The sequence below is a fragment of the Zea mays genome, chromosome 3, assembly GCF_902167145.1.
Source record: "Zea mays cultivar B73 chromosome 3, Zm-B73-REFERENCE-NAM-5.0, whole genome shotgun sequence".
Taxonomy (NCBI): Eukaryota; Viridiplantae; Streptophyta; class Magnoliopsida; order Poales; family Poaceae; genus Zea; species Zea mays.
Genome location: NC_050098.1, coordinates 31,227,145 through 31,299,233, shown reverse-complemented (window position 1 = coordinate 31,299,233; position 72,089 = coordinate 31,227,145).

Genomic DNA, 72,089 nt, shown 5'->3' with positions numbered 1-72,089 from the left:
ATGGACGGAGGCAGCAGCCTCAACATCATCTACGCCGAGACCCTCGGGCTCCTGCAGATCGATCTGTCCTCGATCCGGGCCGGCGCGACACCCTTTCACGGGATCATCCCCGGGAAACGCGTCCAACCCCTTGGGCAACTCGATCTGCCCGTCTGCTTCATGACTCCCTCCAACTTCCGAAAGGAAACCCTTACGTTCGAGGTGGTCGGGTTCCGAGGAACCTACCACGCAGTGCTGGGGAGACCATGTTACGCCAAGTTCATGGCCGTCCCCAACTACACCTACCTCAAGCTCAAGATGTCGGGCCCCAATGGGGTCATCACCGTCGGCTCCACGTACCAACACGCGTATGAATGCGACGTGGAGTGCGTGGAGTACGCCGAGGCCCTCACCGAATCTGAGGCCCTCATCGCCGACCTGGAGAGCCTTTCCAAGGAGGCACCAGATGTGAAGCGCCATGCCGGCAACTTCGAGCCAGAAGAGGCGGTTAAGTCCGTCCCTCTCGACCCCAGCAACGACGCCTCCAAGCAAGTCTGGATCGGCTCCGAGCTCGACCCCAAATAGGAAGCAGTGCTCGTCGACTTTCTCCATGCGAACGCCGAGGTTTTTGCGTAGAGTCCCTCGGACATGCCTGGCATACCGAGGGATGTCGCCGAGCACTCGCTGGATATCCGAGCTGGAGCCCGACCCATGAAGCAGCCTCTGCGCCGATTCGACGAAGAAAAGCGCAAAGCCATAGGCGAGGAGATCCACAAGCTGATGGCTGCATGGTTCATCAAAGAGGTATTCCATCCCGAATGGCTAGCCAACCCTGTGCTTGTGAGAAAGAAAGGCGGGAAATGGCGGATGTGTGTAGACTACACTGGTCTAAACAAAGCATGTCCGAAAGTTCCCTACCCTCTGCCTCGCATCGATCAAATCATGGATTCTACTGCTGGGTGCGAAACCCTGTCGTTCCTCGATGCCTACTCAGGGTATCACCAAATCAGGATGAAAGAGTCCGACTAGCTCGCGACTTCTTTCATCACACCTTTTGGCATGTACTGCTACATTACTATACCATTCGGTTTGAGGAATGCGGGTGCGACATACCAAAGGTGCATGAACCACGTGTTCGGAGAGCACATTGGTCGAACGGTCGAGGCTTACGTCGATGACATCGTAGTCAAGACGAGGAAAGCCTCCGACCTCCTCTCCGACCTTGAAACGACATTCAAGTATCTCAAGGCGTAAAACTCAATCCCGAGAAGTGTGTCTTCGGAGTCCCCCGAGGCATGCTCCTGGGGTTCATCGTCTTCGAGCGGGGCATTGAGGCCAACCCGGAGAAAATCGCGGCCATCACCAACATGGGCCCCATCAAGGACTTGAAAGGAGTACAGAGGGTCATGGGATGCCTTGCGGCTCTGAGCCGTTTCATCTCGCGCCTCGGCGAAAGAGGCCTACCTCTGTACCGCCTCTTAAGGAAGACCGAGCGCTTCACTTGGACCCCCGAGGCCGAGGAAGCCCTCGGGAACCTAAAGGCGCTCCTCACGAGCGCGCCCATCTTGGTGCCCCCCGCTGCCGGAGAAGCCCTCTTGATCTACGTCGCCGCTACCACTCAGGTGGTCAGCGCCGCGATCGTGGTCAAGAGACGAGAAGAGGGGCACGCATTGCCCGTCCAGAGGCCGGTCTACTTCATCAGTGAAGTACTGTCCAAGACCAAAATCCGCTACCCGCAAATCCAGAAGCTACTGTATGCGGTAATTCTGATGCGACGAAAGTTGCGACACTACTTCGAGTCTCATCCGGTGACTGTGGTGTCATCCTTCCCCCTGGGGGAGATCATCCAGTGCCGAGAGGCCTCGGGTAGGATTGCAAAGTGGGCGGTGGAGATCATGGGCGAGACAATCTCGTTCGCCCCTCGGAAGGCCATCAAGTCCCAAGTCTTGGCGGACTTTATGGCTGAATGGGTCGACACCCAGCTTCCAGCAGCTCCGATCCAACCGGAACTCTCGACCATGTTTTTCGACGGGTCGCTGATGAAAACAGGAGCGGGCGTGGGCCTGCTCTTCATCTCACCCCTTGGGAAGCACCTCCGCTACGTGCTGCGCCTCCATTTCCCAGCGTCCAACAACGTGGCCGAGTACGAGGCTCTGGTTAACGGGTTGCGCATCGCCATCGAGCTAGGGGTCCGGCGCCTCGACGCTCGTGGCGACTCGCAGCTTGTCATAGACCAAGTCATGAAGAACTCCCACTGCCGCGACCCGAAGATGGAAGCCTACTGTGATGAGGTTCGGCGCCTGGAGGACAAGTTCTACGGGCTCGAGCTCAACCACATCGCCCGACGATACAACGAGACTACGGACAAGCTTGCTAAGATAGCCTCGAGCGGACAACGGTTCCTCCGGACGTCTTCTCCCGAGACCTACATCAACCCTCCATCAAGACCGACGACACGCTCGAGCCTGAGGAGGCCTCAGCTCAGCCCGAGGCACCCTCGGCCCCCGAGGGTGAGGCACTGCGCGTCGAGGAAGAGCGGAATGGGGTCACACCTAATCGAAACTGGCAAACCCCGTACCTGCAATATCTCCATCGAGGAGAGCTACCCCTCGACAGAGCCGAAGCTCGGCGACTTGCACGGCGCGCCAAGTCGTTCGTCTTGCTCGGTGACGGAAAGGAGCTCTATCATCGCAGCCCCTCAGGCATCCTCCAGCGATGCATATCCATCGCCGAAGGTCAGGAGTTATTACAAAAAATACACTCGGGGGCTTGCGGTCACCACGCAGCACCTCGGGCCCTCATTGGAAACGCCTTCCGACAGGGTTTCTACTGGCCAACCACGGTGGCCGATGCCACTAGGATTGTACGCACCTGCCAAGGGTGTCAATTCTACGCAAGGCAGACGCACCTGCCCGCTCAGGCCCTGCAAACAATACCCATCACCTGGTTGTTTGCTGTGTGGGGTCTGGACCTCGTCGGTCCCTTGCAGAAGGCACCCGAGGGCTACACGCACCTGCTGGTTGCTATCGACAAATTCTCCAAGTGGATTGAGGTCCGACCCCTAAACAGCATCAGGTCCGAACAGGCGGTGGCGTTCTTCACCAACATCATCCATCGCTTTGGGGTCCCGAACTCCATCATCACCGACAACGGCACCTAGTTCACTGGCAGAAAGTTCCTGGACTTCTGCGAGGACCACCACATCCGGGTGGACTGGGCCGCCGTAGCTCACCCCATGACGAATGGGCAGGTAGAGCGTGCCAACAGCATGGTTCTGCAAGGACTCAAGCCACGAATCTACAATGACCTCAACAAATTCGGCAGGCGATGGATGAAGGAACTCCCCTCGTTGGTCTGGAGTATGAGAACGACGCCAAGCCGAGCCACGGGCTTCACGCCATTCTTTCTAGTCTATGGGGCTGAGGCTATCTTGCCCACAGACTTAGAATACGGATCCCCGAGGACGAGGGCGTACGACGACCGAAGCAACCAGACCAACCGAGAAGACTCACTGGACCAGCTGGAAGAGGCTCAGGACATGGCCTTACTACACTCGGCAAGGTATCAGCAGTCCCTGCGACGCTACCACGCCCGAAGGGTTCGGTCCTGAGACCTCCAGGTAGGCGACTTGGTGCTTCGGCTACGACAAGACGCCCGAGGGCGCCACAAGCTCACACCTCCCTGGGAAGGGCCATTCATCATCGCCAAGATTTTGAAGCCCGGAACATACAAGTTGGCCAACCCTCAAGGCGAGGTCTACAGCAACGCTTGGAACATCTGACAGCTACGTCGCTTCTACCCTTAAGATGTTTTCAAGTCGTTCATACACCTCGTTTACATACGCAAATGAAGTCTAACCATCAAGGAAGGGTCAGCCTTGCCTCGGCAAAGCCCGACCCTCCCTCGGGGGCTAGAAGGGGGGAACCCCCTCTGCGTCAAAATTTTCCTCGGAAAAAGTCTTTCTGCCAGAACATCTTTCGTGCTTTTCGACTACTTCAATAGTGGGATCCTGAAAACGACGGAGTACACATAAGCGGCAAGGTCGACCGAGCCGAGGGACTCCTACGCCTCCGGGATACGGATACCTCACTCATCACCTTCTGCGATAAGTAACTCACGCTCGGATAAGCGGTTCCGCTGACCGAACAAGTCTTAACGCTCGAAAACGTTTCTACCGAAACGATTTTTCGTGCGTTCTCGACTATATCGATAACAGAATCCTACAGACGAGTAAGAGAACACGTAAGTGGCAAGGCCGACCGAGCCGAGGAACTCTTACGCCTCCGGGATACGGATACCTCACTCATCACCTTCCGCAATAAGTAACTCTCGCTCGGATAAACAATTCTGTTACCGATGAACAAGTCCTGATAATCGAAACAAGGGGAAAAGAAACGCAGCTTTACAACACGACGACGGTATGTTTGGGCCTCGGTGGCCGCAAAAAACATACACACACTACAGGCAAACTGTTCCCGCAGGATCAGACATCAGTAGGGGGAGCAGCAGCACCCTCGGCATCGACTCCACCTTCGGCGGAATCCGGCCCAGCCTCGGACGACGACACGGTCATAGGATCTCCACCTCGAAGGAAAATGTCAGCACAGCGCCTGGGTCATCGCCGCCAGAGCCTCCTCCAGGACCCGGGCCCAAGCAGACGGTCGAACTGGCCGCTCCGTAGCCTCAGCCAGCCGTCCCCCGGGGACATCGGCCAGGCTCATGGCCTTGGCAGCCCGACTCCGGTGTTGGTCCCGCCAGTGGACGACCCGGCTAGGCTCCGGCCGCCGCTGCTACGCCTCCTCGGCCTGGGAAGTCACATGTTCCTGGGCTGACAAAGTCTTCCTTTCAAGCCAACTCCGCCTCTGTCCATGCTGACACCGCTGCCTCCGGCTCCGGCTCATCGCAGAGCGGCCAAGGGTTTCTTTAACTAAGCAAGAGAAGCCTCGGGTGGCAAGGTCGACCGAGCTGAGGGACTCCTACGCCTCCGAGATACGGATACCTCACTCGTCACCTTCCGCACAGGGCAACTCACACTTGGTTAAGCGGTTCAGCTAGCCGACAGGCGAGTCCTAGTGCTCGAAATGAGGAAAAAACACGGCTTTACGCCCAAATACATAAATGTTCAGGCCCCGACAACCACAATGAACAGACACCGGCACTCAAGGTGCCATTACAAACGGAACTCCAGTTCCACTCCCGCGGGTATGAACAACCTCCACATCGGAGAGCCTGTGGGACGACAAACTCCGAGCGACTCGCCAGCGACCTCTGCAGCAGCAGCGATGGTCCCAGGACGGACGCTGCCGCCGGAAGGCTCTCATTTGCGTCCCCACTCAAGGGACGAGAACCAGATATTAAAGCCAAAGAGCCGGAGGTCGGTCCGCGGGTGGCGCTGACGGTCTCGTCGGCAGAGAAGCTTTCTCCAGCTGCCACCACCTCAGCACCAACGGTGGCGTCCACCTGCCCACCAACACCGCACCAGCGGGCGGCGGCCGCCCCAAAGCGCAACGGCAGGTCCTCACTCCCGTCCTCGCCACGAAAACGAGAATGGGACCGTCCCAGAACACGTGTGTCGCCCTCGCGGCGTACGACGTGTTGGGAGACCCCCCGGTGCGGCTGGCCACCGTCGCCCGGACAAAGGACGGAATGTTGCACCCTGGCTGGGCAGCAACAGTTCGCCTTCCCCGGCATGGCTGGAGGGCGCCTCCTCCGCAGAGCTGGAGGATGGTTTCCACCCCCAGAAGCTGGAGGAAGAAGCGGGACGCCGGCCCACGCGAAGGCAGGCCCCGGCTCAGCCCGGCCTCCGCCCTAGCAAGGATGATGAAGATCCTTGAAGCTGAGGGCGGGGCAGAGGCCGCAGCCCGGCTTGCTTCTCCCCACCATCAAACTGGTGGTTACCGTCTTGGGTGACCATCGGCAAGGGGATGCAGCCGGGCTGCCTGATGAAAATCCTTGAAGCCGAGCGATGGCTAAAAGGTACCAACTTCCGTGAAGTTGCGTTCCTCCAACGACAGCAAGACGAAAGCAACGCGGGCGCTCACCATCCGGGGGCTCGGAAGGTGGAAGGACGCGATGCATCAGGGGAGTGCGAAGGCATGGCTGCCATCCAAGGGGTCGCCCCCTTTTTAAAGGCGACTTTCCCCACTTGCGTCCTCAACCGTCGCGGACTGAGTCTTCACCAACACGCTCCAAGGTCCTCCCCCTACGGCACGGGGGCTGGGTCCCACGTGTCATGCAAGCTAGCCCAAGACAGAAGGAGCCAAACCGCCGCGCGCGAAGCACGTAACTGCCCAGCGGTTACAAGCACTCCTCCACTTTCGCCCAGACCAGCGGGTGAAAGGGCGGACCGCCATGCAGGCGGCATGCAACCGCGCCAAGGGGGTGCACCCTTTCGACTTCGACGCGTCCAACATGGAGGCCCAGGCCCACACGTCATGTAACCGGCGCGCCGGTTACTACATGCGAGAAACTGCACCGCCACTTGTGCTAGTACCGTGCCTTCTCGACTGCGGAACCGGTGCCGTGACTCGAGGCAACCCTGCGCATGGACCAACAGTGCCAACCGAGCACATCGGTCACGGGTCAGTCAGCCGCGGGAGAAGGCGTGACGGTCGATATGGCCAAATGTGGGCCGACAGTAATGGCGGCGGCTGGCGGGCGGAAGCAGCGGTCAAGTCGTCTGCAGGCTCACGTCCCCTCCTGGGACAGCGAGAGAACCCTCTCCCACGGCGTAAAGACGACGCGCCCGTGTTCCGTTCCTCGAATGGCTCGCGCACGCACAACGGCTGCCCCGCGAACCACTCGTCCCGTCGCATTAACTCTGCGGCAGGGCAGGCGACACCTTTGGCAGGCAAAGCGGGCGACGCTTCACCTCCGCCATGATGATCGCGTCAAAAAAGGTGTGCCATGTCGTTCAATTTCGTATCCTTTTCCTCTTCCCCTTTCTCTCTCTTGCTACAGGGACCGGGAAAGGGGATACTCCGAAAGGGATCCTTCTCCGCGAAGGAAGCAGGCCCCGAGCCCCACTACTGATCAGAGGTTCGAAGGCTGGCCCCTCGGAAGGTTTTGACAGCCGCCTCAGAGCACTCGGGCTCCGCGTCCACTACTAGTCAGAGGTTCGAAGGCTGGCCCCTCGGAAGGGTTCGACAGCCGCCTCAGAGCACTCGGGCTCCGCGCCCACTACTGATCAGGGGTTCGTAGGCTGGCCCCCGAAGGGTTCGACAGCCGCCTCAGAGCACGCAGAGTGAGGGATGACTCTGGGTACGTCCGATACATGGCCAAGGCTCGGGCTACGCTCCCGAGGTACCCTAGGACATTTCCGAGACCAGCAGGAGCGATTCTGTAACGGAATCCCATCAGAGGGAGGCATCGAGCCCTCGGACCCAATCAAATGGGATCGGGTTCGGCAAATCACCTGCAGGTACTTTTGGAGCACGCCTCTGGGCCACTAGCCGACCCTTATCGAACGGGACACGGGCGTCCACTCGGATCACCCGTTAGCAACTCACTGGAGACACCATGTTCGGCGCCCTCCGAGGGCAACATGGCACTTTCCCCCCTCCTCCTTGCGGAAAGGCGACGAAGGGGCGTATGATAAAAGCCGAGTCAGTCCTTGACCGTCCACTCGCTCTGTGCGAAGGCTCGGGGGCTGCTCTCGCAAACCCGGCTTCGGCCAAATCGTTGACAGCGTCAACATACCAGCCCGAGAACTCGGAACCTGACTATGCACCCGGACAACGACCAGTTCACATGAGGGAACAACCATACCGGCCGAGGCATCACGAAAAGCGCTAAGTCCTCGAAGGAGTCAAACCACTCCTCCAAGGCCTCAGGGGCTACACCCACCGGAACGAAATACAACCGAGAAAGGTCGGTCCCCTTGCAAAAAAGTGCGACAAAAGCCTCCAAGCGAGTACCAACACTCCCTTCGAGGTTCGGGGGCTACTGTCGGGGACCATAATTAGGGGTATCCCCAAGACTCCTAATCTCAGCTGGTAAACCCCATCAGCACAAAGCTGCAAAGGCCTGATGGGCGCAATTCAGGTCAAGGCTCCGTCCACTCAAGGGACACGATCTCGCCTCGCCCGAGCCCAGCCTCGGGCAAAGACAGCCGACCCAGAAGGATTCACGTCTCGCTCGAGGGTCCCCTCAAGCAACGGGCACACCTTCGACTCGCCCGAGGCCCAGCTCGGGCAGGCTTCGCGGAGAAGCAACCTTGGCCAGATCGCCTCGCCAGCCGACCGGATCACAGGAGCATTCAATGCAAGGATCGCCTGACATCTTATCCTGACGCGCGCTCTTCAGTCGACAGAGCCGAAGTGACCGCAGTCACTTGGCCCCTCCACTGGCTGACCTGACAGGAAAACAGCGCCGCCTGCGCTGCTCCGACTGTTGTGCCACCCGTTAGGGTGAGGCTGACAGCCGCCAAGTCCGGCCTCAGGCGCCATAGGAAGCTCCGCCTTGCCCGACCCCAGGGCTCGGACCCAACCTCGACCTCAGGCGCCATAGGAAGCTCCACCTCGCCCGACCTCAGGACTCGGACTCAACCTCGACACTGGAAGATGGTCTCTGCCTCGCCCGACCCTAGGGCTCGGACTCCACCTCGACCTCGGAAGACGATCTCCGCCTCGCCCGACCCCAGGGCTCGGACTCAACCTCGACATCGGACGACGGTCTCCGCCTCGCCCGACCCCAGAGCTCGGACTCAGCCTCGACCTCGGACGACGGTCTCCGCCTCGCCCGACCCCAGGGCTCGGACTCAGCCTCGACCTCGAAGGAATCACCGCCTCGCCCAACCTTGGGCTCGGACCGACCACGCTACAGGGGGCCATCATTACCCTACCCCTAGCTAGCTCAGGCTACGGGGAACAAGACCGGCGTCCCATCTGGCTCACCCCTGTAAACAAGTAATGATGGCACCCCGCGTGCTCCGTAACGACGACAGTTCTCAGCCCCTTATGGAAGCAAGGAGACGTCAGCAAGGATCCGACAGCACCCGACAGTTGTGCTTCCATAGGGCTCAAGCGCTCCTCCGACGGCCACGACATCACATGAACAGGGCAGCAACACCTCTCCAACAACCACGTCGGCATGTACATAGGACTCTGGCTCCTCCCTGCTAGACACGTTAGCACATTGCTACGCTCCCTGTTGTACACCTGGACCCTCTCCTTACATCTATAAAAGGAAGGTCCAGGGCCCTCGTACGAGAAGGTGGCCACGCGGGAGAACGGGCTGACGCATAAGGCTCTCGCTCTCTCTTTCTCTCCCTCGCGAACGCTTGTAACCCCCTACTGCAAGCGCATCCGCCCTGGGCGCAGGACAACACGAGGCCGCAGTTTCCCCTTACTGTTTCCCCCCTTGTGTTCCGTCTCGCGCCGACCCATTTGGGCTGGGACACGCAGCGACAATTTACTCGTCGGTCCAGGGACCCCACGGGGTCGAAACGCCGACATTAGTAGACCCAAATATGATATCATCAACATAAATTTGGCATACAAACAAATCATTTGCAATAGTGATTACCCCCTTATGAATATCGCCGAGGATGGAGTTCACGAGGTGATCTCGTTGTATCGCTTGGTGGACTCTTGGGTGTGGCGATCTTTGACCCTGTTCTTCTTCATCATCTTCCTTGTCTTGATCATGGTCATCTCCCCCTTGATCATTGTCCTCCTCTTGAGGTGGCTCATCTTCTTTATCTTTTTCTTCATTGTCTTGAGCCCGATCCTCATCTTGGGTTGGTGGAGATGGTTGCATGGAAGATAACGGTTGATCTTGTGCTTGTGGAGGCTCTTCGGATTCCTTAGGACACACATCCCTTATGGACATGTTCTTTAGTGCAACGCATGGAGCCTCCTCCTCATCTAGCTCATCAAGATCAACTTGCTCTACTTGAGAGCCATTTGTCTCATCAAACACAATGTCACAAGAAACTTCAACTAGTCCAGTGGATTTGTTGAAGACTCTATATGCCCTTGAGTTTGAGTCATAACCAAGTAAAAAGCCTTCTACAGTTTTAGGAGCAAATTTAGATTTTCTACCTCTTTTAACAAGAATAAAGCATTTGCTACCAAAGACTCTAAAATATGAAACATTGGGCTTTTTACCGGTGAGGAGTTCATATGATGTCTTCTTGAGGATTCGGTGAAGGTATAACCGGTTGATGGAGTAGCAGGCGGTGTTAATCGCCACAGCCCAAAACCAGTCTAGAGTCTTGTACTCATCAAGCATGGTCCTCGCCATGTCCAATAGAGTTCTATTCTTCCTCTCCACTACACCATTTTGCCGAGGTGTGTAGGTAGAAGAGAACTCATGCTTGATGCCCTCCTCCTCAAGAAATCCTTCAATTTGAGAGTTCTTGAACTCCGTCCCGTTGTCGCTTATTATTTTCTTGATCCTTAATCCGAACTCATTTTTGAGCCCGTCTCAAGAATCCCTTTAAGGTCTCTTGGGTTTGTGATTTTTCTTGCAAAAAGAACACCCAAGTGAAGCGAGAATAATCATCCACAATTACAAGACAATACTTACTCCCACCGATGCTTATGTAAGCGAACGGGTCGAATAAATCCATGTGGAGTAGCTCAAGCGGCATGTCGGTCGTCATGATGTTCTTATGTGGATGGTGGGCACCAACTTGCTTTCCTGCTTGACATGTGCTACAAATCCTGTCTTTCTGAAAATGAACATTTGTTAGTCTCAAAATGTGTTCTCCCTTTAGAAGCTTGTGAAGATTCTTCATCCCAACATGGGCTAGTCGGCGATGCCAGAGCCAACCCATATTAGTCTTAGCAATTAAGAAAGTATCCAGTTCACCTCTATTAAAATCAACTAAGTATAGCTGACCCTCTAATACTCCCTTAAATGCTACTGAATCATCACTTCTTCTAAAGACAGTAACACCTACATCCGTAAAAAGACAGTTGTTACCCAGTTTGCATAGTTGAGAAGCTGAAAGCAAGTTATAATTTAAAGAATTTACAAGAAAAACATTGGAAATGGAATGGTCAGGTGATATAGCGATTTTACCAAGTCCTTTGACCAAACCTTGATTTCCATCCCTGAATGTGATAGCTCTTTGGGGATCTTCGTTTTTCTCGTAGGAGGAGAACATCCTTTTCTCCCCTGTCATGTGGTTTGTGCACCCGCTATCAATTATCCAGCTTGAGCCCCCATATGCATAAACTTACAAAACAAGTTTAGGCCTTGTTCTTAGGTACCCAAACGGTCTTGGGTCCTTTCACATTAGAAACAAGCACCTACCCAAACACAAGTCTTTGATCCCTTGTGTTTGCCCCCCGACATATTTGGCAACTACTTTGCCTGATTTGTTAGTAAGCACATAAGAAGCATCAAAAGTCTTAAATGAAATGTTATGATCATTTGATGCAACAGGATATTTCTTTTTAGGCATTTTAACATGGGTAGAATGCCTAGAACTAGATGTCTCATTCTTATACATAAAAGCATGATGAGATCCAGAATGAGATTTCCTAGAATGAATTCTCCTAATTTTATGCTCAGGATAACCTACAGGATATAAAATGTAACCCTCGTTATCCTGTGCCATGGGAGCCTTGCCCTTAACAAAATTGGACAATCTTTTAGGGGCATTAAGCTTGACATTGTCTCCAGTTGGAAGCCAATGCCATCCTTGATGCCAGGGCGTCTCCCATTATAGAGCATGCTTCTATCAAATTTAAAATTTTCATTTTCTATCTCATGCTCATTAATTTTACTAGTTAGTTGTGCTATGTGATCATTTTGTTCTTTAATTAAAGCTAGATGATCATGAATAGCATCAACATTAATATCTCTACATCTAGTACAAATAGAGACATGATTAACACTAGATGTAGAGGGTTTGCAAACATTTAATTCAACAATCTTAGCATGTAAAATAGCATTTTCATTTTTAAGATTGGAAATAGAAGCATTGCAAACATTTAATTCTTTAGCCTTTGAAATTAAACTAGCATTTTCAATTTTAAGGCTAGAAAGTGACTCATTCAATTTGTCAATCTTAGCAATTAAACTAGCATTATCACTTTTAAGATTGGCAATTGAATCATCACAAACATTTCTATTTTTAACCTTAGTGATCAAATTAGCATTTTCAATTCTAAGGTTGGAGATAGTGTCATGGCAAATGCTAAGCTCACTAGTTAATTTTTCACATTTCTCTATTTCCTGAGCATAAGCATTTTTCACTTTAACATGCTTTTTGTTTTCTTTAATAAGGAATTCCTCTTGGCTATCCAAGAGTTCATCCTTCTCATGAATGGCACCTATCAATTCATTCAATTTTTCTTTTTGTTGCATGTTTAAGTTGGCAAAAAGAGCAAGTAAATCATCTTCATCATCACTAGAGCTATCATCATCACTAAATGTCGTATATTTAGTGGAGGCTCTAGATTTTACCTTCTTCTTTTTGCCGTCCTTTTCCATGAGACACTTATGGCCGACGTTGGGGAAGAGGAGGCCTTTGGTGACGGCGATGTTGGCGGCGTCCTCGTCGGAGGAGGAGTCGGTGGTGCTTCGGAATCCCATTCCCGACACACGTGGGCATTGCCGCCCTTCTTCTTGTAGTACTTCTTGTTCTCCTTCTTCTTCCCTCTCTTGTCGTTGCCCCTATCAGTGTCACTAGAAATAGGACATTTTGCAATAAAGTGACCGGGCTTACCACATTTGTAGCATACTTTCTTGGAGCGGGGTTTGTAATCCTTCCCCCTCTTTTGCTTGAGGATTTGGCGGAAGCTCTTGATGATGAGCGCCATTTCCTTATTGTTGAGCTTGGAGGCATCAATGGGGAGCCTACTTGATGTAGACTCGCCTTTCTTTTCTTCCGTTGCTTTGAATGCGACGGGTTGCACCTCGGGTGTGGAGGTGCCGCCTTGCTCGATGATTTGTTTGGAGCCTTTGATCATCAACTCAAAGCTCACAAACTTTCCTATCACTTCCTCAGGAGACTTTAGTTTATATCTAGGATCACCACGAATTAATTGAACTTGTGTAGGATTACGAAAAACAAGTGATCTTAGAATAACCTTGACCATTTCATGGTCATCCCATTTGGTGCTCCCGAGGTTGCGCACTTGGTTGACCAAGGTCTTGAGCCGGTTGTACATTGCTTGTGGCTCCTCTCCTTGGTTGAGGATGAATCAACTGAGCTCCCCTTCGACCGTCTCCCGCTTGGTGATCTTGGTTACCTCATCCCCTTCATGCGCGGTCTTTAGTACGTCCCAAATCTCCTTGGCACTTTTTAGCCCTTGCACCTTGTTATACTCCTCTCGACATAGAGAGACGAGGAGTATAGTGGTGGCTTGGGAGTCAAAGTGCCGGATTTGGGCGACCTCGTCCGAATCATATGCTTCATCCCCCACGGATGGTACATGCGCTCCAAACTCAACAATGTCCCAAATACTAGCGTGGATTGAGGTTAGATGATGCCTCATTTTATCACTCCACATACAATAATCTTCACTGTCAAAAACCGGTAGTTTGCCTAATGGGATGGAAAGTAAAGGAGTGTGTTTGGAAATGTGGGGATAGCATAAGGGGATCTTACTAAACTTCTTGCGCTCATGGCTCTTAGAAGTGATGGACGGAGCATCGGAGCCGGAGGTGGAGGGCGACGAAGAGTTGGTCTCGTAGTAGACCACTTTCTTCATCATCTTCTTCTTGTCGCCACTCTGATGCGACTTGACACGGGGAGGTGACTCCTCCCTTCCTTTGGCGCCGGACTCCTTTGATGGATTCTTCCCGTGGCTTGTGGCCATTTCCATCTCCCTCTTGGTGGATCCTCCTGACATCACTTCGAGTTGTTAGACTCTAATGAAGTACCAGGCTCTGATACCAATTGATAGTCGCCTAGAGGGGGTTGAATAGGCAAATCTGAAATTTATAACTTAAAAGATAATCTACAAGCCAGAGTTAGCGTTAGAAACAAAACTGAGTCTGAAAGAGAGAGAGAAAACAAATCACAAGCAAATGAAGCGGATGACATGGTGATTTGTTTTATCGAGGTTTGGTTCTTGCAAACCTAGTCCCCGTTGAGGTGGTCACAAAGACCGGGTCTCTTTCAACCCTTTCCCTCTCTAAAACAGTCACCTAGATCGAGTGAGTTTTCTCCTTAATCAAACGGGTCACCTAGACCCCTCACAAGGACCACCACAACTTGGTGTCTCTTGCTTTGATTACAAGTGCTTTGAAGAACAAGAATGGGGAAGAAGAAAGCGATCCAAGAACAAGAGCTCAAAGAACACGAACAAAACTCTCTCTCTAGTCACTATTTGTTTGGAGTGGATTTGGGACTTGGAGAGGCTTTGATTCTATTGAATTGTGTCTTGTATTGATTGCACCGGCTCTTGTATTGAATGTGAAGTATGAAAAACTTGGATGCCTATAATAGTGGTGGTTGGGGGTATTTATAGCCCCAACCACCAAAACAGCCGTTGGGAGGGCTGTTGTCGATGGGCGCACCGGACAGTCCGGTGCACCACCGGACACTGTCCGGTGTGCCAGCCACGTCACCCAACCGTTAGGGTTCTGACGGTTTCGACCGTTGGAGCTCTGTCAGCTTAGGACACCGGACAGCCATTGTTCACTGTCCGGTGCGCCTTCTGGCGCTGCTCTGATTCTGCGCGAACTGTCCGCGCACTGTTCACGTTTGCATGCGACCGTTGGAGTCGACCGTTGCGCTTCTTAGCCGTTGCTCCGCTGGCACACCGGACAGTCCAGTGAATTATAGCGGAGCGGCTCTCCAGAAACCCGAAGGTGAAGAGTTCAGCCTGTTCGGTCCCTGGTGCACCGGACACTGTCCAGTGGGGCACCAGACACTGTCCGGTGCACCAGACCAGGGTTCTCTTCGGTTTCTTTTGCTCCTTTCTTTTGAACCCTAACTTAGATCTTTTTATTGGTTTGTGTTGAACCTTTGGCACCTGTAGAATATATAATCTAGAGCAAACTAGTTAGTCCAATTTTTTGTGTTGGGCATTTCAACCACCAAAATCATTTAAGAAAAGGTTTGACCCAATTTCCCTTTCACACTGCACGTAAGTCTGTGATCCCCTTTTTGCTTTCTCTCCTGGCGGAGCGTCCACTGCGTCATACGGTGCCAGGTCAGTCCAGTCACCTGGAGAGACTGCATTGTCGCCTGCACGAGGAGCAGGAGCGCTGACGCCAGGAGCAGGAGCAGCAGGACTCTTCCCCCTCGCCTCAGCAGGAGGTGGAGTCTGAGAAACCGCCTTCCCCAGCACCTCAGCCAGAGATGCCCCCTGCACCACCACAGGGCATCCCGACTGCTGGAGGAGACCCTGACGGAGACGGAGACGATGACAACGCCGGTGGTAGTTTGAGCCACGACACGGACCGCTCGGAGGAGCCGGAGCCGGAGGGGTGGATCGCTAGACCCATCACTTGTGATGCCGCTCTCGGGTGTCACTTCCACGATGCTCTCGACACCCTGTTGCGTCGGGCCTTCGACCAACACACTTGGTCCATCGAGTACCGTTGTGTAGTCTACTAGCATCGTCGCGGGTTATACCCAGACCAGTGGGAGGCTACTTGCTTGGTGCGTCGTCCGGACGATGATCTCTGGGGTGCAGAGGCCTTCTCAGAGCACTATTCTATTACTGAGAGGGATACTGCCGAGGCAGCCATGCAAGATGCAGCACGATGGGCACTTTCTCAGTATTGCTCGTTGTTCAGTGGGGTAGCTGACGACCTTGACCTGAAGTACTACCCTCGCCGTTCGACCAGCAGTGCTGGAGGTGTGATTGTCTCGCCAGTTGGTGAGGGCAATCCCAGGCTGAACAACATGGTCAACCTGGCCCCCGTGCTCAACACAGAGTTGGACCACGCCCTTGACGAGTTGGACAAGGTTCGGGTGGAGGTTGCGGAATTGCGTGCTGAGTGCGCAACACACCACTATCTAGATGGTGGTTCTCCCACCCCTGTCGGGATTCAGCACCCTTACCGCTCACCGCCCCATGGTTGCTTCGACTATGGTACCCTAGACTGCAGGACTCAGATAGATTTAGATCCATAGATCGACGAAATCGAAGTCTGTAATAATGCTTAATTCAGTGTCTTAGTCTAGTCAGTCTTAGTTAGAGTTAGTTTGATTATCATAGGTTGGATTGCTTGTTATGACGGACATGTAATGAAGTTGGATCTTTGTAATGATTGTCATCAAGGTGTGGGTATCCGCTGCAACTTGGTGTAGTTATTAATATAGTCAGTTATTTAGTTGGGTAATTCATTTATTTCCACTTTCCTCTTTATCTGAGAAGTTGTCAGTGAAGATGATCAATTGTTCAATGCTACGAAGATTTCTGTATATTTTTTCTTATGCTGAAAGACTGCAAAGTAAGATCTGATATGTGTGTGGTTTCTACAGATGTCTGAGAACAGGCGCAGAGGTGCGAGGCGTGCTCAGCCGGAACAACAGGCACCCTAGGAGGATGCAGCCCAACAGCAGTAGTTGCCACCGCCACCCCCGATGACAGTCGAGCAGATGTTCATGATGCAAACTCAGGCAGTTCAGGCAATTGGTCAGACCTTAGCAGCGATGCAGCAGGTGCAGCAGCAGCCACCCCCACCTCAGCCTCTAGTGCAAGTTCAGATGCCACAAGTGCCAGAGACAAGCGGGCAAAGTTCATGAGGGGCCATCCCCCTGTCTTTGCCCACTCTATTGATCCCATGGACGCGGAAGATTGGCTGCGTACCGTGGAGCGTGAGTTGCACACTGCTCAGTGCAACAACCGTGAGAAGGTGTTGTATGGTCCCCGACAGCTGAGGGGAGCAGCATAGTCTTGGTGGGAGTCTTACCTCGCCACCCATGCCAACCCTGAAGCCATCACTTGGGAGGAGTTCAGGGACAACTTTCGTCGCTACCATGTGCCCAAGGGACTGATGATAGTGAGGAAGGAGGAGTTTCTCGCCCTGAAGCAAGGTCCCCTGTCCGTCAGTGAGTACAGGGATAAGTTTCTGTAGTTGTCACGTTACGCCCTAGAAGACATCAACACGGGTGCCAAGAGGCAGTACCGCTTTCTGAGAGGATTGGTTGATCCCCTCCACTACCAGCTCATGAACCACACTTTCCCCACCTTCCAGCATTTGATTGACAGGGCAATCATGACTGAAAGGAAGCGTTGGGAGATGGAGGATAGGAAGCGCAAGATTGGTGGTCCTCAGGCCGGGAGTAGCAGCCGACCCCACTACTCAGGCAACTCACCCCAGCAATTCAAGCAAGGTCACCAGCACCAGCGCCAGCATCAGCACCAGTACCAGAGGCAATTTCCTCAGCAGCAGCAGCAGTACCATTAGAGCACCCAACCTGGAGGAAATCAGTACCAGCGTTAGAACAACCAGATAGCTCGCCTTCCTGCCCCAACACCTAACCATAATGGCCAAGCAGCCCCAGCGCAAGTAGGAGGTCGTGCATGCTTCTACTGTGGAGAACAAAACCACTCGGCAAAGAACTGTCCAAAGAAAGCAGCTCAGCCGCCGCTAGCAGTCAATGCCCCAGCAAGACAAGGAGCACCACATCAAGCACCAAGAGTCCGTGGTCAGGCCTACAACCGTGGAAAGGTGAACCACCTGGAGGCCGAGGCAATCCAGGATGCTCAAGACGTGGCAGTAGGTATGTTTCTAGTCGAATCCTACCTAGCAAAAGTACTATTTGATACTGGTGCCACGCATTCTTTTGTTTATGCATCTTGGGTAGAATCACATAACATCCCCATAGAACTAATGATCCTGCCTTTAAGAGTTAATTCAGTTGAGGGAAAAGTTCAGTCCGATAGGATTTGTCCGAATCTAAGGATTGAAATAAGGGGGGATAGACTTCCTTGCTAGCCTAGTAGTAATGGGAACTCAAGGGTTAGATGTCATCCTAGGGATGAATTGGCTACACAGAAATCAAGCCACTGTCAGTTGTGATAAGAGAACAATTAAGTTGGTGTCTCCATCTAGAAAGGAAGTAGTAACCAAGCTGTACTTATCTGAACTAGAAGTAGGAGCCTGTCACCATTTATTAGTAGATGATAAAGAGTCCAATTCGATTGAGGCAATTAGAATTGTGTCAGAATTCCCTGATGTATTCTCTGAGGAGTTACCAGGCATGCCACCTGAAAGGAAAGTTGAATTTTTGCCATAGAGCTTATCCCAGGCACCGCCCCTATTTCCAAGAGAGCCTATTGAGTGTCCGGACCAGAGTTGGTGGAACTCAAGAAGCAAATTGATGAGTTGTTGGAGAAAGGTTATATCAGACCAAGTACCTCAGCTTGGGTAGCCCCAGTGTTATTTGTGGAGAAGAAGGATGGCACGAAGAGGATGTGCATTGATTACAGAGCTTTGAATTAAGTCACTGTCAAGAACAAGTATCCTCTGCCTCGAATTGAAGACCTATTTGATCAGTTGAGAGGAGCCAGTGTGTTCTCAAAGATAGATCTGAGGTCAAGTTACCATCAGCTCAGAATCCGACCTTCAGATATACCTAAGACCGCATTCATCACCAAGTATGGACTATATGAGTTCATGGTTATGTCATTCGGATTGACGAACGCGCCAGCTTACTTCATGTACCTGATGAACAGTGTGTTCATGGACAACCTCGACAAGTTCATAGTGGTGTTCATTGATGATATTCTTATCTATTCCCAGAATGAGCAAGAGCGTGAGGAACATTTGAGGAAAGTACTTCAGAGGCTACGAGATTGCCAGTTGTATGCCAAGCTTAGCAAGTGCGAGTTCTGGATCAGCGAAGTTCTATTCTTGGGTCACATAATAAACCGAGATGGACTAGCTGTGGATCCAAAGAAGGTAGCAGCGATTCTAGACTGGAAAGCACCAAAAGATGCCCGAGGAATCAAGAGTTTCATTGGAATGGCTGGTTACTATCGACGTTTCATTGAGGGTTTCTACAAGATTGCCAGACCAATAACAGTCTTGCTAGCAAAGAAGGTTGAGTTCAAGCGGACCCCAGCGTGCCAAGAATCATTTGAGATGTTGAAGCAGAAGTTGACAACAGCACCGATATTGGTTCTGCCAGATGTTCACAAGCCATTCTCAGTATATTGCGATGCTTCGTACACTAGACTGGGATGCGTGTTAATGCAGGAAGGGAAAGTAGTAGCATACTCGTCCCGACAATTGAAAGTTCATGAGAAGAATTACCCCACTCATGATCTGGAGCTAGTAGTAGTGGTTCATGCACTGAAGACCTGGAGACATTATCTTTATGGGCAGAAGTGTGATATCTACACGGACCACAAGAGCCTCAAGTACATATTCACTCAGTTAGAGTTAAACATGAGGCAGCGAAGATGGCTAGAATTGATCAAAGACTATGAGCTAGAGATTCATTTTCACCCAGGCAAAGCAAATGTGGTTGCAAATGCTCTTAGCAGAAAGAGTCAAGTCAATATGTTGGCCGCTCACCCGATGTCGTTCGAGCTAGCAAAGGAATTCGACAGATTGAGTCTCGGATTTCTGAACAACACTCAAGGAGTGACAATTGAGCTAGAACCCACCCTAGAGCAAGACATCAGGAAAGGCCAGAAGGATGACGAGAAGATCAACGAGATCCGGCAGCTAATCATCGATGGGAAAGGTCCAGATTTCCATGAAGATGCCGAAGGAGTGGTATGGTTCAAGGATAGGTTGTGCGTTCCCGACATCAAATCGATCCGGGAACTGATTCTCAAGGAAGCTCATGAGACAGCATATTCTATATACCCTGGTAGCGAGAAAATGTACCAAGACCTAAAAAAGAGATTCTGGTGGTACGGTATGAAAAAGAGATAGCATAGTATGTGGCCAGATGCGACAGTTGTCAGAGGATCAAGGTAGAACATCAGAGACCCGCAGGTTTGTTGCAGCTGTTGCAAATTCCGCAGTGGAAATGGGATGAGATTGGGATGGACTTTATAGTCGGTCTGCCCCGCACTCGAGCTAGTTACGACTCCATCTGAGTAGTAGTGGACCGTTTAACAAAGGCGGCCCATTTCATACCAGTCAAGACCACCTATAACAGTGCGGTGTTGGCAGAAATATACATGTCTCGGATTGTGTGCTTGCATGGCATTCCAAAGAAGATAGTATCGGACAGAGGCACCCAGTTTACCTCTCACTTTTGGTAGCAGCTACATGAAGCTTTGGGTACTCACTTGAAATTCAGTTCAGCTTACCACCCACAGACAGATGGTCAGACTGAGAGAAGAAACCAGATTCTTGAGGATATGTTGAGAGCTTGTGCTTTGCAAGACAAGTTAGGTTGAGAGCTTGAAATTCACTTGAGATTTTGTTTGAAGCCGACGAGAATATCAGGATGGTCCAGGAAAATCTGAAGGCAGCACAGTCTAGGCAGCGAAGCTATGCTGACACCAGAAGAAGGGAACTTAGTTTTGAAGTGGGAGACTATGTCTACTTGAAAGTGTCACCCATTAGAGGAACCAAAAGGTTTGGAGTCAAAGGCAAGCTAGCACCTCGCTATATCGGGTCGTATCATATTCAAGCAAGACGTGGAGAAGTGGCTTATCAACTCAGCTTACCAGAAAATTTGTCCACAGTGCACGATGTGTTTCACGTGTCTCAGTTGAAGAAATGCTTGCGAGTACCAGAAGAGCAGTTGCCAACGGAAGACCTTGAAGTTCAGGAAGATCTGACATACATTGAGAAGCCAACGCTGATTCTGGAGACAACAGATTGGGTCACTCGGAGGAACACCATCAGGATGTGCAAAGTCAAATGGGGCCATCACTCAGAAGAAGAAGCAACATGGGAAAGAGAAGATGATATGAGAGCCAAGTACCCCGAACTCTTTGCTATCCAACCCTGAATCTCGAGGGCGAGATTCTTTTAAGGAGGACAGGTCTGTGACACCCTGAATTTGGGGGTATAAAATTTGTTTCTCATTATCACCCAAATTCAGGTGTTATTCTTCTCTATCTCGCTCTAGTGTCCATCTCTCTCTAGTTCCTCTCTCTCATTTTCTCTTTTGGTTAGGGTTAGCTAATTAGTGAGAGAGTATTTACTTTATTTTTGGCAAAACATGTGAGTCATGAAATGTTGCATCATGTTGAACCCCAAATATTCTTTGAATTGTTGCACATGGTTGATTTGGTTTGAATTTGAAACTTGATTTGAATTTGAATTAAAAACCCTAGAGAAAATAAATAGAAAAGCAATTAGAAATTCCCTGGAAAATGGAAAATCTAATTCAGCCCAAGTCGGCCCACTAAGCCTAGCTCGAGGGGTGCCCACGTGCCCTTGGTGCCTGACAGGCGGGCCCCACCTGTCGGCGCCAACTCCAGCGCGCCCTCTCTCCACCCCTCTCTCTCTCTCGCTGCCCCGTGGGCCAGGCCTATCGGCGCCATTTCTCTCGCCCGCGCGCTTGCTTCCCTCTCTGTCCCACCGACCCCACCTGTCAGGCGTCCCTAACCTCTCACCCATGATCCCCCGCCGTGGACGCGCCCACGTCCGCGCGTTCTCCGGCCACGTCCCCACGCCCGCGCCCCTTTTGAGCCCCGCGCCCTGCTCGCACACCTCCCCTCTCTCACTTGCGCCCTCAGCCAAACCCCCTCACCCTCTCTCTCTCTCTGCCCGCGCGAACAGAGAGCTCTGCCACCGCTCACCGTCGGCCGCTGCCCGTTCTGCAATCACCGTCGCGCCCGCGCCCACGCGCGCTCCCGCGCGATCTAATCCTGGCCGTTGATCTCTAATCCGACATTTGAAGTTACCCCGTACCCCTTCGCGTGTGAGTTTTACTTAAGAGGCCCTCGGCTTTTAGGAAATCAAGCCGCCGTCCTGGTTTTGGCGCACAGACCCCTGGTTTATTTTAAATTGCCCCCTGTGCTTTTATTTAATCACAGATTTAGCCCTAATTTCATATTTTAAACTTCAAAACTTGTTTATTCCATATTTTTTTCATATGAACTCCAAATTTAGTGGTTCAAATTGCAAGATGTTCATAAAATTATTCTCTGTTCAAATAAATTATGATCAACTATAGTCTATAAACTTTAATTTTACACATAGGATACAAGATTAATGTATATGTTAATTTATTTATTTAATGAAATAAATAAAATGAAAGCCCTAGGAGTTAAAATATATTTAATCTTGTGAGATTAGTGACATGCATTACATGAATTCATTTTTGGTTTAACTTTTAGGTCTCAATGAAATGAATAGAATTAGGTTATGTAATTATGGATAACACTTAAGGAATAGTCAAATTCCTAAATGAAATTAGTCCATCTTATGATTTAATCTCTTTCTTGTTTAAATTACTACTTTACCTTTTGAGGTATGTTCCAAACACTTAGAGAGTAACCAACTCCTAATTAGGATTAGTTTATTTTATAACTTGACCTCATTCTCCTTTATTTAATACTACATCTTTTGAGTTGTGTTCCAATGTTTGTACATGTTTGATGTGCTGTTCATTTGTACTTTCCAAATGTATTGAATGTATAATCGCTTTATTTAGACAACGAATAGCTCGTGGTTCCTGAGTGTGTTGCCGAAGATCCCTCTGAGCAACAACCTGGTGAAGGCAAGTGTCCTCAGACCTATCATGTCCTATTTTACTTTATAATTCACTGCCCCGCATTACATTATTGAAACTTAAGGATTGACTAGTCCGTATTTACCTTACCCTTGTTTACCTTTTTGGGTTAATCATGGTTAGCTTATGCTATTGCTTAAACTTAATCAATGAACATGATGTGATTATTTATGATACGATGATGTTATCCCGATGATGTTCTTGTGATTACCTTAGGGGGCTCAGGTTGTTTCCTGAGTACCTCTCCGTAAGGACCTAATTGGGGAGTGACAACCCGGGATAACAGTGCAACCATGAGGGTGGAATGGGACGCCCTTAGCTGATTAGAGGAACTAGAGGAGTAGTTGGCTTCGCCTTAGGGCCGTCAATGGGGTCCGAGCACACTACTTGCTCTACCGAGGCTGGTTGCAGAGGTTCTTTGATTTGGTTTTGTTAGTCACCCTTCCTTTCAGGAGATGTACTGTGTTTATCAAACCGGAGAAACCTAATGGGCGGCTATGACCTCTGGGGAATCTTTGTAAAGGCTACGTAGTGAGACCCTGCTAGGTCACCTTGGTAGTGATCAATGGGGAGGCTAGAACCCCGGGCAGAATGGGAATCACGGCTTGTGGGTAAAGTGTGCAACCTCTGCAGAGTGTTAGAAACTGGTATATCAGCCATGCTCACGGTTAAGAACAGCCTTGGGATCCTCTTCGATTAGAAGAACTTTGGTTACTTTTATGATGATGATGATTAGCAATGATGGTTATAATTTTGATCTCTGGTATTTCCTCTTGGATGGAGTACTCCTGGGTAATAATTGGGTTTATTATTAAAATTGGGTCTATTTATATAATAAAACTTGATCAACTAAAAGCAACTGCTTAACCTTAACTCCACATACAGCTAGTCCACTTTAGCTAAACAGGACATTTGCTGAGTACGTTGATGTGTACTCACCCTTGCTTTACAAACCACCCCACCCCAGGTTGTCCCCACTGTACTCAGTGCTCAGGAGGTGATGTTGGTAACATAGAGGACTTTGAGGAGTTCCATGACTACGACGAGTTCTAGTTTACTTTAGTGGCAAACCCCCAGTTAGCTGCCTGTGTAGGCTTATCTTCTACGTTTCGTTTCTCCGCACTTTGATATTAATGTTGAACACTATGGATATGTATTAGACTCTGTGGATGTCTTGGACATCTTGATGTAATTAAAGTACCTTTCTGCTATTTATTTCGAGCATTGTGTGATGATGTCCAATTATGTAATCGTTGTGTATGTGAGTTCTGATCCTAGCACGTACATTGTTCGCATTCGGTTTACCTTTCAAAACCGGGTGTGACATAAAGGACTCCAACGGTCAACCGCTCCAAACCCCAATGGACAGCTGACGTGGCACGCACCGGACACTGAACAGTTCCATGTCCGGTGCGCCATCGTCAGCAATGACTAGAATAGTGGTTAGGGCTATAAATACCCCCAACATTCAATAAAAAGCAAAAGACTACACTCCAAGACACAATCAATAGATCAAATTCTCTCCAAGCCTCCAAATCAACTCAATTGCTTAGTGACTTGAGAGAGGGTGTTTTGTGTTCTTTTGTTGCTCTTGTTTCTTGGATTGCTTTCTCATTCTCATTCTTATTCCTCTAAGTTATTTGTAAAGCTAGCAAGAGACACCTAAGTGTGTGGTGATCCTTGTGGGGTCTTAGTGACCCAAGTGATTAAGGAGAAGCCTCGACCGGTCTGTGTGACCGATTGAGAGAGGGAAAGGGTTGGAATAGACCCGACCTTTGTGGCCTACTCAACGGGAATAAGTTCTTTGGAACCGAACCTCGATAAATAAATCACCGTGTTCATTTGTGTTAATCTCCACTCGATTTGTTTCCCCTCCCTTCATCTCTCTAAAAGTTTCCTTGCTCATATTGATTTGAGTTGGCCCAAAGTTATCCGTACTGATTGATCAACTCATAGCAAGTAGAACTATTTTACGCACTCCGAATTATTTTTAACGCTAACCCCGAGCATAGTGTGTGTTTAAAGTTGTAAATTTCAGGTTTTGCCTATTCACCCCCGCTAGACGACTTTTAGTTGTGAATTATTGAAATGGAAATAGGCTTACACCTTTTCCTGATTGATTTTGGTGGTTGAATTGCCCAACACAAATAATTGGACTAACTAGTTTGCTCTAGATTATGAGTTCTATAGGTGCCAAAGGTTCACAACAAACCAATAAAAAGACCGAAAAAGGATTCAAATATAAGAGAGCAAAGTCAGCCGAAGTGTGCCCTGGTCTGGCGCACCGGACAGTGTCCGATGTACCAGGGACTCCAACTCCGAATTGCTCACCTTCGGGAATTCTGGAGGCCGCTCCGCTATAATTCACCAGACTGTCCGGTGTAGCACCGGACAGTGTCCGGTGGCGCACCGGACTGTCCGGTGTGCCAGAGGAGCAACGGCTACTTCGCGCCAACGGTCGTCTGCAGAAGGCATTAAATGCGCTACAGTGCGCGCCAGAGTCAGAGCAGAGCCAGACGGCGCACCGGCCAATGAACAGTGCATGTCCGGTGGCCCAAAAGACAGAAGCTCCAACGGTCGGAATCCAACGGTTTGGTGATGTGGTAGGCGCACCGGACAGTCCGGTGCGCCATGCGACAGCAGCCTCCACCAAACGACTAGTTTGGTGGTTGGGGCTATAAATACCCCCAACCACCCACCATTCATTGCATCCAAGTTTTCAGACTTCCCATACCTTACAAGAGCTATAGCATTCAATACAAGACACACCAAAGAGATCAAATCCTCTCCCAAGTCCAAAGATCATTCCCAATCAAATAGTGACTAGTGAGAGAGTGACTTGTGTTCATTTGAGCTCTTGCGCTTGGATTGCTTCTTTTCCTTCTTCATTCTTTCTTGTGATCAACTCAATTGTAACCGAGGCAAGAGACACCAATTGTGTGGTGGTCCTTGTGGGGACTTTGTGTCCCGTTTGATTGAGAAGAGAAGCTCACTCGGTCTAAGTGACCGTTTGAGAGAGGGAAAGGGTTGAAAGAGACCCAGTCTTTGTGACCACCTCAACGGGGAGTAGGTTTGCAAAAACCGAACCTCGGTAAAACAAATCATTGTGTCTTACTCTTTATTTGCTCGCGGTTTGTTTTTCAGCTTTTCTCTCGGACTCATTCATATGTCTAACGCTAACCCGGCTTGTAGTTGTGCTTAAGTTTATAAATTTCAGATTCGCCCTATTCACCCCCCCCTCTAGGCGACTTTCAATTGGTATCAGAGCACGATGCTTCATTAGAGCTTAACCGCTTGAAGTGATGTCAGGAGATCACGCCAAGAAGATGGTGATCGGTGGTGAGAAGGCCGCTACAAGCCACGGGAAGGCTCCATCAAGGGAGTCTGCCAACAAGAAGAAGGATGGATCCCCTTCACGCATTCGATCGCACAAGAGTGGCGAGAAGAAGAAGAAAATGAAGAAAGTAGTCTACTACGAGACCGACTCTTCCTCACCCTCTACATCTGGATCTGACGCCGCGTCCGTCACTTCTAAGCGCTAAGAGCGCAAGAAGTATAGTAAGATTCCCCTACGCTATCCTCGCATTCCTAAACATGATCCATTACTTTTTGTCCCATTAGGCAAAACACCGACGTTTGACGGTGAAGATTATTCTAGGTGGAGTAATATGATGAGATATCACCTAACCTCACTCCACAAAAGTATATGGGATGTTGTTGAGTTTGGTGTACAGGTACCATCCGTAGGGGATGAAGATTACGATGAGGACGAGGTGGCCCAAATCGAGCATTTCAACTCACAAGCCACCACTATACTCCTCACCTCTTTAAGTCGAGAGGAGTATAATAAGGTGCAAGGGTTGAAGAGCGCTAAGGAAGTTTGGGACGTGCTCAAGACCGCGCATGAAGGAGATGAGGTGACCAAAATCACCAAGCGGGAGACGATCGAGGGGGAGCTCGGTCGGTTCTGACTCAACCAAGGCGAGGACCCTCAAGCCATGTACAACCGGCTAAAGACCTTGGTCAATCAAATGCGCAACCTCGGGAGCTCGAAATGGGATGACCATGAAATGGTCAAGGTTATTCTAAGATCACTAGTATTTCTTAATCCTACGCAAGTACAATTAATTCGTGGTGATCCTAGATATAAGTTAATGTCTCCCGAGGAAGTTATAGGTAAATTCGTGAGCTTTGAGCTAATGATCAAAGGCTCAAAGAAAATCATCGAGCAAAGCGACTCCTCCACGCCCAAGGCACAATCGGTCGCATTCAAAGCGACGGAGGAGAAGAAGCAAGAGTCTACATCAAGTAGACTTCCCATCGACGCCTCCAAGCTCAACAATGAGGAGATGGCGCTCATCATCAAGAGCTTCCGCCAAATCCTAAAGCAAAGGAGGGGAAAGGACTACAAATCCCGCTCCAAGAATCATTTTATTGCAAAATGTCCATTATCAAGTGACAGTGACAGGGGCGACGACAAGAAGGGAAAGAGGAGGGAAAAGAAGAGGTACTACAAGAAGAAGGGCGGCGATGCCCATGTGTGCCGCGAATGGAACTCCGACAAGAGCTCCACCGACTCCTCCTCCGACGAGGACGCCGCCAACATCGCCGTCACCAAAGGGCTCCTCTTCCCCAACGTCGGCCACAAATGCCTCATGGCAAAGGATGGCAAAAGGAAGAAGCTAAAATCAAGATCCTCCACTAAATATGCATCCTCTAGTGATGAAGATATTTCTAGTGATGAGGAGGATAACTTGCTCACCCTTTTTGCCAATCTTAACATGCAACAAAAGGAGAAGTTGAATGAACTAATTAGTGCTATTCATGAGAAGGATGAACTATTGGACACCCAAGAGGACTTCCTAATTAAAGAAAACAAGAAACATGTTAAGGTTAAAAATGCTTATGCTCTAGAGGTAGAGAAATGTAAAAAAATATCTAGTGAGCTAAGCACATGCCATGATATTATCTCAAACCTTAGAAATGAAAATGCTAGATTAATTGCTAAGGTTGAGAGTTCAAATGTGTGTGATGTTTCAATTACCAATCTTAGAGATGATAATGCTAGTTCTCTTGCTAAGATTGAAAAATTGAATGCCTCTCTTGCTAGCCTTAGGATTGAAAATGAAAAATTGATTGCTAAGGCTAAAGAATTAGATGTTTGCAATGCTTCCATATCCGATCTTAGAGATAAGAATGATATTTTACGTGCTAAGATTATTGAACTTAATTCTTGCAGACCCTCTACATCTACCATTGAGCATGTTACTATTTGCACTAAATGTAGAGATGTTGACATTGATGCTATTCATGATCACATGACTATGATTAAACAACAAAATGATCATATAGCAAAATTAGATGCTAAAATTGCCGAGCATGAATTAGAAAATGAAAAATTTAAATTTGCTCGTAGCATGCTTTATAGTGGGAGACGCCCTGGCATCAAGGATGGCATTGGATTCCAAAAGGGAGACAATGTCAAACTTAATGCCCCTCCTAAAAGATTGTCTAATTTTGTTAAGGGCAAGGCTCCCATGCCTCAGGATAACGAGGGCTACATTTTGTACCCTGTCGGTTATCCCGAGCATAAAATTAGGAAAATTCACTCTAGGAAGTCTCACTCTGGTTCTAACCATGCTTTTATGTATAAGAGTGAGGCATCTAGTTCTAGGCAATCAACCCGTGCTAAATTGCCTAAGAAGAAAATTCCTAGTGCATCAAATGAACCTAGCATTTCATTTAAGACTTTTGATGCATCTTATGTTTTGACTAACAAATCCGACAAAGTAGTTGCCAAGTATGTTGGGGGCAAGCACAAGGGATCAAAGACTTGTGTTTGGGTACCCAAAGTTCTTGTATCTAATGTCAAAGGACCCAAAACCATTTGGGTACCTAAAATCAAGAACTAAAATTGTTTTGTAGGTTTATGCATCCGGGGGCTCAAGTTGGATCATCGATAGCGGGTGCACAAACCATATGACAGGGGAGAAGAGGATGTTCTCCTCCTATGAGAAAAACCAAGATCCCCAACGAGCTATCACATTCGAGGATGGAAATTAAGGTTTGGTCAAAGGATTGGGTAAAATTGCTATATCTCCTGACCACTCTATTTCCAATGTTTTCCTTGTAGACTCTTTAGATTATAACTTGCTTTCAGTTTCACAATTATGTAAAATGGGTAACAACTGTCTTTTTACAGATATAGGTGTTACTGTCTTTAGAAGAAGTGATGATTCAGTAGCATTTAAGGGAGTGTTAGAGGGTCAGCTATACTTAGTAGATTTTGATAGAGCTGAACTCGACACTTGCTTAATTGCTAAGACTAACATGGGCTGGCTCTGGCATCGCCGACTAGCACATGTTGGAATGAAGAATCTTCACAAGCTTCTAAAGGGAGAACACATTTTGGGACAAACAAATGTTCATTTTGAGAAAGACAGGGTTTGTAGCGCATGTCAGGCAGGGAAGCAAGTTGGTGTTCATCATCCACACAAGAACATCATAACGACTGATAGGCCACTCGAGCTCCTACACATGGATCTATTCGGCCCGATAGCTTACATAAGCATCGGCGGGAGTAAGTACTATCCAGTTATTGTGGATGACTATTCTCGCTTCACTTGGGTGTTCTTTTTGTAGGAAAATCTCATACCCAAGAGACCTTAAAGGGATTCTTGAGACGGGCTCAAAACGAGTTTGGCTTAAGGATCAAGAAAATAAGAAGCGACAACGGGACGGAGTTCAAGAACTCACAAATCGAAGGCTTCCTTGAGGAGGAGGGCATCAAGCATGAGTTCTCTTCTCCCTACACGCCACAACAAAATGGTGTAGTGGAGAGGAAGAATAGAACAATATTGGACATGGCAAGAACCATGCTTGATGAGTACAAGACTTCGGATCGGTTTTGGGCCGAGGCGGTCAACACCGCTTGCTACGCCATCAACCGGTTGTATCTACACCGAATCCTCAAGAAGACATCATACGAACTCCTAACTGGTAAAAAGCCCAATGTTTCATATTTTAGAGTCTTTGGTAGCAAATGCTTTATTCTTGTTAAAAGAGGTAGAAAATCTAAATTTGCTCCTAAGGCTGTAGAAGGCTTTTTACTAGGATATGATTCAAACACAAGGGCATATAGAGTCTTTAACAAGTCCTCTGGACTAGTTGAAGTTTCTTGTGACATTGTGTTTGGTGAGACTAACGGCTCTCAAGTAGAGCAAGTTGATCTTGATGAGCTAGATGATGAAGAGGCTCTGTGCGTCACGCTAAGGAACATGTCCATTGGGGATGTGTGTCCTAAGGAATCCGTAGAGCCTCCACAAGCACAAGATCAACCATCTTCCTCCATGCAAGCATCTCCACCAACTCAAGATGAGGATAAGGCTCAAGATGATGAAGGAGAAGATCAAGAAATTGAGCCACCTCAAGAGGAGAGCAATGATCAAGGGGGAGATGCCCGTGATCAAGATGAGGAAGATGAACAAGTTCCAAGACCGCCACACCCAAGAGTCCACCAAGCAATCCAACGAGATCACCCCATGAACACCATCCTCGGTGATATTCAAAAGGGGGTAACTACTAGATCTCGTATTGCTCATTTTTGTGAACATTACTCTTTTGTTTCCTCTATTGAGCCACACAAGGTAGAGGAAGCACTTCAAGATTCGGATTGGGTGGTGGCGATGCAAGAGGAGCTCAACAACTTCACTAGGAATGAGGTATGTCATTTAGTTCCACGTCCTAACCAAAATGTTGTAGGAACCAAGTGGGTTTTCCGCAACAAGCAAGATGAGCATGGTGTGGTGACAAGGAACAAAGCCCGACTTGTGGCCAAGGGATATTCACAAGTCGAAGGTTTGGATTTCGGTGAAACCTATGCACCCGTAGCTAGGCTAGAATCAATTCGCATTTTACTTGCCTATGCTACTTACCATGGCTTCAAGCTTTACCAAATGGACATGAAGAGTGCCTTCGTAAATGGACCAATCAAGGAGGAGGTCTATGTTGAGCAACCTCCCGGCTTTGAAGATAGTGAGTATCCTAATCACGTATATAAACTCTCTAAGGCGCTTTATGGGCTCAAGCAAGCCCCAAGAGCATGGTATGAATGCCTAAGAGATTTTCTTATCACTAATGGCTTCAAAGTCGGAAAGGCTGATCCTACACTCTTTACCAAAACACTTGAAAATGATTTGTTTCTATGCCAAATTTATGTTGATGATATCATTTTTGGGTCTACTAACGAATCTACATGTGAAGAGTTTAGTAGGATCATGACACAAAAATTCGAGATGTCTATGATGGAGGAGTTGAAGTACTTCTTAGGATTTCAAGTGAAGCAACTCCAAGAGGGCACCTTCATTAGCCAAACAAAGTATATTCAAGACATTCTAAACAAGTTTGGGATGAAGGATGCAAAGCCCATCAAGACACCCATGGGAACCAACGGGCATCTCGACCTCGACACGGGAGGTAAATCCGTAGATCAAAAGGTATACCGGTCGATGATAGGTTCTTTACTCTACTTATGTGCTTCACGACCGGATATAATGCTTTCCGTATGCATGTGTGCAAGATTCCAAGCCGATCCTAAGGAAGCTCACCTTAGGGCCGTAAAACGAATCTTGAGATATTTAGTTTATACTCCTAAGTTTGGCCTTTGGTACCCTAGGGGATCCACATTTGATTTAGTTGGTTATTCGGATGCCGATTGGGCAGGGTGTAAAATTAAAAGAAAGAGCACATCGGGGACTTGCCAGTTCTTGGGAAGGTCTCTGGTGTCTTGGGCTTCAAAGAAGCAAAATTCCGTAGCTCTTTCTACCGCCGAAGCCGAGTATATTGCCGTAGGCCATTGTTGCGCACAATTTCTTTGGATGAGGCAAACCCTTAGGGACTATGGTTACAAATTAACCAAAGTTCCTCTTCTATGTGATAATGAGAGTGCAATCCGCATGGCGGATAATCCCGTTGAGCATAGCCGCACTAAACACATAGCCATTCGGTATCACTTTTTAAGGGATCACCAACAAAAGGGGGATATCGAGATTGCATATATTAACACCAAAGAACAATTAGCCGATATCTTTACCAAGCCACTGATGAACAAACATTTAACAAACTTAGGCATGAGCTAAATATTCTTGATTCTCGGAATTTCTTTTGATGTTTTGCTCACATAGCTCAATAATATACCTTTGATCCTATCTCTTTCAAGTGCTATGACTAATGTGTTTTCAAGTGTATTTCAAACCAAGTCATAGATTGAAAGGGAATTGGAGTCTTCGGCGAAGACAAAGGCTTCCACTCCACTCCACTCCATCAATTACTCATCCTTCGCCGTCGCTCCGAGACGCTCTCCAACTTTGGTATAATCTTCACTCTTATGTTATTTACCATTGGGAGAGAAAATACAAGGGCTTATATTTCACTCAAGTATCTGTTTTTGGCGATTCATGCCAAAGGGGGAGAAAGTATTAGCCCAAAGCAAAAGGACCGCACCACCACCAATTTTGAAAATTTTGAGTTAAGAAAAGATTCTTCAATTGGTGATTTTTCAATCGGTATCTTATTTTTTATAGAATTTCAAATTGGTATAACCTCTTCAAAACTTGTCGGGGACCATAATTAGGGGTACCCCCAAGACTCCTAATCTCAGCTGGTAAGCCCCATCAGCACAAAGCTGCAAAGGCCTGATGGGTGCGATTAAGTCAAGGCTCGGTCCACTCAAGGGACACGATCTCGCCTCGCCCGAGCCCAGCCTCGGGCAAGGGCAACCGACCCCAGAGGATTCACGTCTTGCCCGAGGGCCCCCTCTAGCAACGGACACACCTTCGGCTCGCCCGAGGCCCAGTCTTCGCCAAGAAGCAACCTTGGCCAAATCGCCACAACGACCGACCGTATCGCAGGAGCATTTAATGCAAAGGTGGCCTGACACCTTATCCTGACGCGCGCCTTTCAGTCGACTGAGCCGAAGTGACCGCTGTCACTTCGCCGCTCCACTGACCAGCCTGACAAAAAGACAGTGTCGCCCGCGCCGCTCCGACTGCTGTGCCACTCGACAGAGTGAGGCTGACAGCAGCCAAGTCCGGTCTCAAGCGCCATAGGAAGCTCCGCCTCGCCCGACCCAGGGCTCAGACTCGGGCTCAGCCCCGGAAGACGACGAACTCCGCCTCACCCGACCCAGGGCTCGGACTTGGGCTCAGCCCCGGAAGACGACGAACTCCGCCTCGCCCGACCCAGGGCTCGGACTCGGGCTCAGCCCCGAAAGACGATGAACTCCGCCTCGCCCGACCCAGGGCTCGAACTCGGGCTCAGCCCCGGAAGACGGCGAACTCCGCCTCGCCCGACCCAGGGCTCGGACTTGACCTCAACCTCGGAAGACAGACTCGACCTCGACCTCGGAGGAGCCTCCGCCTCGTCCTGCCCAGGGCTCGGACCAACCACGTCACAGGAGGAGCCATCATTACCCTACCCCTAGCTAGCTCAGGCTACGGGGAACAAGACCGGCGTCCCATCTGGCTCGCCCCGGTAAACAAGTAATGATGGCGCCCCGCATGCTCCATGACGACGACGGCTCTCAGCCCTCTTACGAAAGCAAGGAGACGTCAGCAAGGACTCGACAGCCCCGACAGCTGTCCTTCCGCCAAGCTCCAGCGCTCCTCCGACGGCCACGACATCACACGAACAGGGTGCCAAAACCTCTCCGGCTGCCACGACGGCATGTACTTAGGGCACTAGCTCCTCTCTGCTAGACACGTTAGCACACTGCTACACCTCCCAGTTGTACACCTGGACCCCCTCCATACGCCTATAAAAGGAAGGTCCAGGGCCCTCTTACAGAGGGTTGGCCGCGCGGGGAAGGACGGGACGGCGCTCGCGTAAGCCTCTCGCTCCCTCCCGCGTGGACGCTTGTAACCCCCTAATGCAAGCACACCCGGCCTGGGCGCGGGACAAACACGAAGGCCGCGGGTTTCCCCTTTTACGCATGTCTCCCTCCGGCTTCTTCCCCCCTTCGTTCTCCGTCTCGCGCCGACCCATCTGGGCTGGGGCACGCGGCGACAATTTACTCGTCGGTCCAGGGACCCCCTAGGTTCGAAACGCCGACAGTTGGCGCGCCAGGTAGGGGCCTGCTGCGTGTTGACGAACAGCTTCCCGTCAAGCTCCAGATGGGCAGTCTCCAGCGACCTTTCCAGCCCGGAACGGTGCTCCGTTTCGGGAGTCTTGAGTTTATGTCCCTCGACGGCAGCCATGACATGATACTCCTTCCCCCGCCGCGCGACGGCGACAATGGCGGCCGACAACCCGCCCGCCGGTGGCGGAATCGACGATGTCTTCCCCACATGGCGGAAGAACAACATTTGGGCTTGTCCCGTCCCCTCCCCCACCGACGGAGGAGGAGGCAGGGCAACCAAGGCCAAGCAGGAGGTGGCACCTAGTCGGCTGTCGAGCGAGTCGACGGCGCCGGTGCCCCAACGAGGGACACGTCGGGCATCGACCTCGCGCCTGAGACGAAGAAGAGCGTCGTTTCCCCGCAATATACCAACTCCAAGCGGACGGACGACGCCAGCACGCTCGCGAAAGACTTGCTGGGTGTCACCCTCGTACCTGAGACGACGGTGCAGTCTACCCCTGACGTGACTTCGTCACCGCCCGTCGACCAAGAGGTACCGACCGATTCCCATCTCGTGCCTTTTGGATTCAGGCTCGACCCACCAAGCGACTTTGCTTCGGTGGACGCTTTCATAGAGGCAAGTCCAAACCCTCCGGGGTATCGTATGCGGTCACCCTGGGACCGGCTGACAGCCGTCTCGACCTACGGGCCCTCGGGCTCTGAGGAAGATGACGAGCCCGACTTTAGTTGGGATTTCTCCGGACTTGGCAACCCCAGTGCCATGCGGGACTTCATGACCGCATGCGACTACTGCCTTTCTGACTGTTCCGACGGTAGCCGCAGCCTCTGCGACGAGGACTGCGACCCAAGTCGTGAATGTTTCCACGTCGATCTAGGGGGTCCCGGCGAAGGCAACCATCTTGGTATACTGGAGAACGGTGATCCCCCTAGGCCTGTGCCTCGCGTTGACATCCTTCGGGTGCTAGCTGTGGTCCCCATCCCAGCGGGGGGTCATGACCCACAGCTCGAGCAAATCCGCGAGATGCAGGCCAGGCTCGACGAGGGAGCAGGAACACTTGAGCCGTTCTACCGGGACATCGGGCAGGAATGGGTGGGCCAACCTCCGGCCGGAGAAGCGCGTCATCTACCCCAGGGCATCCAGCACCGCATCGCCGATGACGTCAGGGCAAGGCCGCCACCGACTTCCAGTGAGGTCGGCCAGAACCTGGCTGCAGCGGCAATACTTCTCCGCGCGATGCCGGAGCCATCAACCACCGAGGGGCGGCGTATCCAGGGAGAGCTCAAGAATCTCCTGGAGGATGCCGCGGTCCGACGGGCCGAAAGCTCTGCCTCTCGAAGGCAGGGGTACCCCTCGGAACATCGTGCCGCGACTTCCCGATTCATGCGGGAAGCCTCGGTCCACACCGGGCACACGCGCAACACAGCGCCTGCGACCCCGGGTCGCCTCGGCAACGAACACCCTCACCGCAACCGTCGAACCCACCTCGATGAGAGGGTGCGCCGAGGCTACCACCCCAGGCGTGGGGGACGCTACGACAGCGGGGAGGATCGGAGTCCCTCGCCCGAACCACCCGGTCCGCAGGCTTTCAGCCGGGCCATACGACGGGCGCCGTTCCCGACCCGGTTCCGAACCCCGACTACTATCACAAAGTACTCGGGGGAGACGAGGCCGGAACTGTGGCTCGCGGACTACCGGCTGGCCTGCCACCTGGGTGGAACGGACGATGACAACCTCATCATCCGCAACCTCCCCCTGTTCCTCTCCGATACCGCTCGAGCCTGGCTGGAGCACCTGCCTCCGGGGCAGATCTCCAACTGGGACGACCTGGTCCAAGCCTTCGCCTGCAACTTCCAGGGCACGTACGTGCGCCCTGGGAACTCCTGGGATCTCCGAAGCTGCCGCCAGCAGCCGGGAGAGTCTCTCCGGGACTACATCCGGCGATTCTCGAAGCAGCGCACCGAGCTGCCCAACGTCACCGACTCGGATGTCATCGGCGCGTTCTCGCAGGCACCACCTGTCGCGACCTGGTGAGCAAGCTGGGTCGCAAGTCACCCACCAGGGCGAGCGAGCTGATGGACATCGCCACCAAGTTCGCCTCTGGCCAGGAGGCGGTTGAGGCCATCTTCCGGAAGGACAAGCAGCCCCAGGGCTGTGGCAGAACCACCCGAATTATTCCAGCTTAAGTGCCTAAGTCACGCCCCAGGGGTCGTAACACACTTAAATCGGAATAACCCATCAGTCCCTCAGATCTAGTCTGATAGAGCCACTTAACCAGGATCAAATTCCACAATCCCACTCGAAGGTGAGTCACAGAAGAAATACAATAAAACAGGAAACCTCAAATTAAGTATTGAGTTATTACATAAATCGGAGTTTTTGAGTAGCAAATAAAGTTCACAAAATAAAGTGCAGCGGATAATCGATGTCGTCGGTAATGAGGAAATGGGCAAGGCCTAGCCCACTACTCCTCATGCTCCTCTCCTGCCGGAGCAACATCCCACTCGACCGTCCAACCCGGTGGCAGGGTGGTAGGCCAAGTCACACCATCAACCAAATCCTGCATGGTACCTGCAAAAATGGTGCCACAAGCAAAGCTGAGTATACTAATACTCAGCTAGACTTAACCGGTGTGAGGAGTCTACTCCTCTACCTCTAGACTATGCAGCTGTTTGGCTGAGGGGTTTGGTTTGCCAAAAGCACTAGCTGTTTCTAAAATCAATTTTTAGCTTTTCAAATTCTACCATCATTAACTTTAGCTGGATTTGCTTCTTCTAAGCATTCATGGTAACAATCAATTAGTTCAATCAACCAGTTATCTCATATAACCACATTTCACTTATTACTCGATGCAGTACAAGGAATCAAGCAGTCTCATTAGCTGTGAGAAGCAGACGATTCGAATCGAGTTTTAACCTTGCAAGGTAAACCTAAACACACGGCATGTCAGGGTACTCTGACCCCACACATAACAACCGTCCCCATTGATTCCCCGTTCGCGTCCAGGCCTCACCGCCTTGGCATACAATGCTCCACTGACCCCGGCTGCCACCGTGCAGTGACCGCACTTGTACCCACCATAGCTAGCATGGGAGACCCAGTCTCAGGTCGCATGAGGGATAAAGTCCGCGCCCGGCTTCACTCAGGTACTAGGTTTACCGGTTACCATTTTTCCCGGCATGTGCTTAGTACGTTCAAAAGCTTGACTCAGGTATCCACACATTAATCCTTAATTCATTTTTCCCGTCTCATGGACAAGGCATCCTCCCTGGATCCAAGTCCATAGACCAACATATATCCCGTTATCAAGATGAATACAATCAATTCCTGACCTCACGCGAGTGCTAGAAAAATCACTCGACTTCTACCGAGATCCTGATTAGCAAGCAGCTACTCGACCTAGCATACTAGTATTCATCTCAAAAGGAATCCTAAGTTCATGCAACTAGAGGTTTCAAGCAACTCCTACACTTAAGTGCACATTGCAATCCTACAAGCATTAATTGTAGTAAAGTAGCATATAATAACATGGTTATGCATAAAACCGGGGCTTGCCTTCAATTGCTGGGGCTGCGGGGAGATCCTCAATAGCAGCCTCTGAAGCCTGCTCCTGGTCCTCCTCTTGGACAGGTCCTTGCTCGGGGATGAGCACGTACTCTCCGTCGGCAAGATTACAATCTAATGAATGCAAGGCGTAAGATATATGCATGATATGATAGGTGCTTTTAGAAATTTCAACTTTAAAGGTGTATGATCTTCTTGAGTTAAACAAGGTCAACTTTGCTTATGTAAAACCCTTTAGTGGTATACTTGGTAAGTTGGGTTAGACTTAGCTAAGGTAAGGGGTAGGTTAAATTTTGGGGTTCCACTGAATTCCTTTTAAGTCTTAGGGAGAATTGATAAGTTCTCAAGTTAGACTTATTGGGATGAGGTTTATTTCCTTCTTTCCTTTTCTTTTATTCCTTTAATGTTTTGGAGTGGGTTTGAACTACAAGTTCCTTTTATAAAATTCTAAAAATTCCACAAAAAATACAGTGGCTTGTTACTGGTGTGTGTTGCTCTGTCCCAAAATTTGGGGATCAGAAAGTGAATAGTTTTCGCTGGACAAAATCATTAAATTCTAGGGCAGAAGGGGTGCTTTGAACTACAACTATTATTTAACAGTGGGTAATTTTCTAAAACTTATTTTTGCTGACCTTTAGGTGTCATAACATGACTTGATACAAATTTCTAGCCATTAATACCTTTTAATTATTTTCCTATGGTTTTCTCAAGTTTCTAGCAAAATGGGTGCTTTCTACTACCACTATATTTGAAAAACATCAAACAACAGAGTTCTTATTTTTCTTGGGTATTATTTTGTGCAAGAGCAATCATTCTGAAGTTTGGCCTCTTTTTGCTTAAAGGAAGGGGTGGTTTGCATTTTTTGAATTAAATGGCCTTTTTCTTAAATTACTAGCAAAAGGTATGGGTTTACTTCTTTTTCATGGGTTTGCATTTTTCTCTGGTAGTTTATCTCGTCATGGACTTAGCAAATTTTTGGTTGCCCATTATCACATTAATAGGGGTTGTTCATGATTTATTTGGAAAATGCCTTATTCTCACTTTGCATTTATTTTTCTTACTTAACAAGTTGGGCTGGGGTGCTCTGTATTTTTGTAGTGGGGCTCTGGTGGTTGTAAGTCCACTGGATTTTTATTAAGTATTTTGGTATAGTTTTATAACTCTAATAATTGATCTTCAGTCCATATAAGGCTAAACAAATCATTTTAATTTAAAACTGGTCTAAATTAATGGTCTCTGTATTTTTCCTAGGTTCTCTGTTGCATAAGTAAACTAGGAAAAATATTAGTAATCATTGTTCATTAATTTCTAATGCCTTTCTGATTTTCTCTAAGTTTTGGACAAAATAGCTTTAAATGAATAACTACATCATAATTTCCAATGCTGGGGTTCCTACTATTTTTAAACAGTGTCTAAATAAGGTTTAAACATCTACAAATTTTCTTAAGTTTAGCACAGAAGAAAAACTAATTTTCCTTAATTAAACAGGGTTTAGTGGGTTTCTGTTTTTAAATTTAAACTCTAAAATTTTGAACAGAAAGCATGAGGTTCACTATTTTTAAATGATAGGTCATAATATTCCAGAGCTAGCAAAATTGGTTTGACAACTTTTTATTAAGATTTCATCAAGTTATGGATTTTCTAAGTTCTCTGGTCATTTTAAAAAGAATAACAGAATTGATTAAATGGAAATCTACTTTGCACTGGGGTCCCTGGCGGGTTTTCTAAGTTTTCTTTGCGAATCAGTCCTTAGGTTACTATTTACATGAGTCACTGACATTACAGAAAACCCCTCGGGTTCTACAAATCCTAACCCGAGGTCCTTCTTCTACCTTAAACAGTAGCCGCGGCGAAGAAAAGGGCGGAGGGGCTTACCGGCGGCGAGATTGCTCCGGTTAAGCGGTCGAGGACGAAGGGGAGGTCTCGGGGATCACAACGGTGTGCGGAACACAGTCGGAGATGGCCGGAGTCGGTCGGTCCACGCGCGCAGGCGGGGATGCTCGTCGGCGGCGAGGAGACCGGCCTGGTCACGGCGAGATAGTTCAATCAAATGGGTCAGGGAGGTCCACGGGATGCCAGAGAAGCTATGAGCGTGAGGAATTGGTCGGAGACTCACTGGATAGCTCGGTCCACGCGCGGCGGCGGAAGACCGAAGTCCGGTGAGGTCGATCTCGGGCCTCCGGTGAAGTCCGGCCGGGTCCGAGGGCTTGGCAAGCTTCACGGGCTACTGGCGGAGCTAGCCGAAGCACTGGCTGGGCTTGAGGGTGGCTGGAGTGGGCTGGCCACGGTGGCCGAAGCTCTGGCGGCAATGGCGGGCGGAATCAAGCTCGCCGGAGCTAAGGGAAAGTGGCTGGCCGGTGAGGGTGAGTGCGGGGCGAAGTGGGGCGCGCCTGGGAGGGCTTTATAGGCACGGCGCGGTGCACGGGCGGTCGTGGACCGGCGAGTGCGCGCGGGCGTGCACTGGGAGGCGCGGTGCGCGAACGGGCGTGAACCAGGGGTGTCAGCCGCGGTCGAACACGTGTTTCCGTTGCCTCTGCCCCTGTTCAAGCGCCGATTGGGAGCAAATCTTCGCGAATTTGGGCAAGATCACTGCAAGGGATTTGTTCACCAGACCAAGCTTTGTCTTTTGTGTATGGACGACGTGCGGTTTTAGGCTAGGGACAGGGAGTTGTAGCGTCACCAAGGTGCCAGTGTCAGAATGCCTGGTCCCGAGGTTGAGCTGCGCCAAAATCGTGCCAAATGAATTTGGTTTGAGTTCAAACTTTCCCAGAATGTGTTCAAGGTAATTTGGCACAACTTTGATATTTAGATCTTCTGGCTTTGAGTTTTGAAAAACAGAGAACACAGATGATCTTTGAGAAAAGGTCTGAAATTCAGAAATTCAGAAATCTGAATTTCTCTAAGGGTTCATAGATCAAGGGCTGATTTGGGAATTTATTTGAGTTATTTTGGCTAAGCCTTCTCAATCTTTCTTGTTGCTTAATAGATATACTTTAACTTATATAATTGGCTCAACTCAAAATTTTAAACTTTTCATCTCCTTTTTCATATTTTCTTGAATTTTTGCTCATGGGGCTTACTTAGGGTTTTTTTAATTAGGGTTGCACATTCTACCCTTTTCAAGGACTCAATTGTTTGATCATGACACTTTTAAGTATATACTTGGTGAATTCTTTCTTACTTAAGTTATTTTGATGCTCATGCTTGTTTTAGTTCACCTAAAATAATGGCTCTTAGGTTTGGCATTTGAGAGAAACCCTAGGTGACACTGGGGTGTCACAGCCTTCCCCCCTTAAAGGAATCTCTTCCCGAGATTCGGGCCAGAGTCCTCCCGGGGTGAAGCGAAGGGTGAGACTGATAGGAAAAAGGGTGATGATTGTTATTATTAGGGCAAAACTGCTCTTCGAATGTCATTCTCTTTGCAACTTCAGAAGGAAGTTCTTTTAAGTTTTATCTTATAGTTACTCCATTCTGAATTAAGATCATATTTTTGGAAATTAGATTCGAAAGGCAGGAGGAGGGGTTGGGGGTGATTACGTACCAGCTTCCTTAGGTAGGCAATCGGGGAAGTTGGATCTCAGGAATTCCTCGGTTTCCCAAGTAGCTTCCTCCTCTGAGTGATTACTCCACTGGACCTTGAACATCTTGATCGATTTTGCCCGAGTTGATCTTTCTTTGCAATCCAGAATCTTGGAGGGGTACTCTTGGTACGATAGATCTGGCTCTATCTCCAATTCTGGCTCTGCTATGATCTCAGTCGGCAATCGAACACACTTCTTCAGCTGAGATACATGGAATACACTGTGAATGGCAGACATCCTTGAAGGTAACTTCAGCTTGTATGCCACGGGTCCACATGCTTCTATGATCTCATAAGGTCCAATGTAACGAGGGGCTAGCTTGCCTTTGATCCCAAACCTCTGCACTCCCTTGGTGGGTGATACCTTGAGGTATACAAAACTTCCCACCTCGAACTGGAGAGGTTTCCTTCTTCTATCATGATAGCTCTTTTGCCTGGCCTGAGCAGCTTCTAGATTCTTCCTGATTAGCTTGACCTTCGTTTCGGCTTCAGTCACCAAATCAGGTCCAAAAACTTCTCTTTCACCAGGTTGAGACCAATTGAGTGGTGTCCTGCACCTTCTTCCATAGAGAGCCTCAAAAGGTGCCATCTTTAGGCTGGATTGATAACTATTGTTATAAGCAAACTCTGCCAAGGAGAGGTGCTTATCCCAGTTCTTGCCACAATCGATCGCACAAGCTCTCAGCATATCTTCCAGAATCTGGTTTACCCTTTCCGTCTGACCATCAGTCTGTGGGTGGTAAGCTGAACTCCTGATTAGCTTGGTTCCCAAAGACTCTTGCAATTGTTCCCAAAATCTGGCAACAAATTGGGCTCCTCGGTCAGAAACAATGGTCCGCGGTAATCCGTGCAAACACACGATCCGGTCAATATACAATTCTGCATATTTCTGAGCCTTATCCGTGGTGTGCACAGGAAGAAAATGTGCCACTTTCGTCAATCGGTCTACAATAACCCAAATCGAATCATGATGACGAGAGGTGTTGGGCAGACCCACAATGAAATCCATGCTGATGTCATCCCACTTCCACGAAGGTACGGACAGTGGTTGCAAGGCTCCAACGGACTTCAAGTGGCTTGCCTTTATCCTCTGACAGGTGTCACATTCTGATACATACTGGGCTATCTCCTCTTCATTCTGGTCCACCAGTACAAAAGCTTCAAATCATGGTACATCTTGGTGCTTCCCGGATGCATAGAGAATTTGGAGAGATGAGCCTCATCCAAAATTTTCCTCTTGAGATCCTGGTCCTTAGGAATCACCAATCTGCTTTTGAACCATAATACACCCTTCTCATCCTGGCGGAAACAATTATACTTCTCAACCTTCTGATGGAGATTCTTCTTGATAATCTGCACTCCCTTGTCACTGAGCTGGGCCATGATAATCTGGTCTTGCAAAGTCGGCTCAACAGAAATTTGAGACAAAGAACCAGAAGGAATTACTTCAATTTGCATCTTGCTCAACTCATCACACAAGGTGTTAATACGAGAATCCATCAGAATACAGTTGCATTGCAACTTCCGACTCAAGGCATCTGCTACCACATTAGCTTTCCCTGGGTGATAATGTACCTCCAGGTCATAATCCTTGATCAGCTCTAGCCATCTTCTCTGCCTCATGTTGAGATCAGCCTGAGTAAAAATGTACTTAAGGCTCTTATGATCAGTGAAGATGTTGCAGTGGGTTCCCATTAGATAGTGCCTCCACATCTTTAATGCATGAACCACTGCTGCTAACTCAAGGTCATGAGTGGGATAATTTTGCTCATGAGGCCTGAGTGCTCTTGAGGCATAAGCAATGACTCGGTTGTCTTGCATCAAGACACAACCTAGCCCGGTGCCAGAGGCATCGCAATATACATCAAAAGGCTTGCTGCTGTCGGGTTGCGCCAATACTGGTGCTGTGGTCAGATGCTGCCTTAATGCATGGAAGGCATCTTCTCACTTCTGACTCCACACAAATTTGACTTCTTTCTTCAGCAACTCAGTAATAGGCTTCGCAATTCGAGAGAAGTCCGGAATAAATCTTCGGTAATAACCAGCTAATCCCAGAAAACTCCGAATCTGGCGAACAGTCGTTGGTGGCCTCCAGTTCATTACCTCTTGCACTTTATCAGGATCAACAGCTATTCCAGCCTGAGAGATAGTGTGACCCAAGAATTTGATTTCCTTTAGCCAAAAATCACACTTGGATAACTTGGCATAAAGGTGGTGCTCTCGCAGACGTTGAAGCACTACATGCAAATGCCCGGCATGTTCTTCTTCGTTCTTTGAGTACACCAGAATGTCATCGATGAAAACCACCACGAACTTATCCAATTCCGGCATGAAAACAGAATTCATCAGATACATGAAATATGCTGGTGCATTTGTCAGCCCGAATGACATCACCAAGAATTCATATAGCCCATATCTGGTTGAGAATGCCGTCTTCGAAATATCACTTGCTCGTATTTTGATCTGATGGTAGCCAGAGCGAAGGTCTATCTTGGAAAACACCTTGGCTCCGACCAACTGGTCAAAAAGAACATCAATACGAGGCAAAGGATACTTGTTCTTGATAGTTACCGCATTAAGAGGGCGGTAATCTATACACAGCCTCAAGCTTTCATCCTTCTTCTTCACAAATAGCGCTGGACATCCCCAAGGCGAAGTGCTGGGGCGAATGAATCCCTTATCCAGCAACTCTTGCAACTACTTCTTCAACTCTGCCAACTCAGCGGGTGGCATTCGGTAGGGCCTCTTAGAAATTGGGGTCGTTCCCGGTTGCAACTCGATGGCGAATTCAATATCCCGGTCCGATGGCATTCCCGGCAATTCATCAGGAAAGACATCTGCATACTCACAGACCACTGGGATCTTCTTCAGGGGTAACTCCGTCATAGAGAAAGCACATGACTGAGAAGAACCCTGACTAGGCAGAATCAAAGTGAAATTCCCGCTGAAAGGAGAATTAACTTCCACGGTACGACTGGCTACATCAAGCACAACTTGGTGCAAGGTCATCCAATTTGCCCCTAGAATAATGTCCACATTTTCCAATCCCAACACAAGAAGAGTGGTTTTGACAATGTGGCTTCCCAGTTGAATAGGCACACTTTGGTTTAATTGATTAGTTGCAATTTTACCCCCAGGTGTGACTATCATGAATGACCCTTTTGAGTGAGAGAATGGCAGTTTGCATTTAGCACTGAACTCTTGGCTAATGAAACTATGAGATGCACCAGAATCAAACAGAATTAAAGCAGGTTGATTATAAACTGAAAAGGTACCGGTCATGATAGGAGCTCCTTCTGGTACTTCCTCTAGAGCAGTGAAGTTGAGCTTCCCTTGCCTGACTTGCACCTTCTGCTTTCTTCCCTTGTCTTGATTTGGTGCTGGCATCTGCCTCTGCTGGTTCCTGGGACAATTCTTGGCATAATGGCCCACATTGCCACAAGTGAAACACTTGTTCCCATTGCCCTGGCGGAACTGCTGCTGCTGCGGAGGCTGATTGTTCCTCGGGGTGGGAGCTAGGTAGCGGTTGGGTGCCGGCTGCTGCTGCTGCTGAGGTGGCCTGATCACCCATCTGCCTGCCTGCTGCTGAAAACCCCTGCTCTGATTGTGAGAAACAATCCGGAACCTCTGAGCCTGAGCGGAGGGTGCTGCCATAGGTGCCTTCCTCTTCTTCTCTGCCCGGTGAGCAACAATGCAATCCTCCTGGGAGATGGCCACATTGACCAACTCATTGAAGCTATCAGCCCGGACAGTGTTGAGTTGTTCCCGCAGCTTGGTATTGAGACCCCTGCGGAAGCGATCCCTCTTCTTTTCATCAGAATCAGCATGATACCCTGCATACTGGCATAAGTCGTTGAAGGCTTGTGCATACTGCAGTACCGTGCGGGTTCCTTGATTAAGGGCCAGAAATTCATTCAACTTCCGATCAAGAATGCCAGCTGGAATGTGGTGTCCTCTGAAGGCAGTCTTGAATTCCTCCCAAGATACTCACGATCCGCGGGGAGCATAGCACGGAAGTGGTCCCACCAAGTTCGAGCAGGGCCGCGAAGCTGCTGTGCGGCGAAGCGAGCCTTGGCCTCATCAGGGCAGTCTCCTGTGAGGAGGGGAAACTTGGACTCGACGACGCGAAGCCATACGTCGGCGTCCAACGGATCCTCTGCCTTGGTGAACAAGGGCGGCTGCGTGCTCAGAAACTCCTGGTATGTTGCCATAGCCGGAGGTCGCTGATGCTGGCCTCCACCATGATGTTGTTGGTGGGGCTGGCGCTGCAAGAGCTCTCGCAGAATCTCATTCTGCTGGGCCATCAGCTCCTGCACTGTGGGAGCTGGGGGAGGTGGCGGGGGAACTTGCTCGTTCTGCCCGCGACGCTGCCTAGCTGCCATCTGAAAACAGAGATTGTCGCCATTGTTATCCCAACTCACAGTTTCGAACGACAAGATATCATCTCATATGGAAGGAAAAATGCCATAATCATAATATTGGGTTCGAAATGAAGATAACATGGTGACAAAGATCCCACAGATATCAAAAGTTTACAGGGTTACATTAATCAGGGGAAAGTACCCATAAGCCTAGTCCAAAATGTGATACTACTAAGCTCGCATAGGTTTCTATCCGCCTAAAAAATGTCAAAGCGACTGCTTAACCCTGAGCGGTGGAAGCGACACTGGATACGAGTGAAGGAGGCATCGCGGAGGTAGTCCCATTGGCACCAGGGGCTGGTCCTAGCTCCTCGGGAGCCTCTTCTCCCTCTCTTCCTGCTTCATTGGCCTCCATCTCCAGGTGGTGCATGTCCAAGTGATCATTTGCTTCCTCGAGTTCCCTCTGCACATCGTGAAGCTGGTTCTCCAAGACATCAATAGTGTTGTCTCGGATCTCCACTTGCTGCTCCAAGGTAGCGATACGCTGGCTCAGCCTCTCCACCTGCAGATCCTTCTCCACCAACTCTGTGGATAGGTCGACCACAAAATCTTCCCGACTGTCGAGAGTGAGCTTGGCAGTCTGAGCGGTGTTAGCAAGAAGTGCCATAGCATCGCTCTGAAGGGCCTGAAGGCGGTACAGCGCACTCATGCACTGAACAGTGACCCTCCCAACCAAGTCAGGATACATTGCCCACACATCCTTCACATGGCTCACGCGGTTACACCACATGGGATCATCCTTCTTCTCAGCAGGGAAGAGTCCCAAGGGGTGCATCACCATCTCCAGGGGATGGTAGCCACAGAAAGTCGTCAGAGTCTTCATGGCTGCTGCCTCAACGGTGTCGTCCGTCCTGAGTCCAATCGTCTTAGAATCAAGAGAACGCCAACCCGGCTGAAGGGGATGAGCCTCCAAAGTTAGCCAGACCCGACAACGAGGTACCCGATGCTCCTCATACAACTGCACCGTGTACAAAGGGGGCGTAGGGTAACCGGCGGAGTTAAGCACTTCCCACAAGATGGAGGGAAAGCCATCGCGAGAAAGGAAGTCAGAACTGAAACGAGAGTCTCCTCCACTGGCGGGGGTGGGTGAATTCATCTGCGGAAGGGAAGCAAAGATAAAGATTATGGTGGAAGGAAAAAGAAAAAGAGAGCCCGGATGATTCTAAAGAAAAGGGGTTAGCTCAAATTTTTAATTCCTCTTTATGTTTTATAATGCATGCATGCTGGAAGAAACGTTGCCTCTCAAAAGAAAGATAGGGTGCCTTTTTAGGGCATCCTTAAAAATATAAGTATTGGCCCACAGGGCCTATTTAATTAGCCACCTATTTCTCCCTCTATGCCTAAGGCCTTTCGTCCTAGGTCTAGCGGTCTAGTCCTGACGATCCGTAACAGTTTCTAGGCAAGTTTTAGGTTTTGAAAATTGGTATTCATGGTTTATTGTCCTCATCTGTGGTGGAATTTGCTCCGATATCAGCTGTGGCAGAACCACCCGAATTATTCCAGCTTAAGTGCCTAAGTCACGCCCCAGGGGTCGTAACACACTTAAATCGGAATAACCCGTCAGTCCCTCAGATCTAGTCTGATAGAGCCACTTAACCAGGATCAAATTCCACAATCCCACTCGAAGGTGAGTCACAGAAGAAATACAATAAAACAGGAAACCTCAAATTAAGTACTGAGTTATTACATAAATCGGAGTTTTTGAGTAGCAAATAAAGTTCACAAAATAAAGTGCAGCGGATAATCGATGTCGTCGGTAATGAGGAAATGGGCAAGGCCTAGCCCACTACTCCTCATGCTCCTCTCCTGCCGGAGCAACATCCCACTCGACCGTCCAACCCGGTGGCAGGGTGGTAGGCCAAGTCACACCATCAACCAAATCCTGCATGGTACCTGCAAAAATGGTGCCACAAGCAAGGCTGAGTATACTAATACTCAGCTAGACTTAACCGGTGTGAGGAGTCTACTCCTCTACCTCTAGACTATGCAGCTGTTTGGCTGAGGGGTTTGGTTTGCCAAAAGCACTAGCTGTTTCTAAAATCAATTTTTAGCTTTTCAAATTCTACCATCATTAACTTTAGCTAGATTTGCTTCTTCTAAGCATTCATGGTAACAATCAATTAGTTCAATCAACCAGTTATCTCATATAACCACATTTCACTTCTTACTCGATGCAGTACAAGGAATCAAGCAGTCTCATTAGCTGCGAGAAGCAGACGATTCGAATCGAGTTTTAACCTTGCAAGGTAAACCTAAACACACGGCATGTCAGGGTACTCCGACCCCACACATGACAACCGTCCCCATTGATTCCCCGTTCGCGTCCAGGCCTCACCGCCTTAGCATACAATGCTCCACTGACCCCGGCTGCCACCGTGCAGTGACCGCACTTGTACCCACCATAGCTAGCATGGGAGACCCAGTCTCAGGTCCCATGAGGGATAAAGTCCGCGCCCGGCTTCACTCAGGTACTAGGTTTACCGGTTACCATTTTTCCCGGCATGTGCTTAGTACGTTCAAAAGCTTGACTCAGGTATCCACACATTAATCCTTAATTCATTTTTCCCGTCTCATGGACAAGGCATCCTCCCTGGATCCAAGTCCATAGACCAACATATATCCCGTTATCAAGATGAATACAATCAATTCCTGAGCTCGCGCGAGTGCTAGAAAAATCACTCGACTTCTACCGAGATCCTAATTAGCAAGTAGCTACTCGACCTAGCATACTAGTATTCATCTCAAAAGGAATCCTAAGTTCATGCAACTAGAGGTTTCAAGCAACTCCTACACTTAAGTGCACATTGCAATCCTACAAGCATTAAGTGTAGTAAAGTAGCATATAATAACATGGTTATGCATAAAACCGGGGCTTGCCTTCAATTGCTGGGGCTGCGGGGAGATCCTCAATAGCAGCCTCTGAAGCCTGCTCCTGGCCCTCCTCTTGGACAGGTCCTTGCTCGGGGATGAGCACGTACTCTCCGTCGGCAAGATTACAATCTAATGAATGCAAGGCGTAAGATATATGCATGATATGATAGGTGCTTTTAGAAATTTCAACTTTAAAGGTGTATGATCTTCTTGAGTTAAACAAGGTCAACTTTGCTTATGTAAAACCCTTTAGTGGTATACTTGGTAAGTTGGGTTAGACTTAGCTAAGGTAAGGGGTAGGTTAAATTTTTGGGTTCCACTGAATTCCTTTTAAGTCTTAGGGAGAATTGATAAGTTCTCAAGTTAGACTTATTGGGATGAGGTTTATTTCCTTCTTTCCTTTTCTTTTATTCCTTTAATGTTTTGGAGTGGGTTTGAACTACAAGTTGCTTTTATAAAATTCTAAAAATTCCACAAAAATTACAGTGGCTTGTTACCGGTGTGTGTTGCTCTGTCTCAAAATTTGGGGATCAGAAAGTGAATAGTTTTCTCTGGACAAAATCATTAAATTCTAGGGCAGAAGGGGTGCTTTGAACTACAACTATTATTTAACAGTGGGTAATTTTCTAAAACTTATTTTTGCTGACCTTTAGGTGTCATAACATGACTTGATACAAATTTCTAGCCATTAATACCTTTTAATTATTTTCCTATGGTTTTCTCAAGTTTCTAGCAAAATGGGTGCTTTCTACTACCACTATATTTGAAAAACATCAAACAACAGAGTTCTTATTTTTCTTGGGTATTATTTTGTGCAAGAGAAATCATTCTGAAGTTTGGCCTCTTTTTGCTTAAGGGAAGGGGTGGTTTGCATTTTTTGAATTAAATGGCCTTTTTCTTAAATTACTAGCAAAAGGTATGGGTTTACTTCTTTTTCATGGGTTTGCATTTTTCTCTGGTAGTTTATCTTGTCATGGACTTAGCAAATTTTTTGTTGCCCATTATCACATTAATAGGGGTTGTTCATGATTTATTTGGAAAATGCCTTATTCTCACTTTGCATTTATTTTTCTTACTTAACAAGTTGGGCTGGGGTGCTCTGTATTTTTGTAGTGGGGCTCTGGTAGTTGTAAGTCCACTGGATTTTTATTAAGTATTTTGGTTATAGTTTTGTAACTCTAATAATTGATCTTCAGTCCATATAAGGCTAAACAAATCATTTTAATTTAAAACTGGTCTAAATTAATGGTCTCTGTATTTTTCCTAGGTTCTCTGTTGCATAAGTAAACTAGGAAAAATATTAGTAATCACTGTTCATTAATTTCTAATGCCTTTCGGATTTTCTCTAAGTTTTGGACAAAATAGCTTTAAATGAATAACTACATCATAATTTCCAATGCTGGGGTTCCTACTATTTTTAAACAGTGTCTAAATAAGGTTTAAACATCTACAAATTTTCTTAAGTTTAGCACAGAAGAAAAACTAATTTTCCTTAATTAAACAGGGTTTAGTGGGTTTCTGTTTTTAAATTTAAACTCTAAAATTTTGAACAGAAAGCATGGGGTTCACTATTTTTAAATGATAGGTCATAATATTCCAGAGCTAGCAAAATTGGTTTGACAACTTTTTATTAAGATTTCATCAAGTTATGGATTTTCTAAGTTCTCTGGTCATTTTAAAAAGAATAACAGAATTGATTAAATGGAAATCCACTTTGCACTGGGGTCCCTGGCGGGTTTTCTAAGTTTTCTTTGCGAATCAGTCCTTAGGTTACTATTTACATGAGTCACTGACATTACAGAAAACCCCTCGGGCTCTACAAATCCTAACCCGAGGTCCTTCTTCTACCTTAAACAGTAGTCGCGGCGAAGAAAAGGGCGGAGGGGCTTACCGGCGGCGAGATTGCTCCGGTGAAGCGGTCGAGGACGAAGGGGAGGTCTCGGGGATCACAACGGTGTGCGGAACACCGTCGGAGATGGCCGGAGTCGGTCGGTCCACGCGCGCAGGCGGGGATGCTCGTCGGCGGCGAGGAGACCGGCCTGGTCACGGCGAGATAGTTCAATCAAATGGGTCAGGGAGGTCCACGGGATGCCAGAGAAGCTATGAGCGTGAGGAATTGGTCGGAGACTCACTGGATAGCTCGGTCCACGCGTGGCGGCGGAAGACCGAAGTCCGGTGAGGTCGATCTCGGGCCTCCGGTGAAGTCCGGCCGGGTCCGAGGGCTTGGCAAGCTTCACGGGCTACTAGCGGAGCTAGCCGAAGCACTGGCTGGGCTTGAGGGTGGCTGGAGTGGGCTGGCCACGGTGGCCGAAGCTCTGGCGGCAATGGCGGGCGGAATCAAGCTCGCCGGAGCTAAGGGAAAGTGGCTGGCCAGTGAGGGTGAGTGCGGGGCGAAGTGGGGCGCGCCTGGGAGGGCTTTATAGGCACGGCGCGGTGCACGGGCGTGCACTGGGAGGCGCGGTGCGCGAACGGGCGTGAACCAGGGGTGTCAGCCGCGGTCGAACACGTGTTCCCGTTGCCTCTGCCCCTGTTCAAGCGCCGATTGGGAGCAAATCTTCGCGAATTTGGGCAAGATCACTGCAAGGGATTTGTTCACCAGACCAAGCTTTGTCTTTTGTGTATGGACGACGTGCGGTTTTAGGCTAGGGACAGGGAGTTGTAGCGTCACCAAGGTGCCGGTGTCAGAATGCCTGGTCCCGAGGTTGAGCTACGCCAAAATTGTGCCAAATGAATTTGGTTTGAGTTCAAACTTTCCCAGAATGTGTTCAAGGTAATTTGGCACAACTTTGATATTTGGATCTTCTGGCTTTGAGTTTTGAAAAACAGAGAACACAGATGATCTTTGAGAAAAGGTCTGAAATTCAGAAATTCAGAAATCTGAATTTCTCTAAGGGTTCATAGATCAAGGGCTGATTTGGGAATTTATTTGAGTTATTTTGGCTAAGCCTTCTCAATCTTTCTTGTTGCTTAATAGATATACTTTAACTTATATAATTGGCTCAACTCAAAATTTTAAACTTTTCATCTCCTTTTTCATATTTTCTTGAATTTTTGCTCATGGGACTTACTTAGGGTTTTTTTAATTAGGGTTGCACATTCTACCCTTTTCAAGGACTCAATTGTTTGATCATGACACTTTTAAGTATATACTTGGTGAATTCTTTCTTACTTAAGTTATTTTGATGCTCATGCTTGTTTTGGTTCACATAAAATAATGGCTCTTAGGTTTGGCATTTGAGAGAAACCCTAGGTGACACTGGGGTGTCACAAGGGCCGCCCACCGGAAGATGTCCCCGAGGCATCAACTCAGCGCGGCACCAAGAAGAAAGGCAAGAAGAAGTCGCAAGCGAAACGCGACGCCGCCGACGCGGACCTTGTCGCCGCTGCTGAGTACAAGAACCCTCGGAAACCTCCCGGGGGCGCCAATCTCTTCGACAAGATGCTCAAGGAGCCATGCCCCTATCATCAGGGGCCCGTCAAGCACACCCTTGAAGAGTGCGCCATGCTTTGGCGCCACTTTCACAAGGCCGGGCCACCCGCGGAGGGTGGCAGGGCTCGCGACGACGATAAGAAGGAAGATCACAAGGCAGGAGAGTTCCCCAAGGTCCACGACTGCTACATGACCTACGGTGGGCGAGTGGCGAACGCCTCGGCTCGGCACCGCAAGCAAGAGCGTCGGGAGGTCTGCTTGGTAAAGGTGGCGGCGCCAGTCTACCTAGACTGGTCCGACAAGCCCATCACCTTCGACCAGGACGACCACCCCGACCGCGTGCCGAGCCCGGGGGAATACCCGCTCGTTGTCGACCCCGTCATCGGCAACGTCAAGCTCACCAAGGTCCTCATGGACGGAGGCAGCAGCCTCAACATCATCTACGCCGAGACCCTCGGGCTCCTGCGGATCGATCTGTCCTCGGTCCGGGCAGGCGCTGCGCCTTTTCACGGGATCATCCCCGGGAAGCGCGTCCAACCCCTCAGACAACTCGATCTACCCGTCTGCTTTGGGACACCCTCCAACTTCCGAAGCGAGACCCTCACGTTCGAGGTGGTCGGGATTCGAGGAACCTACCACGCAGTACTGGGGAGGCCATGCTACGCCAAGTTCATGGCCGTCCCCAACTACACCTACCTCAAGCTCAAGATGTCGGGCCCCAACGGGGTCATCACCGTCGGCCCCACGTACCGACACGCGTACGAATGCGACGTGGAGTGCGTGGAGTACGCCGAGGCCCTCGCCGAATCCGAGGCCCTCATCGCCGACCTGGAGAGCCTCTCCAAGGAGGCGCCAGACGTGAAGCACCACGCCGGCAACTTCGAGCCAGCGGAGACGGTTAAATCCGTCCCTCTCGACCCCAGCAACGACGCCTCCAAGCAGATCCGGATCGGCTCTGAGCTCGATCCCAAATAGGAAGCAGTGCTCGTCGACTTTCTCCATGCAAACGTCGACGTCTTCGCGTGGAGTCCCTCGGACATGCCCGGCATACCGAGGGATGTCGCCGAGCACTCGCTGGATATCCGAGCTGGAGCCCGACCCATGAAGCAGCCTCTGCGCCAATTCGACGAAGAAAAGCGCAGAGCCATAGGCGAGGAGATCCACAAGCTAATGGCGGCAGGGTTCATCAAATAGGTATTCCATCCCGAATGGCTTGCCAACCCTGTGCTTGTGAGAAAGAAAGGAAAGAAATGGCGGATGTGTGTATACTACACTGGTCTAAACAAAGCATGTCCGAAAGTTCCCTACCCTCTGCCTCGCATCGATCAAATCGTGGATTCCACTACTGGGTGCGACACCCTATCTTTCCTCGATGCCTACTCAGGGTATCACCAAATCAGGATGAAGGAGTCTGTAACACCCGGCTTTAAGGACAAAGCCATGTGCATCTCATACATGCGCCAAGAAGACAACATATACAATAACAGAGTGTATAGAGATAAATGTCATAATAACATCAGAGTACTTATTACATAGCGGAAGACTTATTACAAAATAAAGATAAATATAAAACGAACTAAGGATCGTCGGCGCCAATGTCGACTGAGAAACGCCACCTAGATCAGATCAAACTCCTCGCCTTGAGGCTCCTCCTGAGCCACCTGCTCTTCTCCTGTGGGGGGTGTGAGACAGCAAGAGTGAGCTCACATACGTTCATCGCTCAACAAGTTGTGGGGAATAATGTGGCATGAACTCACCAAAGGTGGGAGTTCATGAAGTGTAAGGCTGATCAATGAAATAGAGGCTGAAGCTGAGCATTGCTTTTATAAGTTGGTCAAAATTTTATTAGCAATTACTAGGTGTAAGTAAATACCAAACCTTAATAATAATAAAGAAAAGTAATAATAAAATAATCCCAAATGCGATGCAAATGTCCAATTAAATTTAAGTTCCATAAATTAATCATGTGAGGGTCCGAGCCGCTCATGACCGTGAGCACGGCTAGTATACCAGTTTTACACTCTGCAGAGGTTGCGCATCTTTACCCACAAGTCATGTTACCCATCTGCCAAGAGATGGCCAATCCCATACACCTCTACCGAGGAGGCGAGGCAGGGTAACACTACGAGGCCTTTACAAAGTTCCACTAGCTTCAGAAATCCCGCTACAGTTTATAGGAAGCTCCAATGCAGGGTTCTTGCCTGACCGCCATCGCAGCAAAATCAACCAAGGACCTCCCTACACTGACCACTCCCCTACTGCCCTTGCCCCTTTCGGGTAAGGAAGACCTCCACTAGCTTTCCTAGTTAATCAGCCAAGGGCGTCCCATTATACCCTTGTGGTAGCACTGTTTTCCCGGGTGGTCGCTCCATGTTCCCATTAACATAATGATCTTAACATGAACAGTAATAATAAAAGAGAATAAAAGAGTAATTATGAATAAAGTATCTTCATACCCAAATCCACATAAAGCAATAGCAGGTACTACCCAAAGAAATATTTCAGTGGTAAACAAGGTATAAAGATAGCCAAAACTAGGGTAACCTATTGGGTCCCATCAAAATTATCCTATGCAGATCATTATAATTAATAAGAACATGGCTGGGAAAAAGTAAGTGATCAAGGGCACAACTTGCCTTCAATGAGCTCCTGCTCAGCTACTTCTACTTGCTGAACCTCAGAATCCACAGTGGCTAGCTCGTCTACTCGCATCAACACAATACATACATAGTATAGCAAAAATTAACATTGCACCAAACATGTGAATAAAATACACATTAAAATGAAATCATAGGAACTGGAATCACTAAATTTGGAGCTATAGATTTCAAGTTATGAATTTCCTAAGATTTAATGTGCTTGAAATAGGATTAAATGATAAATTAATTTTCTAACTGAGTTCATGTCAAAACAGTGATACTAAATGGTAGAGAATATTATAACAAAATTTTAGAAATTGGAATGGTTCAATTTGGAGTTAACATGAATTTTCTATGGATTATACAAATTCTGGCATTTAATTAATACTAAAAATCCATTTTTAAATTCATTTCTCTGGTTTTATTTGTTCTCTGGACTAGGCGTCAATTTCTGGAAAAGTCAGGGGCTCTGGCGCAAGATTACCGAGACACAGTGAATAGTACCTGAGAACCGCGGGTTGTTTTTAAAGTTTGAGGAGGTCTCTTTAACAAAATATACCCGCGAAGGGGTATGAAGGTCTCTAGGCCATTCGATTCTAAATCAACAGATCAGATTAGATCTGGATCCGTAAGTGCTGCTAGCCCATGGATCTAAGATCTACGGCACATATTTTACATAATCGTGATCCATCCGAGGCCATCCGATCACGATCCAACAGATCTGATTCCGCACGTGAAGCGATACCCTCACCTCTAATCTGGGACGTTCGTTTGCGGATCAATGGCTCAGCGCCTTCCCCCCAATCCGAACTCAATCGCGGCGGCGCGATTAGCCGACGACGGCGAGCTCACCGGAGCACCGCCACAAGGCGTTACAGTGACCCACTACCCACCCCGAGTAGCGTTCCGCAAAAGGAATAACACAACGATCTATATGGGAAGCGACTCACCGAAGATGGGCGCGGCAAGGACGGAGATTCCCGGAAATGGCGGAGCCGCGGCGGCCTTCCACTCCCGGCGAGCAATTCCGGCCAAGCCAGCCATCGTTCATGCACGGTATGTCGACGAGGACCATCCAGGTGAACTTGCGAAGACCACAGACGATCGTATGTCCCCACAACGAAGTAGCAGATGCCGAACGACGGTGACCCGCGGTCCCGATGGCCAAGAACCGAACACAGGAGGGGCGCGCGCGTTCTAGCGGAAGAGGATGACATGCATAGGAGCTTCGGCAGTACGCCCACGAGGCCCGCGACAGGTGATGAGGAGAGGGGGCAGGGGCGAATCAGCACGGGCGAGGACAGCGATCTGCGCGCCGCCGCCAGCGAGGTAGAGCAGAGCAAAGCAGAGGGGAAGAGTAGGCGGCGGCTGGGACTTGGGGTTCAAGGAGAAGTGCCCCGGGGTCTTATCCCTAGGTAGAGGGGAGCCTCAACTCCACTCCCCGGTCCAAGCGGCGCGAGGTTCGCAACGGCCCTGCTCGCCATGCGCGATACTCCGTTGGAAGGGGAGGTCCTGACGCGCCGGGCCCACCGATCGGCGAGACATTCACGCGTGCGTGCGTGTGTGAGTGATAAGCGCCTGACAGTGGGAACGCCATGTCGGTCAGTCCAGGGCTGAGGGCGCGCGAGGGAAAAGGGGTAGTGGGCCAAAATCTATCCCTGGCGGCCCAGTTAGGTTTCCTTTTATTATTTTTATGTTTTTCTGATTTTTATTCTCTCATCTCTATTTAAATTCAAATTCAAATTTCATTTAGATTCAACTCCTCATCAAAGTTTGAGTTTAACTTTAAATGCACAGACACAACTCCAAGCTAAGGGTTAGCTTAACATAACCATCTCATAGAATATCTCTAAACACATTATCCAAAAAAAATAACTTAACTTATTTAAGATCATTAAATCCTTTATTATAAGCTATATTTATTTTAGGAGATGTGACTTAATATGTGAGATAATTTGTATTATCACGATATCCTTGTTCAAATTTTTGTTTTGTTTATTAGAAATCCGAAACAATACTTTTGGGTATTACAAATCCTACCCCCCTTAAAATAATCTCGTCCCCGAGATTTAGGAAGATCTAGGGAAAAGGTGGGGAAAATCTATGCGAAGCTCTTCTTCTCTTTCCCAAGTTGCTTCGTCTTCACCGTGGTGGCTCCATTGCACTTTGCACATCTTTATAACCTTATTCTTTGTAACTCGAGTCAGTGTATCGAGAATCTTGATGGGATACTCAGCATAAGTCAGATCACCTTGAACACTAAGGTCTCCCATTGGTAACTGTTCTTCAGGCACCCTGAGACATTTCTTCAGCTGAGATACATGAAAGACATCATGGACATCCGCAAGATGATCCGGTAACTCCAATTGATATGCAACCTCTTCCACTCGCTTTAAGATTAAAAAGGGTCCAATAAAGCGAGGGGACAACTTTCCTTTGACTTTGAATCTTCTCATACCCCGGAGTGGTGATACCTTCAAATAGACATAATCACCCTCCTTAAATTCTAGCAATTTTCTCCGGGTATCAGCATAGCTTTTCTGCCTGGACTGTGCAGTTCTCAAATTCTCCCTTATTTGCTGAACTTGTTCCTCTGCTTCTTGTATAATCTCAGGTCCAAACAACTGCCTTTCACCAGTTTGATCCCAATACAATGGAGTCCTGCACTTTCTGCCATACAAAGCTTCAAACGGTGACATCTTCAAACTGGCCTGATAGCTATTATTATAAGAGAACTCAGCATATGGTAGACTCTTATCCCAACTACCACCATGCTGAAGGGCACAAGCTCTCAACATATCTTCCAATACTTGGTTAGTCCTTTCAGTCTGCCCATTAGTCTGTGGGTGGTAAGCCGAACTAAAATTTAATCTTGTATCCAAGGACTTGTGCAACTTCTTCCAATATCGAGAGGTAAACTGTGATCCCCGGTCTGACACAATCTTCTTTGGCACACCATGTAGGCATACAATCCGTGCCATGTACAACTCTGCCAACTTGGCTCCTGAATACGTGGTCTTCACTGGAATAAAGTGGGCTACTTTAGTTAGCCTGTCCACAATCACCCATATAGAATCATATCCAGCAAACGTGCGGGGTAATCCAACAATGAAGTCCATACCAATTTCTTCCCATTTCCACTCAGGTATCTTCAGTGGGTGCAGTAGTCCGGCTGGCCTCTGGTGTTCAGCCTTAACTCTTTGGCATACATCGCACATAGCCACATGTGCAGCCACATCTCTCTTCAATCCATACCACCAATATTTCTGCTTCAAATCCTGATACATCTTGGTACTACCAGGATGAATAGATTAATTTGAGTCATGGGCTTCCTTCAGTATAGTCTCACGAAAACTATCAATCTCAGGAACACATATCTGATCCTTGAACCATACTGTGCCTTGCTCATCCTCCATGAATTATGGACCTCGACCTTCAGTAATAAGATCCTAATCTCTTGTATTTTAGCATCGCCAACTTGTCCTTTGCGGATTTCTTGCTCCAAAATAGGTTCCACATCAATAATAACTCCTTCAGTATGAGCAACTATCCCCAGGTTAAGTCTCCTGAAATCCTCAACAATCTCGTTGGGTAGCTGGGCAACAACAGCTGAATGAACACGCTCCTTTCGACTCAAGGCATCTGCAACCAAATTCGCCTTGCCCGGGTGATAGTGAATTTCCAAATCATAATCCTTAATAAGCTCCAACCAACGGTGTTGCCTAAGGTTGAGGTCCTTCTGAGTGGATATGTACTTCAACCGCTTATAATCCGTGTATACTTGGCACTTCTCATCCACTTAAATTCTTTTCCTTTCTCCAAAAGCGATGTCATAGGCTTAGCAATTTTAGAAAATCCTTCAACAAATCTCCGATAATATCCTGCAAGTCCCAAGAAACTCTGGACCTCAGTAACTATAGTGGGTATGCTCCACGCCACTATCTTTTTTACTTTAGCAGGATCCACTGATATCCCTCCATTAGAAATAATATGTCCAAGGAATGGCACCTTGTCAATCCAAAACTCGCACTTACTGAACTTGGCATAGAGCTGATTATCTCGTAGCTTCTGTAGCACCAATCTCAGATGTTCCTCATGATTACTATCACTCTTGGAATAAATAATAATATCATTGATGAAGACCACGATGAATCTGTCCAGACCATGAACACCTTATCCTTCAGATCCATAAAATAGCTGGTGCATTAGTTAGTCCAAATGACATAACGATGAACTCATATAAACCATATCAGGTCGAAAAATCCGTCTTGGAAATATCTGATGGCCTAATCTTCATTTGATGGTAACCCGATCGGAGATCAATCTTCGAGAATACCCTAGCATCTCTCATCCAATCAAATAAATCCTCAATGCGGGGTAACGGGTACTTGTTCTTCGCGGTAACATCATTAAGGAACCTATAATCCACGCACATCCCTTGCGATCCTCCTTCCTTCTGTACAAACAAAACCGGTGTTCTCCAAGGTGAAGACTCGGACGAATGTACCCAGCCTCTTGCAACTTCGTTAAGTGCTTCTTGAGTTCTTTTAACTCTTCTAGAGACATCCTATATGTCCATTTAGAAATAGGAGCTGTTCTAGGTAAGAGATCTATGACAAACTCAACTTCCGTATCTGGTGGCATCCCTGGTAACTCCTCTGGAAAGGCATCCGGAAAATCCTTAACCACACGGATGTTGTCACCAACAAACTTCCCATCGACTAAGAATGCCGCTAGTTTGGTGGCGGTAGTTACTGCAACTTCAACTTCAAATCTTTGTCCTTTGGAACTGGTGAGTTCTACGGTTCCCTTAGCACAGTGTATAAACTGCCTTTGCCTTTCTTAACCATGACATACCAACGATCACGTCTATAGTGCTCTCTTCTAACAGTATAGGGGTAGTGCATCTGGGTTAGAAACACAGGGTACGAAAGAAAGAATTGTAGACAAGGCAGTGATTACGAAGCATGTTACTTCGAGGGATTTATTAGCTAAGTAGATTAGTGTGTCACCTACTAATGCTAATACATTACCCTATGGTGGTACATGCTAAGATGCCCGTCTATACTATTTCAATCAATCAAAGAAGCAAATCAGGCATTGATCATCAGCACAATCAACCAACATTTTTTTAATAGAGAAAATAATTTTAATTTTTGTCTTAGGTCTCCTATCTCTTAAAAAGGTCATAAATGTAGGATTCCAAAGTGTGAAATCCATCTTGTCTCAGAGTAGAAAAGGTAAGAATCATCAGAGTAGAACAGTAGAAGGTGAGACAGGATCAAGATAAGTGTAGAGAGAATCAGAGTAAGGTAAGTATAGAATGAATCAGAAGAAGGTAAGTAGGGAAGGGTTTTGTCAATTTCTATCTAGGTTTCGTCCTACAGTCAACTTTTCCTCTGATACCACTTCTGTAACACCCAGCTTTAAGGACAAAGCCATGTGCATCTCATACATGCGCCAAGAAGACAACATATACAATAACAGAGTGTATAGAGATAAATGTCATAATAACATCAGAGTACTTATTACATAGCGGAAGACTTATTACAAAATAAAGATAAATATAAAACGAACTAAGGATCGTCGGCGCCAATGTCGACTGAGAAACGCCACCTAGATCAGATCAAACTCCTCGCCTTGAGGCTCCTCCTGAGCCACCTGCTCTTCTCCTGTGGGGGGTGTGAGACAGCAAGAGTGAGCTCACATACGTTCATCGCTCAACAAGTTGTGGGGAATAATGTGGCATGAACTCACCAAAGGTGGGAGTTCATGAAGTGTAAGGCTGATCAATGAAATAGAGGCTGAAGCTGAGCATTGCTTTTATAAGTTGGTCAAAATTTTATTAGCAATTACTAGGTGTAAGTAAATACCAAACCTTAATAATAATAAAGAAAAGTAATAATAAAATAATCCCAAATGCGATGCAAATGTCCAATTAAATTTAAGTTCCATAAATTAATCATGTGAGGGTCCGAGCCGCTCATGACCGTGAGCACGGCTAGTATACCAGTTTTACACTCTGCAGAGGTTGCGCATCTTTACCCACAAGTCATGTTACCCATCTGCCAAGAGATGGCCAATCCCATACACCTCTACCGAGGAGGCGAGGCAGGGTAACACTACGAGGCCTTTACAAAGTTCCACTAGCTTCAGAAATCCCGCTACAGTTTATAGGAAGCTCCAATGCAGGGTTCTTGCCTGACCGCCATCGCAGCAAAATCAACCAAGGACCTCCCTACACTGACCACTCCCCTACTGCCCTTGCCCCTTTCGGGTAAGGAAGACCTCCACTAGCTTTCCTAGTTAATCAGCCAAGGGCGTCCCATTATACCCTTGTGGTAGCACTGTTTTCCCGGGTGGTCGCTCCATGTTCCCATTAACATAATGATCTTAACATGAACAGTAATAATAAAAGAGAATAAAAGAGTAATTATGAATAAAGTATCTTCATACCCAAATCCACATAAAGCAATAGCAGGTACTACCCAAAGAAATATTTCAGTGGTAAACAAGGTATAAAGATAGCCAAAACTAGGGTAACCTATTGGGTCCCATCAAAATTATCCTATGCAGATCATTATAATTAATAAGAACATGGCTGGGAAAAAGTAAGTGATCAAGGGCACAACTTGCCTTCAATGAGCTCCTGCTCAGCTACTTCTACTTGCTGAACCTCAGAATCCACAGTGGCTAGCTCGTCTACTCGCATCAACACAATACATACATAGTATAGCAAAAATTAACATTGCACCAAACATGTGAATAAAATACACAGTAAAAATCTACACATTAAAATGAAATCATAGGAACTGGAATCACTAAATTTGGAGCTATAGATTTCAAGTTATGAATTTCCTAAGATTTAATGTGCTTGAAATAGGATTAAATGATAAATTAATTTTCTAACTGAGTTCATGTCAAAACAGTGATACTAAATGGTAGAGAATATTATTACAAAATTTTAGAAATTGGAATGGTTCAATTTGGAGTTAACATGAATTTTCTATGGATTATACAAATTCTGGCATTTAATTAATACTAAAAATCCATTTTTAAATTCATTTCTCTGGTTTTATTTGTTCTCTGGACTAGGCGTCAATTTCTGGAAAAGTCAGGGGCTCTGGCGCAAGATTACCGAGACACAGTGAATAGTACCTGAGAACCGCGGGTTGTTTTTAAAGTTTGAGGAGGTCTCTTTAACAAAATATACCCGCGAAGGGGTATGAAGGTCTCTGGGCCATTCGATTCTAAATCAACAGATCAGATTAGATCTGGATCCGTAAGTGCTGCTAGCCCATGGATCTAAGATCTACGGCACATATTTTACATAATCGTGATCCATCCGAGGCCATCCGATCACGATCCAACAGATCTGATTCCGCACGTGAAGCGATACCCTCACCTCTAATCTGGGACGTTCGTTTGCGGATCAATGGCTCAGCGCCTTCCCCCCAATCCGAACTCAATCGCGGCGGCGCGATTAGCCGACGACGGCGAGCTCACCGGAGCACCGCCACAAGGCGTTACAGTGACCCACTACCCACCCCGAGTAGCGTTCCGCAAAAGGAATAACACAACGATCTATATGGGAAGCGACTCACCGAAGATGGGCGCGGCAAGGACGGAGATTCCCGGAAATGGCGGAGCCGCGGCGGCCTTCCACTCCCGGCGAGCAATTCCGGCCAAGCCAGCCATCGTTCATGCACGGTATGTCGACGAGGACCATCCAGGTGAACTTGCGAAGACCACAGACGATCGTATGTCCCCACAACGAAGTAGCAGACGCCGAACGACGGTGACCCGCGGTCCCGATGGCCAAGAACCGAACACAGGAGGGGCGCGCGCGTTCTAGCGGAAGAGGATGACATGCATAGGAGCTTCGGCAGCACGCCCACGAGGCCCGCGACAGGTGATGAGGAGAGGGGGCAGGGGCGAATCAGCACGGGCGAGGACAGCGATCTGCGCGCCGCCGCCAGCGAGGTAGAGCAGAGCAAAGCAGAGGGGAAGAGTAGGCGGCGGCTGGGACTTGGGGTTCAAGGAGAAGTGCCCCGGGGTCTTATCCCTAGGTAGAGGGGAGCCTCAACTCCACTCCCCGGTCCAAGCGGCGCGAGGTTCGCAACGGCCTTGCTCGCCATGCGCGATACTCCGTTGGAAGGGGAGGTCCTGACGCGCCGGGCCCACCGATCGGCGAGACATTCACGCGTGCGTGCGTGTGTGAGTGATAAGCGCCTGACAGTGGGGACGCCATGTCGGTCAGTCCAGAGCTGAGGGCGCGCGAGGGAAAAGGGGTAGTGGGCCAAAATCTATCCCTGGCGGCCCAGTTAGGTTTCCTTTTATTATTTTTATGTTTTTCTGATTTTTATTCTCTCATCTCTATTTAAATTCAAATTCAAATTTCATTTAGATTCAACTCCTCGTCAAAGTTTGAGTTTAACTTTAAATGCACAGACACAACTCCAAGCTAAGGGTTAGCTTAACATAACCATCTCATAGAATATCTCTAAACACATTATCCAAAAAAAATAACTTAACTTATTTAAGATCATTAAATCCTTTATTATAAGCTATATTTATTTTAGGAGATGTGACTTAATATGTGAGATAATTTGTATTATCACGATATCCTTGTTCAAATTTTTGTTTTGTTTATTAGAAATCCGAAACAATACTTTTGGGTATTACAGAGTCCGACCAGCTCGCGACTTCTTTCATCACACCCTTCGGCATGTACTTCTATGTTACCATGCCGTTCGGTTTGAGGAATGTGGGTGCAACATACCAAAGGTGCATGAACCACGTGTTCGGCGAACACATTGGTCGAACGGTCGAGGCCTACGTCGATGACATCGTAGTCAAGACGAGGAAAGCCTCCGACCTCCTTTCTGACCTTGAAACGACATTCCGGTGTCTCAAGGCGAAAGGCATAAAGCTCAATCCCGAGAAGTGTGTCTTCGGGGTCCCCCAAGGCATGCTCTTGGGGTTCACCGTCTCCGAGCGGGGCATCGAGGCCAACCCGGAGAAGATCGCGGCCATCACCAGCATGGGGCCCATCAAGGACTTGAAAGGCGTACAGAGGGTCACGGGATGCCTTGCGGCTCTGAGCCGTTTCATCTCGCGCCTCGGCGAAAGAGGCCTGCCTCTGTATCGCCTCTTAAGAAAGGCCGAGTGCTTCACTTGGACCCCTGAGGCCGAGGAAGCCCTCGGGAACCTGAAAGCGCTCCTCACGAACGCGCCCATCTTGGTGCCACCCGCTGCCGGAGAAGCCCTCTTGATCTATGTCGCCGCTACCACTCAGGTGGTTAGCGCCACGATCGTGGTTGAGAGACAAGAAGAGGGGCATGCATTGCCCGTCCAGAGGCCAGTCTACTTCATCAGTGAGGTACTGTCCGAGACCAAGATCCGCTACCCACAAATTCAGAAGCTGCTGTACGCGGTGATCCTGACGCGGCGGATGTTGCGACACTACTTCGAGTCTCATCCGGTGACTGTGGTGTCATCCTTCCCCCTGGGGGAGATCATCCAGTGCCGAGAGGCCTCGGGTAGGATTGCAAAGTGGGCGGTGGAAATCATGGGCGAGACAATCTCGTTCACCCGTCGGAAGGCCATCAAGTCCCAAGTCTTGGCGGACTTTGTGGCTAAATGGGTCGATACCCAACTCCCAACAGTTCCGATCCAACCGGAACTCTGGACCATGTTTTTCGATGGGTCGCTGATGAAGACAGGGGCAGCCGCGGGCCTACTCTTCATCTCGCCCCTCGGGAAGCACCTACGCTACGTGCTACGCCTCCACTTCCCGGCGTCCAACAATGTGGCCGAGTACGAGGCTCTGGTCGACGGGTTGCGCATCGCCATCGAGCTGGGGGTCCGACGCCTCGACGCTCGCGGTGACTCGCAGCTCGTCATCGACCAAGTCATGAAGAACTCCCACTGCCGCGACCCGAAGATGGAAGCCTACGACGATGAGGTTCAGCGCCTGGAAGACAAGTTCTACGGGCTCGAACTCAACCACATCGCCCGACGCTACAACAAGACTGCGGACGAGCTAGCTAAGATAGCTTCGGGGCGAACAACGGTTCCCCCGGACGTCTTCTCCCGAGACCTGCATCAACCCTCTGTCAAGACCGACGACGCGCCCGAGCCCGAGGCACCCTCGGCCCCCGAGGGTGAGGCGCTGCGCGTCGAGGAGGAGCGGAGCGGGGTCACGCCTAATCGAAACTGGCAGACCCCGTACCTGCAATATCTCCACCAAGGAGAGCTACCCCTCGACCGAGTCAAAGCTCGACGGTTGGCACGGCGCGCCAAGTCGTTCGTCTTGCTGGGGGACGGGAAGGGGCTCTACCACCATAGCCCCTCAGGCATCCTCCAGCGGTGCATATCCATCGCTGAAGGCCAGGAGCTCTTGCAAGAAATACACTCAGGGGCTTGCGGTCATCACGCAGCGCCTCGAGCCCTTGTTGGAAACGCTTTTCGACAAGGTTTCTACTGGCCGACAGCGGTGGCCGACGCCACTAGAATTGTCTGCACCTGCGAAGGGTGTCAGTTCTATGCGAGGCAGATCCACTTGCCCGCTCAGGCTCTGCAGACCATACCCATCACCTGGCCGTTTGCTGTGTGGGGTCTGGACCTCGTCGGCCCCTTGCAGAAGGCACCCGGGGGCTACACGCACCTGCTGGTCGCCATCGACAAATTCTCCAAGTGGATCGAGGTCAGACCCCTAAACAGCATCAGGTCCGAACAGGCGGTGGCGTTCTTCACCAACATCATCCATCGCTTTGGGGTCCCGAACTCCATCATCACCGACAACGGCACCCAGTTCACCGGCAGAAAGTTCCTGGACTTCTGCGAGGATCATCACATCCGGGTGGACTGGGCCGCCGTGGCTCACCCCATGACGAATGGGCAAGTAGAGCATGCCAACGGCATGATCCTGCAAGGACTCAAGCCGCGGATCTACAACGACCTCAACAAATTCGGCAAGCGATGGATGTGTTGGGGCGAAGGCGAAGACACCACCCTTCGCTCGAGGCCTTCGTCGTACTCGCTGCACCAACGGTGACAAGACAACGGGCAAACTTACCCTTCGTCTCATACGCCTCCGGACGAAGACCCACGACGAGGTCGTCTCATCCTGCGACCTCGCCCAGAGTGGAGGCCCGCGTGTGATCCGGCCCATTGTAACAGGCCTTGCGTGGTCGTTGCACGTTACGGGCCTAATTTGTAAAGGCCTCCCTGTAATTACGGTCTGTAACCCTGCTTTATGGGAATATTCCGGGGATAACCTAGGTGTCGGGGACCATAATTAGGGGTACCCTCAAGACGCCTAATTCTCAGCTGGTAACCCCCATCAGCATAAAGCTGCAGAGGCCTGATGGGTGCGATTAAGTCAGGAATCAGTCCATACGAGTGACTCGATCACGCTTCACCCGAGCCTAGCCTCGGACAAGGGCAGCCGACCTCGAGGGACTTCTGTCTCGCCCGAGGCCCCCCTTTTTACGGCGGACACATCTCCGGCTCGCCCAAGGCCTTGGCTTCGCTAAGAAGCAACCCTGACTAAATCGCCGCACCGACTGACTGAGTTGCAGGAGCATTTAACGCAAAGGTGGCCTGACACCTCTATCCTGACGTGCGCCCCCGGCAGAGCCGAAGTGACCGCCGTCACTCCGCCGCACCACTGACCGGTCTGACAGAAGGACAGCGCCGCCTGCGCCGCTCCGACTGCAGTCCACTCGACAGAGTGAGTCTGACAGGCAGTCAGGCCTTGCCAAAGGCGCCATAGGAAGCTCCGCTCCGCCCGACCCCAGGGCTCGGACTCGGGCTAAGACCCGGAAGACGGCGAACTCCGCTCCGCCCGACCCCAGGGCTCGGACTCGGGCTGAGACCCGGAAGACGACGAACTCCGCTTCGCCCGACCCCAGGGCTCAGACTCGGGCTAAGACCCGGAAGACGGCGAACTCTGCTCCACCCGACCCCAGGGCTCGGACTCGGGCTAAGACCCGGAAGACGGCGAACTCCGCTCCGCCCGACCCCAGGGCTCGGACTCGGGCTGAGACCCGGAAGATGACGAACTCCGCTTCGCCCGACCCCAGGGCTCGGACTCGGGCTAAGACCCGGAAGACGACGAACTCCGCTTCGCCCGACCCTAGGGCTCGGACTCCGCCCGGGCCTCTGCCGAACGATCTCCGCCTCGCCCGACCCGGGGGCTCGGGCTCGGCCTCGGCCACGGAAGACAGACTCGACCTCGGCTTCGGAGGAGCCCCCACGTCGCCCGACCTAGGGCACAGGCCCGCCACGTCAACAGGGAGCGCCATCATCATCCTACCCCGAGCCGACTCGGGTCATGGAGAACAAGACCGGTGTCCCATCTGGCTAGCTCCGCCAGATAGGCAATGATGGCGCCCCACAAGCTCTGTGACGACGGCTCTCAGCTCTCTTACGGAAGCAGGTGGACGTCAGCAAGGACTCGACCGCTCCGACAGCTGTCCCTCCGCCAGGCTCTGTTGCTCCTCCGACTGCCACGACATCACGCCAGCAGGGTGCCAAGATCTCTCCGGCTGCCACATTGGCATGTACTTAGGGCGCTAGCTCTCCCTCCGCTAGACACGTAGCACTCTGCTACACCCCCATTGTACACCTGGATCCTCTCCTTACGCCTATAAAAGGAAGGACCAGGGCCTTCTTAGAGAAGGTTGGCCGCGCGGGACCGAGGACGGGATAGGCGCTCTCTTGGGGCCGCTCGCTTCCCTCACCCGCGTGGACGCTTGTAACCCCCCTACTGCAAGCGCACCCGACCTGGGCGCGGGACGAACACGAAGGCCGCGGGATCTCTACCTCTCTCACGCCCGTCTCCGGCCACCTCGCCTCTCCCCCCTTCGCGCTCGCCCACGCGCTCGACCCATCTGGGTTGGGGCACGCAGCACACTCACTCGTCGGCTTAGGGACCCCCCGGTCTCGAAACGCCAACAGTTGGCGCGCCAGGTAGGGGCCTGCTGCGTGCTGACGAACAGCTTCCCGTCAAGCTCCAGATGGGCAGTCTCCAGCAACCTCTCCGGCCCGGGACGGTGCTCCGTTTCGGGAGTCTTGAGTTCATGTCCTTCGACGGCAGCTACGACATGATACTCCTTCCACCGCCGTGCGACAACGACAATGGCGGCCGACAACCCGCCCGCCGGCGGCGGAATCGACGACATCTTCCCCGCGTGGTGGAAGAACAACATTCGAGCTCGCTCCGCCCTCTCCCCCGCCAACGGAGGAGGAGGCGGGGCAACCAAGGCCAAGCGGGAGGCCACGCTTCGTCGGCCGTCGAGCGAATCGACGCCCCCGACGCCCCGACGGAAGGCACGCCGGGCGTTGACCTTGCGTTCGAGACGAAGGCAAGCGTCGTCCCCCCGCGACACGCCGATCCCGAGCGAGAAGACGACGCCAGCGCGCTCGCGGAGAGCTTGCAGGACGTCGCCCTTGTACCTGAGATGACGGCGCAACCAGTCCCCGATGTGACTACGTCGCTCCGCGTCGACCAAAAGGTACTGACTAATTCCCATCTTACGTCATTTCGACTCGGCCTCAACCCGCCTAGCAACCTTGCTTTGGCGGGCGCTCTCATTGAGGCGAGTGCAACCCCACTGGGGTTTCATATGCGGTCGCCTTGGGACCGGTTGACGGACGTCTCGACCTATGGGCCCTCTGGGTCCGAGGAAGATGACGATCCCAGCATCCGTTGGGATTTCTCTGGATTTGGCAACCCCAGTGCCATGCGGGACTTCATGACCGCATGTGACTACTGCCTCTCCGACTGTTCCGACGGTAGCCGCAGCCTTGACGACGAGGGCTGCGGCCCAAGCCGCGAATGTTTCCACATCGAGCTAGGGGATCCCTCCGAAGGCAACCATCTCGGCATGCCGGTGGACGGTGATCTTCCTAGGCCGGTGCCTCGCGCCGACATCCCGCGGGAGCTAGCTGTGGTCCCCGTTCCGGCGGGGGGTCACGACCCACAGCTCGAGCAAGTCCGCGGGGCGCAGGCTAGGCTCGACGAGGGAACAGGAGCGCTTGAGCCGATCCGACGGGACGTCGGGCAGGTATGGGCGGGCCAACCCCTGGCCGGAGGAATACGTCACCTGCCCCAAGGTCTCTAGCACCGCGTCGCCAACGATGTCAGGGTCAGGCCGCCGCCCGCATCCAGCGGGGTTGGTCAGAACCTGGCAGCCGCAGCGATGCTCCTCCGCGCGATGCCGGAGCCATCAACTACCGAGGGTCGGCGAATCCAGGGAGAGCTCAAGAATCTTCTGGAAGGCGCTGCGGCCCGACGGGCCGAGAGCACTGCCTCCCGAAGGCAGGGATACCCCTCGGAACCTCATGCCGCGACTTCCCGATTCATGCGGGAAGCCTCGGTCTACACCGGGCGCACGCGCAACACCACGCCTGCGGCCCCGGGCCACCTCGGCAACGAGCACCATCGACGCGACCGTCGGGCCCACCTCGACGAAAGGGTGCGCCGAGGTTACCACCCCAGGCGTGGGGGGGCGCTACGACAGCGGGGAGGATCGGAGTCCCTCGCCCGAACCACCCGGTCCGCAGGCCTTCAGTCGGGCCATCCGACGGGCGCCGTTCCCGACCCGGTTCCCACCCCCGACTACTATCACGAAGTACTCGGGGGAAACGAGACCGGAACTGTGGCTCGCGGACTACCGCCTGGCCTGCCAACTGGGTGGAACGGACGATGACAGCCTCATCATCCGTAACCTCCCCCTATTTCTCTCCGACACTGCTCGCGCCTGGTTGGAGCACCTGCCTCCGGGGCAGATCTCCAACTGGGACAACTTGGTCCAAGCCTTCGCCGGCAATTTCCAGGGCACATACGTGCGCCCCGGGAATTCCTGGGACCTTCGGAGCTGCCGGCAACAGCCGGGAGAGTCGCTTCGGGACTACATCCGGCGATTCTCGAAGCAGCGCACCGAGCTGTCCAACATCACCGACTCGGATGTCATCGGCGCGTTCCTTGCCGGCACCACCTGCCGCGACCTGGTGAGTAAGTTGGGTCGCAAGACCCCCACCAGGGCGAGCGAGCTGATGGACATCGCCACCAAGTTCGCCTCTGGCCAGGAGGCGGTTGAGGCTATCTTCCGAAAGGACAAGCAGCCCCAGGGTCGCCCATCGGAAGAGGCTCCCGAGGCGTCTACTCCGCGCGGCGCCAAGAAGAAGGGCAAGAAGAAGTCGCAATCGAAACGCGACGGCGCTGACGCGGACCTTGTCGCCGCCGCCGAGTACAAGAACCCTCGGAAGCCCCCCGGAGGTGCAAACCTCTTCGACAAGATGCTCAAGGAGCCGTGCCCCTACCATCAGGGGCCCGTCAAGCACACTCTTGAGGAGTGCGTCATGCTTCGGCGCCACTTCCACAGGGCCGGGCCACCCGCGGAGGGTGGCAGGGCCCACGACGACGACAAGAAAGAAGATCACCAAGAAGGAGAGTACCCCGAGGTCCGCGACTGCTTCATGATCTACGGTGGGCATGCGGCGAATGCCTCGGCTCGGCATCGCAAGCAAGAGCGTCGGGAGGTCTGCTCGGTGAAGGTGGCGGCGCCAGTCTACCTAGACTGGTCCGACAAGCCCATCACCTTCGACCAGGCTGACCACCCCGACCACGTGCCGAGCCCGGGGAAATACCCGCTCGTCGTCGACCCCGTCATCGGCGACGTCAGGCTCACCAAGGTCTTGATGGATGGGGGCAGCTGCCTCAACATCATCTACGCCGAGACCCTCAAGCTCCTGCGAGTCGATCTGTCCTCCGTCCGAGCAGGCGCTGCGCCCTTCCACGGGATCATCCCTGGGAAGCGCGTCCAGCCCCTCGGACGACTCGACCTCCCCGTCTGCTTCAGAACGCCCTCCAACTTCCGAAGGGAGACCTTGACGTTCGAGGTGGTCGGGTTCCGAGGAACCTACCACGCGGTACTGGGAAGGCCATGCTACGCGAAGTTCATGGCCGTCCCCAACTACACCTACCTGAAGCTCAAGATGTCGGGCCCCAACGGGGTCATCACCGTCGGCCCCACGTACAAACACGCGTTCGAATGCGACGTGGAGTGCGTGGAGTACGCCGAGGCCCTCGCCGAGTCCGAGGCCCTCATCGCCGACCTGGAGAACCTCTCCAAAGAGGTGCCAGATGTGAAGCGTCATGCCGGCAACTTCGAGCCAGCGGAGACGGTTAAGGCCGTCCCTCTCGACCCCTGTGGCGACACCTCCAAGCAAATCCGGATTGGTTCCGGGCTCGACCCCAAATAGGAAGCAGTGCTCGTCGACTTTCTCCGCGCAAACACCGACGTCTTTGCGTGGAGTCCCTCGAACATGCCCGGCATACCGAGGGATGTCGTCGAGCACTCGCTGGATATTCGGGCCGGAGCCCGACCCGTCAGGCAGCCTCTGCGCCGATTCGACGAGGAGAAGCGCAGAGCGATAGGCGAGGAGATCCACAAGCTAATGGCAGCAGGGTTCATCAAAGAGGTATTCCATCCCGAATGGCTTGCCAACCCTGTGCTTGTGAGGAAGAAAGGGGGGAAATGGCGGATGTGTGTAGACTACACTGGTCTCAACAAAGCATGTCCGAAGGTTCCCTACCCTCTACCTCGCATCGATCAAATCGTGGATTCCACTGCTGGGTGCGAAACCCTGTCCTTCCTCGATGCCTACTCAGGGTATCACCAAATCCGGATGAGAGAGTCTGACCAGCTCGCGACTTCTTTCATCACGCCCTTCGGCATGTACTGCTATGTCACCATGTCGTTCGGTTTGAGGAATGCGGGTGCGACGTACCAGCGGTGCATGAACCATGTGTTCGGCGAACACATCGGTCGCACAGTCGAGGCCTACGTCGATGACATCGTAGTCAAGACAAGGAAGGCTTCCGACCTCCTCTCCGACCTTGAAGTGACATTCCGATGTCTCAAGGCGAAAGGAGTCAAGCTCAATCCCGAGAAGTGTGTCTTCGGGGCGCCCCGAGGCATGCTCCTGGGGTTCATCGTCTCCGAGTGAGGCATCGAAGCCAACCCGGAGAAGATCGCAGCCATCACCAGCATGGGACCCATCAAGGACTTAAAAGGCGTACAGAGGGTCATGGGATGTCTTGCGGCCCTGAGCCGCTTCATCTCACGCCTCGGCGAAAGAGGTCTGCCTCTGTACCGCCTCTTAAGGAAGGCCGAGTGTTTCGCTTGGACCCCTGAGGCCGAGGAAGCCCTTGGGAACCTGAAGGCGCTCATTACAAAGGCGCCTGTCTTGGTGCCCCCAGCTGATGGAGAAGCCCTCTTGGTCTACGTCGCCGCTACCACTCAGGTGGTTAGCGCCGCGATTGTAGTCGAGAGGCAAGAAGAAGGGCATGCATTGCACGTTCAGAGGCCAGTCTACTTCGTCAGCGAAGTACTGTCCGAGACCAAGATCCGCTACCCGCAAGTTCAGAAGCTGCTGTATGCTGTGATCCTGACAAGGCGGAAGTTACGACACTACTTCGAGTCTCATCCGGTAACTGTGGTGTCATCCTTCCCCCTGGGGGAGATCATCCAGTGCCGAGAGGCTTCGGGCAGGATCGCAAAGTGGGCAGTGGAAATCATGGGCGAAACAATCTCGTTCGCCCCTCGGAAGGCCATCAAGTCCCAGGTGTTGGCGGACTTCGTGGCCGAATGGGTCGACACCCAGCTGCCGACGGCTCCGATCCAACTGGAGCTCTGGACCATGTTTTTCGACGGGTCGCTGATGAAGACGGGAGCCGGCGCGGGCCTGCTCTTCATCTCGCCCCTCGGGAAGCACCTACGCTACGTGATCTGCCTCCATTTCCCGGCGTCCAACAATGTGGCCGAGTACGAGGCTCTGGTCAACGGGTTGCGGATCGCCATCGAGCTAGGGGTCAGACGCCTCGA